This window comes from Dromaius novaehollandiae, chromosome 15 (genome assembly GCF_036370855.1).
Source record: "Dromaius novaehollandiae isolate bDroNov1 chromosome 15, bDroNov1.hap1, whole genome shotgun sequence".
Classification (NCBI taxonomy): domain Eukaryota; kingdom Metazoa; phylum Chordata; class Aves; order Casuariiformes; family Dromaiidae; genus Dromaius; species Dromaius novaehollandiae.
The window spans coordinates 9,101,100-9,173,188 of record NC_088112.1 but is presented as its reverse complement, the minus strand read 5'-3'; the positions used below and the strand labels follow the sequence as shown (position 1 = coordinate 9,173,188).

Genomic DNA, 72,089 nt, shown 5'->3' with positions numbered 1-72,089 from the left:
ATACCCAACATAGTTTCTGCAAAGGCACAAAAACATAGTTAACTGATGTACACTGTACTGATACTTTACTGACATATCATACATAATTACATTGGCTCTCCTTCCTTGCACTGAGAAGCATCTTTACGAGTAGTCCCAAAGTATCCCCAGGCAAGGCATTCTTGTGATGAGAGAGAAATGATATGACCTATGGCCACAAATATTGAATAATAAGAATTATTTTTATTACTCAATATTTATGGCTACACATCAGATTTGCAGTTTGCTTGGAATTAATGAAAGAAAATAGTAGCCACATATGTATTTTTTATTTACACATATGTATACACAAATATTTATATATACACCCTGCCATGCTGCAAGTTCATCTGCTTCAAAGCGCATATCTTGACCAGGACCATTCTGAATATCATTTCCTCTGTGCACACTTGTGGTACAACAGAATCTTTGATTTAATTTAATGACAAAATTGGATTTAGGCTACTAAAATTTCAGTGTAGCAGAAATAATCGTTTCTCACTTTGTCATATAGTATGGATTATGTACTTTGTTAGATCTTTACTACAATTTGAAATATTTAAAATCCTTTACACAGTCCCTATGAATTTTATATTTGCCATTTGTCTTTCACCCTACACAGAGGATCAGACCACTTTACATCCATACATATATACACACGCACTTATACTGAAACCAAAGACAAGCAAAGACAGAACATCCTGGCTGACTCTTCTTAGCACTTCAGTTTAGCAAACTACTCTAGTGTCAGTTCCTCTGAGCCCAATCCACTATTCATATTCTTCAAATAAACAATATGCTTCAGGCCCAAGACTGCAAAGGAGTACGCTATAGCGATAATCAAGGCTTAGCTTCCATGCCCACTGCTGGCCCCAGCTCAATCTCAAGTTAGATGAGCAGGCACCAGAAGCACCAGGGACAGCAGCTCCCAGCGGGATTCAGAGACATGAATGCAACGCAGCCCACCAGAACAGGGCCCCACGGCTGTGTCACAGCCAGCACAGCTAAAGCTACAACACAAGCAGGTGAAAAACACTGTAGGTGTCTTTACTTCACTACTCATAGGCACTAAGCACAGAATAGGAATGAGAATAGGACAGAAAAGAATAGAAGCTTAATGAGAACTACCTTTTAAAATACCAACTGATTTATCTTTTTTTAAACATAATAGATACAGGCAATGCGATCTTTGGCAAACCCCCCAAACCTTCAGATCTATAGTTAGCTCAGCAAATGAACAAGAGTAGAAGCTAAGCTGAAAATGATGGCATATATTTTAAGAGAACTAATAAATCATTCATCAGCCTTTAATTATCATACTCTATAATCACTGAATCAAGCAATAAGCATTTCATTTCCAAATTGAACACTTCTACCTGGCCATTGACTAAAATGGGGAAGCACTTAAAGACTCATGCTTTGTTTTAATTATAGACAGCCCAATTTTAATCTATCCATTTATTATATCATTTGCATCTCATCCTGAAAATACATATGCATTTCAGCATCTTTAATTATGTGATTAGACCAATGACACTGATATCTGCAAGAACACTTCTTTTATTTTGAATATTGTTACCTGATACTTCAATGGATCCATCCTGAAAGCACTTATAACATTCACATTTTCGCCATACTTTAAGAAAGCTTTTCATTACTCAAATTTGAGGAAAAAAGCAGCAAAACAAGTAGCCAACCATCTTTGAGTCTTCCTCCCCTTAATTATCCTTTAAAGAGCAGATTTTCTGCTACAACCCTAGAAGTCATATCTGGGACCTCAGGGAATCTGCTCTGCCACCACTCCTGGAATGGTCCAACAAACCTGTATGCGCACATAAAAGATGGAGAGCTCAAGACCAGCCTGAATCAGAATCCCCTCCCTTGATTTTTAACATGGGCGGTAATAGAGTTGGGTAGTTTATATATAATTTCATGACATCTTACTAATACTGAGAAAAGGTTGATTAAGGTAATTCAGAGATAATAGAGCATGGTTTTAAACAAAACTCGAAGATTTTTTTTAAAAAAACCTCCACTGCTTCTCAAAAGCAAATCCTAACCTGAGCAATTTCTCCTACGAGTAGAATATATTAGTGAATGTGTGGGTTTGACTATTTTAGAGGGTATTTTTCCCACTTAATATCGTCATGCTCCTGTGCTGTAAGGAAATGTTTATATAAAAGAGCATTCAATTATAGGTTCAAAAAAATTACCAGGGCTTATACTCTAGAAGGATAAAGTATGATTGCTTTATTATGTTAATCTAACATTGGATAAATAATAATCTAAATCTAACACTGGATACATGATAAATATTAACATAATGGATAGCCTGAGACATTCAAAATTTTATCCATACTATTTGAATGCATGTTTTTGTTTGAGTTTACCATGTATAATACAGCATATAGCCTAAACAATCTTAGCTGTCTTTAAAGTATGACTAAGTGGCTTTCAATATTCAGTTTACAAAAGCATATCCAGCTCACCAAATATACCGCAGAAACTGTAGCTGGAGTATGGAAGGACTCTTAACTATAGGGTGTAGCAAGGCTTAAAACAAATATTCATGTGGGTCCCTTTGAACAAGAAGTTCTTTACAGCACCTTTGTTACCAATGCCCACTCCCCAAAACTGATGTCATGTCACAGTGCCCTCACACATGATCTTAGCTGACTTCATGCTTTAAGCATGTTAAAAATAAGTCAGTCAAGTCTACCTTTGACATCAGTGAACATTTTTCTCCTGGTTTCAGTTGTGCTGATATGATTAGTTGGAAAAATCTGAGACCTAGATATTCATGAAATTGTATTAAGTTTCATTAGTGGCATCCCTGAAATGAGAGCCGATATGCCCCGGCACACTGCTAGAGGCATCTCTTGCCAGAAAACTTAGGAGATTTGGACCTTATTCCTAGGCACCATAGTAACTCTTAGAAACATTTATGTTAAATTTTTATTCATCTGAGTCTTACCATACACCCAGAAAACACTTCTCCTATGAATGTCTAAGAATGCCAAGTTAACAGGAGAAGAGCCCCAGAGAGAATGTTAGTTTTCACAAAAGCTTGGTATTAAAACATTAATACAAAACACTCAACAATACTTACAAAAAATAAGCATAGAAACCCAACATTAAAGTTAAATCTGGAGCTATACCTTCAACTTTACCCAGAGAACCTAAAGGCCTGCCCCCCACTGCTGAATTTCAAGCACAAACTGTGGCATGCCAACAGCCTGGTGAGTATTAATACTAAGGATAAGCTTCACTCCAGACCTCACCACAGCATGACTTAGCCTCCAGCAGCCATGCAGCCTGGCCCAGCCTAGGCTGATATCCTGCATTTCAGGACACAGCACAGCACTCAGGCCCAGGAGAGAGGAAGCTACATGGCCTTTAAGCCACCTTAACTCTTAACTGGGAGGAGTTGCATAGGCCCCCACTTAACTCCAGGGAACTGCCCAAGGCCCATGGCCATTGCTTCAGGCTGTCCATTACATTGTCCAGATCTGGCCAGGCCCCAGGAGACAGGTAGGAGAGCAGAGCTTCATGCTGGCCCTGCTCCTTGCACCCACCAAGCACTCCTCTGTGGGGTAAAGGACCTGCAAACCCTTCAGCTGACCAGCTCCTTCTACATTGGCACACATCTACAACAGCCAGAATGAAGAGAAGCATCTGTTGTCTGAGGCTTAAGCTTCTAATCTCAGTTTTAAGTCCACAGCCTCACTGACTCCCCTCACAGTGGGGGAAGGAAAGAAAAACTTTATTATATTCACAAATATCATGAAATTTCAACTGCAACCAGCATTTGTGGTAGCTTCTTAGCAATTTGTCTATCAGTAATGTTTTGTTTAACAGTATGTCAATAACATATAGCATGGGTGAGAAGTTTCCTTACCATAATGTTCTTTAGCTAAAAATCATTGCAAATTGCTCAGTTTTCCTTTGAGAGCATATACAGTGAGTTTTAGATAAGTGTGGTTCTGAGCACCCTACCAGAAGTGTGAACTTCTGAAGGTGTAATTCCAAATACAGATACCACAGATGTTATCTCAGTTCTTCTGGAGGCACCACTAGCCAGTCTCATCAAGGAATAAGATCAAACAGATGGCAGAGACCTGACATTATTCCCTTCCTATTAAAGATCATCCACATTATCTTTAGAATGTAGCTCTTTGCTTAGTCTATGAAAAATAACACCCAGGAAGCTTGCCAGTCCATATTAGTTCTGTATCTTAACATGCAAATCAGTTGTTTGCCATCAATATTTTAAACTATATCAGGTTTTCCTTGAACTTGGAAGAAATACAGTAATCACATGAAGTCAGTCAAAAAAGGCCAAAAATGTTTTGTTTGTACTCTAGATATAAATAGGTAAACTGGAATAGAAATGAAGCTTCATGTTTTCCATCAGTTCTGTGCTTTCGCCTTGGCTAGTGACTCACTGGAACTTTATTGGCTGGATCTCATGAGATGGGGTGAATGGCAAGGGTTCTGCTGGTACTGATGGGAAGAGTAGGAAGAAAGGCCATATCTCTGAAGATTTTTTTGAAAAGAATACATATTAAAAAGAATCTGCTTTATAAACTTATGTACTTCTTTCTTGGCTATGGCTTACTCATTTGAACAGAGGCTGTTAGTAAAGTGTAGATTAGTGTAATTTTGCTGAAAAATAGAGATCAATTTTAATGTCAGTGCTTCTCTTGTTTACAGCTAGAATGTGCAACTTAAAGCAGTGATATTGACCAAATATTAGGGTATTTTGAGTGCATGTTTTCATAGTTTTTATAGTCTTAATTAAAAAAGAAAGAATTAGCATCTCCAAGCTGCTTCTAGAAACTCATCCATATTTTTCTTTGGAGGCAAGTTATCTGTCTCCTCAATGCTTTGTTCTCATCTTCCCCAGACTCTTGAAAGAGGCTTTGAAACAAGAGAAAAGACAGATGCCACTATCCCAATTGAGTTTAATATATTAAATTCCTCTGAATTCCATCAAGAATTTGGAAATACAAAACACCAAATGAGATGAATAGCACCTATAACTCCCACTGCATTCATTAAGAGCAAGAGCATAGCCATTCTCTGGTACAGTTGACTTCTAGAAACTTTGCTTACTGATTTTTGGGTAGTTTCAATTCTAAGCAAACTATTACAAATTCTGAGCTAATGAGAAGGGTTACAATATAAATGAGTGTTTGGAACATTCAATTGCTTCTCTAATTCACCCATGGCATACAGTTACTACTTCTCTACCCATGTACAAGAAGCCATTTAACTAAATGTATTAATAGTTGGAGAACAGTACTGGGAGATTAAAACTATGAATTGAGAATGTGGTGTATGTATTAAAGTTGCATAATTCTAATGCTCTTTTGGAGAGCAATTTCTATAGAGGAATATAATAAACTTTATGGTTTATGAAAATGATCAATGCACAGTTCAAGACTGGGTCTGTCAGCAGTGCTGAAAGTTTTTTCTGATACAAATTTGACAGCTCTTCATAGCTTTGACTTTCAATTCTACCTGTTTTGTTACAGAAAAATCAACAAGGAGTTTTGCTGATTAGACATTCTCATCCTAAATTAATTCAGGAGCATGCATGTTTTCCAAAGGTCTAACAGTGTATAAGGACTGATGTGTTATTGTTTAGTTCACAGCTATTTTCAAAGGAACAGAAGCTATGCTGAGATCATGGTTCATCTTGGTCCTGCTGACATGATACATAACTCATTCCTTTCTATGCAAGCATTGTCTCTTTCTTGGTACACTTTTTATTATAAAATTTCTTTAAATTGGCACATTCTTAGTGTAACAGAGTTCTCATGCTTGTGTACTTTCAACAAAAATGTAATTGCATGTACCTGCTCAGCTGTCACGTTGTTTTCAGTTTTTATGACAAGCTCAAGGCTGTGCTGTCCTCCTCCTTCCCTGAAGCACTAACCGCTCTGCACAGACCATGCCAGTACCAGGCTCTGTGGGTGCTGCCTGCTGGTGGGGCAAGTAGAGCTAAAATAAAGCATCCTGTCAGAGATGGTAGGGCATAAAATCCCCTTTCATTCCCCCCTATGAGGAGAGTGGTTGCTATGTTATAGGTGAAGAGAAGCAGTTTGTGTAAGAACTTCCTTGTTACATTGGCAGTACACAGTAAACCTGTGTTAGTTAAGATGAAGAGATTTTTGCTATCATTCACTCCCAGTAACTGCTTGTCCCCTGTCACTCAACTGGCCAAACCTCCTGCCTTATGTGGTTATAACTATGGAAGAGTCCAGGATATTTTCCAGAAAGTCCAAAAAGCTTCACAACCAAATTCTGTGATTTTTATTTTAAGGCAAATTAAATAACAGTTTTCCAGAATACCTGTGGAGGTCTTGATCCATACCACTGCATCTGTGTATTATGTTAACCTCAGACAGTTCTGTGGGGGATGGGTCATTTTACAACATATTTCACATTTCGCCACCATATCCTCACACACTTGGAGCTTGCATTTCAGCTGCAGTGGTTGCTATGCTATAGGTGAAAAGAAACAGTTTGTATGAGAACTTCCTTGCTATGTTGGTTGACTTCTGCCCTCTGGAAAGCTAAAGCTTTCCAATTTCTTCTCCTGCAAAAAAACCTAATGAGGTCCTTCTGTACTCATCTCTACTGTCAGTCATTCTTCATTGCAGTGGTCCTTTAAATAGCTTTTCTTTCAGAAATGTTGCTGTAAAGGTGTTAACAAGTTTTGGCATACTGAAGACTACATTCATTCACCTTAAGTATGAAATCTGGTTTTCAATAACTCTTTAAATCCATTTGGGTGAATGATATTCTAAGTTACAATTTTGTTTTAGAACACATTTTTTTCCAATCTACAGAAAGCTGTTCATTTTTGGAAATACTTTTCACTGCATAATAGTAATCATATTTAGCATACAACTTTCTGCTGTTTTTTCTATTTTTGTAAGATTTTTGCATACCTAAAAGCTCTTACAAAAGAAAAAGTATGATAAAAGTTGTAAAGCTATCTATATTCTGTTTCTTCACTAAAGACATCTTAAAATTAAGCATGTACAAAAGTTGAGGATTAGAAGCTGTTTCACAGTGACTTCACACTAGTGAATAAATGAATATGCAAGCACTTACATAAAATATTCTAGAAAGGTGTAGTTGAAATTTTGTATTCAAAACCATTTCTACCATCGCACATGAAAGCCCAACTGAGATTTGAATCATTTCAAGGCTGTTTTATTACTAAAGATTTGCTTTGACTAACACAGATCCTTTCAAGCATAGGTACCTAATGAAGCCCAAACAGCTGAAAAAGCATAGCTTGTGCTGTAGTGTATGGCCCTATAAAGTCTTGTTGAGGCCAAGAAACATTTTAATGAAATGTTTATCACTTCTTAATACTACTATAATAAGACTATTTTCAGTAATAGGTCTTCTCCCAAAAAGCACCTATATACATACACACCAAGTCTGCTCAAGCAAAAGCTGTGGTCCTTTTTCCAGTATAAATGATTTAAATAATGCAACTAGTATTTAAATGGCTAGTGCTTGCCATGTATTTTTATAAATTGAAACAAAGGACCTTATCTTTTTTTCCCTATTATAATTGGTATTTTGAGGCAATTGTTTACACAGACAGAACCTGTCACCAGTGACATGAAGTTCTGTCAATGGATTTCCACAGAAAGACTCTTAAAGCAATATCCAACACATCTCAGAAATATTTCTGAAGTACCAAACTTTAAACTCCCAAAACTAAAAAGGCACACACAGAGGCAGTAGGCAGCACCAATGAATGCAGTGGCACTATTAACATGCTTAAAAATAGATATTTGCATAGCATTTTAGATCAGTACTTAAGGGATGTTTCTTGTCAAATGAAGCTTTTTTTTTAAAGAAACAAAGTATTTGCCTCATACTGTAATGAGGAAAAAAGAAACAAGGCAATCTAAGCTCAAAAGAAATCAGACATCGAAGATCAGTTTACTGCCAGGATGGCCTTCTAAATCATGCAAATTTTTCCACAAGAACTGTTGGATACATTCATGCAAAAGCTTATAAAGAAAAAGCTGGGTAATTCTTCAGCTTTATTTTCAAGAATGGCTATGTATTACATCCCTGATAACAGACAGTGTTGCTGTCTAATACATCCTGGTTCTTACCTTGCCATAACCATAACCAAAGATGCTGATTCTAGCTCTTTCTAGTTGGGGGAAGTGACTTTATGGGGTATTCTCCATATCCCTGCCTCTACAGAATCACCTTTCATCCTAGTCTGACAGTAGTTTGAAAGGTCTAGTCATTTCAGAAGGGAGAGTGGGAGTACAGCGCAGGGTGGGCTACATGAATGTTAATTCCTTGACTTGCCAGAGGATGAGCCAATGATTCAATGATGAGCATTTCACTTTGCCAGCTTAAAGAAATTGTCAAGGCACTTGGAGCATGTACAGGGCACTTGTTGCTATTGTAAATCAAAATACAATAAAATAGAAATGAGTTTTGCCCAAACTGCTTGACTGTACTTGCTCAATAACTCTACATGATTAATCTCATTTTTCCTAATATAAATAAAAATGCCAGCATACAACAGGAAAAGAAAAAAATGAAGCTGATAGACTGCGTTGGACATCCTGTACCTTTAGTATGTTTAAGACAACAGAGTAGACTGATGATGCAGACAGCACTATAACAGCTCTACACAGCCATGGCTGGTTGATCCAGGGAAGAAAGCCATGGGTCCATGAGCTCCACAGGAGGCTTCTAGCAGGGAGGCAACACCCTCCATCAGGGAAACTCACAGCTCGCATAGCCGCACTCAGGCATATGCAGACAGACTCTGTAATAATTTGGAGGGTGAGAGAAGTGGGTGTTTCAGTTTTATATTATTTCACCTAAGTCTTCAGGATGATGCATTATTTACTTTAGCCTCACAGAATACAACCTGACTAAGCAGGCTGGCTGTGCTTCCAGTCATATTTTGTATGCCTAATGTCTATAGTATCAGCCCCAAATAAACAGCCAAAAATAAAGTGAATTAGGATAGAATTTGTGATAAATATCTAGTTATTATAGTCTTGCTTTGCATTATCAAGTAGAATGGACCAGGAGACGGGGCTATCTAGAACAAAGCAGTTGATGCAATGAAGGAGCATCCACCCAATATGTAGTTTGGTGGTTTACTTCTACTGTGGTTCCATGGACTGAAGGCCTTTTAGCTAGCAGAGCGCATCAGATACTCTTGGAGACTATCTTTTGGTTTGATTTCATGTGTAGCAATTCCATTTCCCATGCTCTGCGACTTCTCCATAATGCAAGCTAAACTGCAATAAATAGAAACAACCAGATTTTCTTCAAAAGGCCACTCAATCTGAAAATACTAATGTAAATGGACCTTTTAGACAACCAGCCACACAATAAGGCTATCTTTAACCTTAATGCTTTTCTATAATGGGCATCATTACCATAAGTATGTACTCAACAGGTCTGAAGGAGTGACCAAGAATACAAGTACTTCTGGTAAAATATCCTATTTAAGGAACCCTATCACACATCTTTCAGCAGTATCTAAGAAATTCCTATATGTCCAGCTGAATTCAGGATTAAGATAGTTCTGCTATCATTGTTTGGTAGAAAGTAATGGGCTTTCCTCTTCCACGCATGGCCAGTATTGATGTATGTGCATGGGTCAGGTGGCCAAGCACAACTGGGAATACACTCTTTGTTAGCCTCAAAGTGACAAATCCCCCAGGGAATCAAGTCTTTTCACATTTAGGTGTATTCTTATTTTGATCACAATTCTATGTTTAGATAGCAAGAATTTCCAGTATACATGCATGCTTGCTGTCTAAAAAATAAGACCTTTGAGCTTTAATGGGAAAAATCTGAGCAACTTGTTGCCTGTTCCTGTATGTGTACAAGTATATATTCATGGAAAACAGCTTTTTAGCCTTAGACAGTAGAAATGCTTGTGCTGGAGGAATAGATACTTACAAACCAGGAAAAAAATGTTCAAGTGGCTTATGTGACTGATCATTTTTCATCTACATAACTCAATCTCAAGAACAATGGAAAGAAAATAAGAAAAAGCTCATGGAAGAACTGAAAAATGAAGAATGCATAATCTGCTTTTAGAAGAAAAATATGGTAGCAAATATAGAATAAATTATGTAGAGAATTATTTCCATAAGCACCTTTGGCCAATTCTCCAAAATGATAACAAAAAAAATACAGTTTTGACCATGCTTCTGTGCTAGTGAACTTTTGCCTTCAGATGAATTTCTTACCTCTTTCTCACCTTTTGCTTCTCCACATAGGAATAAAGTCCAAGACTGAACCCTCTCTATTTTTGCTGCCTGCCAAGAACTTAGCATCAGGAGATGGTCTTTAAGGTTTCAATAGCTATCACTCTGTGCACTAACCAGCTGTATCTGCAGGCACCTGCACTGCTGTCCCATTTGTTTAGCTCGGGTGAACCTCCTCTTCAGAAGAGGAGAGCCTTCACACTTCATCCATGCAAAGAACACTGATATATTTTAGCCACCAGAACAAATCATTACCTGTAATCAAAGAAAAAACTATCATTTATGCAGTTATATGGCCATTGACATCCCCAATAGATGAGAGAAATTCATGACATCTCTACAAGGTGATTAAACAGCTGCTTACAACTGATGGGACAAATGTGTCACAAGCCAGTTCTTTGATGCAGGCTTAAGCCATGTCATCATTTAGGCCGTTCTTAGATGTTTGAATTATGTATGTTAATGAATAACACTCCCTTTAGTTTGCAACGAGGAACTTATGTTGGCCTATTGACAAATGAGCTCATATACCAATGCTGGCTTTTTCTGGGAAAAAATGGAGGGTGCTGTCACAGTATCATCCCTGGCTCAGCATCAAAATCATTGTGCTGGATATTTTTCTTTATTGTACTTTGAACTCTCAATTAAGCTGAAATATATAAAAAGTAAAAATAAATGAATCTGCAGAACTGTTGCAAGCTCAAAACAGAGAGCAGCAGTAGTCTATAGGTATGACTCTGCAATCTTTCATTACATTTGTGTAACGAGATTGTAGCTAAATTTTAACTTATTGTCTAGGGAATGCCCATTCTATTAAAAATAATGACAAGAGCCACAGCACTTGGATAGATCAAGACACTTTAGAGTCTTATACATAATTATGCACACAGAGTACATGTGTATATGCCATGTTATTTTACTTTTAAAGTACAGGAAACAGGACAGAAGTATTTGAAGGAATGAAAAGCAGATACTTTATTCTCATATCAGATGTTTTAATAGGATAAATAATATTGGATACTTGTCCAATATGATAGCATTTACATCAAAAACTTCACAACTACTGAGGCCAACAGAAAACTGAAGCAACTTCAACAAGATTAAGTTTTTAACTCTTAACTCCACTGCATCTGTCCTCTAGCAAAAAAAAAAAGTATTTAATCCTGTTGAGGTGGCACCTGATCTAGTAATCACTTAAAAATTAGGCATTTATTTGGAGTTATACACCTAGGATTCCTTGATAGTTACTGGAAAGTGATATAGTCCTCTGAAGAATGATTCATTCCATCATCATCTTTAAGAAAACTAAACTGAGTTGTGCTATCACACTCCATTGATTACAAATGGCATCTACATGACTAATTAAATGACTAAGTTTTGATAGCTAAAGACAAAATAGATGAACTCTGCCTTTAATGACCTGCAGAGCAGAGTTTTACTCAAACTGAACAGTCAGTTTCTTTACTTGCTACCTTACCACAAAATGAGAAGTCAGGCAACTTCCCTGGCAGCTCAAGGAACATTACTAATAACATTTCTTTGTCCAAAGCCTGGCTTTGCTAATGCTGTGCAATCTCATTGCCTTCAGTAAGGGCACACAGGGGCAACCAGGAAGCTGGTGCCACAACCAGGCCAATGGATTACTCTTAAAAAAACAGAATCCCTCTCTTCACCCCCCAAAGAAAAACTAGCAGTGGTGGAAAAGTAAGGTTTTCCTCTCCTTCACTCATGCATACCATGCTACCCTGAGTATTGGCAGCAATTTGGTCTAATCACAGTGCCATTGCTCTAAATAGCCGCAGCATAAGAAAAACTTGATACTCTCTAAGCACCCAATAATTGACTGAAGAGATAGCATTTCTGTGTAGTCACATTTCATAATTTTTATAAGTGACAGCTTAAGCACTAAAACAAAAACAAATTAATACTGATACATGAAATCTTAAAAGAGGCAGAAGTGCACACCAATATTTATGCTACTAAGATGAGATAAACATTAACATATTTATGAAAGATGCAAGCAAAGACTATGAATGCTAAATACATCTTCATATAAAATTAACTGCCTTTTCATATATTATCTGAGCTAACCTAAGTGTGGAGAGCAATTGCTTCATTTATTTAAACACTGTAGTAGGTAGGGGCTAGACCCACAAGTGTTGTAATTCAGCTGAACTGAGCACAGTTGGGCCCATTTAGATGTGCTAGAAAGCCAGTTCTCACCTACAAAGCTGTTTATGAGAGTCACCATGAAAACCTTTGGTTACAGTCTAAAACCATTTATAGCATCTTGGATTATCAAAAGAACTTATTCAAAAATGGCATTGCCACAAATTCCCCTCAGTACAGAAAACCCCACAAGTTCAGATTACAACACAGTTTCAATTCTAATTGATATTTACACTCATTGATAATGTCCAGAAAATAACAATTTTGGAACTCCTGCTTCTCCAAATATAAAGACCAGTGATTATTTCATCTGCCTTTGAATGATACATGACTTAAAAGCAGGAGCTTCCTAGTATTTCTTACTATAACATAGCCACATAGGCAACCTACTGTAAACATAGGCTTTACACTACAAAGCTTGGCATGCAAGTATAATAACTGTGAAATACATTCCCATGAATAAAATAGGCAGAACAAGAAACATGTTTGAATCTGTACACTAGAAAAAGTAGAACACAGTTAAGAGTTCATCCAGCAGATCCAGAGGAATTTTAGCTAATATCAGAATTTCAGTTCCCTCCTAAAACAGGGGATCAGCAAGAAAATTCAAAACATACACCCAGGTTCTAATGTACAACAATAAAAAAGCAAACACAACCCACAACAAATGAGGAATAACTCACTTTAGAAGCCAAGTGAGTAGAAACTAGGAGACCTGGGCCAAAGGGGAGCTCATAGGCTGCATACCCTCTTTTTATACTGCCTGTAAATGTCTGCACTAACACCTGGCCCCTTGATTGTCCCAACAGCACCTGCCCCTTTGATTGTCCCAACACAGCAGTTTTTTGTCTGTGTAATTTTCAATAGATATAAAACCTAATATAGGTATTTTTAAAATGTAAAGAAAATGCAGAAGAGTTGTGTTAGTATCATTTGGATAAGGATCTTAAAAGAGATAAGGAATTGCAAAAGTTAAGCATAAAATCATAAAATTACAGACATCATTTTGTTTATGACTGGTCCAGCATACTCCCCATCTGCACTTGCTATGCCTGACTACACTTAGATTCTAGCACGAAGCAGGTCACACCGAGATGAAATCTGCTCATCTGAATATTGCTTAAATGTTTGCTCTGGTGTTTCTAGAGTGGGCTTCAAGTGGTAGCACGGGACGGTGCAAGCAGGATTGCTTTGACTGTCCACCACAGCTGAGCAGGGTATCTCCACGCAGCAACGTCAGGAGTTGGGTAGCGCCTGCTTGCACAGCTGGAAGACACAGTCCCGCAGGGAGCATCCCTGTCCCCATATCTGAGCACTGCGCAAGGCAGCGGAGTGGCAGGAATGGATGAATCAAACGCGATGTGGAACCAGCACCTGGCGAGCTAATGACTGCATTACGTTTGCTTTACAAAATTTTCTGTGGTTCCTAAATGTATTCTTATGAAAGCTTAGCACTACACTCACTGAAAAATCCCACTAAAATGTACAGGAATTTTGGCTAACTGAACATCACAGGTTGCAATGTTCTTATTCTAGATACAAATACCAAAACAGAGAGAAATAAAATGTCTCCAAGGTCACCTAAGGTGTCAGCAGGGTATTTGGATTCCAGACCAGCAAAGCAGCCAAGTCCAACCCAGTGTCACACATTTAAGTTTAACAATACTTATGACCTATTGGCATTAACTGGATTCTTACACATTTTGCTGAATAGGGATGGATTTAAACAGATTTTAAGCATCTCTCGGAATTCAGGCTGAGATGCTCTGACTCTCCATCTTGGCAAATGTATATACTACAACAATGGTGAACTGGGTTTTTCCCTACTGTATTTCTTTCCTAGTTTTTAAAATGCATTTTATTGTTTCTCATCTCTGGAAAGATTTACTTTACTTTCCTTATTTTCTTTCCATATTCACTTATGTTTTATATCCCCAAGTAACAAGGGCTTATTAATACACTAAACATTCTGTAGCTAGGTTATTCTTTAAAAGGAAAAAAAAAATTAAAATATCAGCCTTCAGGAACTTTGAATCATCTAGAGCTTCTTCTGCTTAAATAGGTTTCACTCTATCTGATTTTAGGGAAAATCATAATTATGGCTCAATATGGTTGTTTAAGCAAATATGAAACTACAGGGCAGCTGTAGTAGTATTCCTGCTGGTTAGCAGGAATATGGCCAAATTGCCAGTCATAATTCCAAGATATAAGTCTCAAAGAAATCTTTGCTTGTAGATGCAGAGCAGGAGGGCCGGTGAGCCCCAAAATCATATTTCTGAAGTGTGACCGAGTAACATCCAGGTCAGGGTGGTGGGAACCCCTTCCCTCTCCCTGCGAGGAGAGCACATGAGCCATAGAAGTTGGGGTGAGTTTACACTGAAGGCTCTGTGAAAGCTCCAGGAGGTGACAGGTGTCTGGTGCCAGGACTTCGCCTCGCCAGGAGCAGTGACTTAGAGTAAAGACATGAGGTGTTTGGCCTCCATCATACACAAATCCAGCTGTTGTAGGAAAAGCTCCCTGAGAAAGATCTCATCAATGATCACCACTGGCTTTACAAAGGTCTTGTAATCCCTACAAGCCCCCAGGCATGAACTTCATTCTTTCTGGTTGCTTTCATTAATTCTACATTAATTCTATGTGGGTTTTTTTTTGGAAAAGGATTATCATCCCATTCTTCCTTTCTGACATCATGCCAGAAATGCTATTATTATTTGGGAAAGAATCCTACATTTCTAGCTTTACAGATTGAATTTTGTGGCAATGTTTGGCAACAGCATAGCATAACAAATTGTTGTCTCTATGGATTAGAAAGCCTGAAAAACTTGTAAGTAATTGGGTTTTCTGTCTGAACTATCATATTTAGAAACTTTAAAACTCAATAATCAATCATCATTTCTAAGTTTCTGAGCACCAGTTATATTACATTTTTATCCCATTTTTAATAGATAATGGGCTCAAATAAGTGCCACTTTCAATTTTCAACACAGATCTAGAAAGAACATTCCTATTTCTTCAACGGGCATTGTACCTCCAATTGAGTCTTTGAAAGACTTGTTTTCATGCAGTTTCTCATTTGTATATCCCCCAAAGTTCTTCACTTGCTATTCATTTTTGAAGAGGAGAGAGGCAATGAATAGACTGCCTTACTGTAAACTGAAAGATGTGCAATGTAACTTTTATTTGAGATCACCATGTGCCTTTTATAAAAACGTTAGATGCCAAAGATACTTCCTGTTTTCTTTACTGTGACTGTAAATTAAAGGGAGAAGAAAAACCAACTGAATTTCCTTATACCAACCAAAGGGGCAATAGCCATTCTTCGGTATATTCCTGAAGTACATTAAATTATATCCAAATGATACATTTAACAAAATATCTCTGTTTAATCACACAAGCAAGACTTGTAAATAACAGAGTCCAAAGCTCTGGAACAGATGGGCATTCTGTTTTAATTCTTTATCTGATCTGCTCTATGCTGGTAAATCTCTGAGTTTCATTTGCTTTATTCAAATCCTTTGACTATTCAGGACACATTGTGTCAGAGGATTCTGCTGGGGAATTTCGGTTCTTTGATATCCGCTCCTTAACTTAAGCAAAACATATGTATATTTTGCACACACAGACAAGGATAAGATCAATGTGATAAAAACACAATATTGAAAACAAATTTCTGGTATAGTGGCCTGTATGAATATGATATATGTATGTTTTTCTATATATACATATATATATACAAGCATATATAGGTGTAAAAATATATATGTAAATATATACAGAGAGAGAATGTGTTTTGTGTATGATCTAGAGATCAGCAGGCACCGAAGCAATAGGTCAGATTTCAGAAAGTGTTCACTAGAAATTCCGAAGCAGGGAATAATGGGAAATTAGGAGTTCCAACTATTTTTAAAAATCTGTGTCTATGTCACTTTTAATCCACTATTTAATTCATTTATTTAACCAAAATAGGATTCCATTGGTTTAACTTCACTGTTAACTAACCAACATTAGTGCTCAAAGCATTGCACACAGTCGTGGTGCCAAGTTAGTTTTGGTCGTCTGTTTAGATTTAACAATATTGTTTTTAACGGGTTTAGGTGCTACACTATATTGTAACATGAATGACATAACCTCTTTCTGAAAACTTGTAACACTGGCTGAAAACAACATAGGTCTTCTTGACATCTTCATTTTTCAAATGTGACTGTAAAACCGTGCAGTGAGATGCACATCAGCTAATATTTCGCTGCCGGAGACATTAAGTCCAAATGCATCTTTCCTTACTCATTTGAGCAATTCACTTCAGGATGAAACCATATGGCCCTAAGAATGCTAGTAATGTATATAGATATAGGTTGAGTTTTCAAAGATATCCTTGCAAGTTAGAAGCCCGAAACCCACAGATTTTGAGCATAACTCTCATGGACTTGTTTGAAAACTTATTAATGTTAGTGGTGCTTGGATTGGGGCAGAGAATTTGGGCAGGAAAGGGAAAGAAAACACCTGCAGGAGATGTGTCTCTCTCAGCACTTCTTTGAAAGTACATTCCTGTTGATAACCAAATATTACATCTGTCTTTAAAAAACTAGGTGTTTTCTTTTATAGTTTCTTCCTTAAAAGCCAGTTATTTTGTTACCACAATCCATAATAAAACAGTCTATTTATTTGATTACAACAATTTTTTTTTAGCATTTACTATGAAATGACATGATAACTATGATAACAGCCCTTGAAAAGAAAAGGGAAAATCTGGGTTACGTGTGAGCACTGACGGGCAGGAATCTCAGCCATGAAGGAAAAATAGTTTTGTCCTACTTTCTGAAGAGATGAGAATTAGAGAGAGAATGAGCAACTTCCTATTTTAGGTCAATATTTTCACTCAGGGAGAACCCAAAAAACATGTCATCCTTCGGCATGCTGCAATTGTGTTATGGAGGCAAAGACCACCCTTGTAACCCCCTGACGCTCTACTAACATAAAAACAGTTGCTATTGTTTATATGCTAATTAAAATAAATCAAGAAGAGAAAGATAGAACATAAAGTTACATCTCCAGCTCTGAAACTACTTCAGCTGCCCATGCATGCAGGCGTTAAGGCAGACGCCCCATACACGAGCTTCTAGCCATTCAGTCATTCACTTCTCAGTCTGTCTGTCTGTCTGTATATCTGTCTATCTGTTCATAGACAGACATGTACAGCGAATGTACTTAGAATGTATTTGGTCATGAGAAATGAAGGGGAAAATGAAATACTGGGGCAATGTTTTTTTGTTATTGTTGAATGTTATTTTCACAGATGTACACTACTTACCTAGAAAATACGGTTTAAGTGTGCATACGCACACATACCCAAGGTCGTGCAAGTGACTTCAAAGGTTTTACAGCCACATGTCTTCCACACACTTTAATAAAAAGCCTGTGTGTTGTTTCTGTAAACTCAGCTAAAGATTAGGCTTACTTGTTGCTTAAGCAAAACTCTCTGACACTTCACTACCAGAATAAAAACATAGTAAATTACGTTAGCCAACAGCATGTGGAAGTGGAAACACTATGTATGTGGAAAACACCTCCAGCCACTAAGAGCGTGGCTGCATGCTACTGATTTGAAAAGTCGCTACTTATAATTCCCTTGGGAAGTCAGCGGGTTTCCCTGCTCCCTACTTTTCTGTGCACTACAAACAACCTTGAATCAAAATGCGATGAACTACATCGGAGACGTCAGGAAACTATGCGAAAAGTCCACTGTCGATGTCTAACACAATGCGTGGCTATTCAATGCTGATCGTAACGATCGGGGGGAACTTAGTGCACCACAGACGCTGGCAAACAAAATCTCTATTTTCCTTGTGCTTAGAGAAGTCATTGCAGCGTTCAGAGTGTTGTAAGTCAGGCATTTATCCAAAATGCCTGCCACCTTGGAAGTGCCTGCCAGCCTTAGCTATGAATGTCATTGGCTTGTTGGGTTAAGTCAAACCCTTCTTGCACTATTACAAAGACAAACAAACAGTGTATTTTGGGAAGACGTGCAGAATGTGCAGTATTTCATTGAAAAATGTGGATAAAGCTTGCAAAAGATAGTTTTCTGGAGACATAGGGACCCAACTCTGGTAGCTCTGACAAAACACATGGATCTTGACCTCCCTTGGAGCAGCATCACAGGAGGGCACCCAAACCGGACTGACGATGGCACAGGTGGGCGAAAGGGGCAGCCGAGGCCCCTGAACGCGCTGGGCCTGTGCCTGTGGCGGCCGGGCTGCCGCCGCGGGAGGTGCGCGCAGGCAAAGCCGCGGGAAGCCGGGGCGGCGGGGCCCTGTGCCGGGCTCCCGCGCACCTGCCGCCCCCGCCGCCCCTCGCCTCCCGCAGGGGGCCGGGGTCCCGCCGGGGCTGCGGGGCGGCTGACGGGGCCTGACCCCGGCGAGGGGCGGGCAGGGCCCCGCGCCCCGGAGCGTCGCGCCGGAGCAGGAGCTCCAGGGGGGCCGGCGGGGAGGGCAGCGCCGCAGCCGAAGCCTCCAGCGAAGCCCCTGCGCCGTCCGGAGCGACACTGCTCTGTGCAAACCTGTGTGTCCTCCTCCCCGCAAAAAACCCGTGTGTGACTGTGCAGGAGATCCACCAGGTCCTGGAGCCCATTCCCTATGAGTGTCCCCCCAAAACGCACGTTACCTGCGTTTAATTACGATTGCAAAGCAGCCCCGGCTACGACCCTGCCGCTATAGGTGTGCAGGGTCTCGGGGCGCACGCACGCACTGCTGCATCCTCCACGACTCCTGCCAGCCTTTATTCATGATTACGCCGTGATTAAATATTTGATCAAAGGTTGAGCGGTAACGTGTATCGGTTGTATTTTTAATGCACGGCCCCCAAAATAGCCTGTTTTGTAAACTGCAAAGTGTGAAAAGCTTCGCAGCGCAGCCTGCTGCCCCCGCCGCCCAGCCTCCCCCCGGCCAGCAATAACGCTGCAGACTGTAGAAGGATTTGAGTCTGCAGCCAGAAAGGGATTAGGGCGAGAGCACTGGAAGTTAAATTGTGCTGCATATAAAAAATGGGCGGATTGGTCTCTAGATGAGAGCTTGGTACCACCTTCCTTTCTAAAATAAAATCTCTCTGGCATGAAGTCACAGCCTATTTCACATCCGGTTTACCCTGGGACGTATTACTACTGTCTTGGTAAAGAGAAAGCTTTTGTTGTGTAGCCGCGGTCGGAATATCGGGGAGAGAAATTCGGGTGCGAAAGGCGGCGGAGCGGAGCAGCGGCGGCGCCGATGGCCGAGGCGGAGTGAGCGGCGGAGCCGGAGCCGCGCAGCCTCCGCGCGAGCGGGCGGGCGCGCACCCCGGCACAGCCGGCAGCGGCGCCGCGGACCCGCGCCCCGGGGCTCCGGTAAGGGCGGCTGCTCGCGCGCGCACACACACACATAACACGCACGTAACACACACACACGTAACACACACACACACGTAACACACACACACACACGTAACACACACACACACACACACACACACACACACACACACACACACACACACACACACATACACACGCGCGCGCGCGCACCCGCGCACACGCACCCGCCGGGCGCTCCCGGCTGCGGGCACCGTGTCCAGGCGCGCAGGCGGCTCCTTTCCCCGCTCTCCGCAGGTACCGCCGGGTCGGTGGGATTTTTCTTTCTTTTCTTTTTTTTTTTCCCCTGCCCCTCCAGCTTGAAAATCCGCAGCGATCGATGGGCTTTTATTTTGTTTTATTTATTTATTTTTTAACGTGGACTGATTTCAACCGGTCCCTCGGAAAGGGCTTTTGGTGGGGTGGGTTGTTTTTTTTTTTGGTTTATTTATTTATATTTTTTTTCGAGGGAGGCGGTGGGAGGGGTGGCTTTCTCAGGGTGAGGGGGAAATACAAAGTTGAAATGCCGGGAGGAAAACAAGTCTCGATTTGTGCCTCAGAGCAGGGCAAATCTCTCACCAGGGGTCAAAAATGCATCAAAATGCCTCTTTTTTTCCCCCTCTTTTTCCTTCCTTCCCGTGGGCGCCGCTGAAATCGCCCGGCGCGTCCCTCTCGCCCATTTTGAGTGGGGAACTGCCGCTGCCGCCCGGGCGGTGCGGGCTGGGGGAGGCCGGGGGCTCGCTGCTGTCTGGCGCTCCGGGAAAGTCTTTGTTTGCATTTGCTTTTCCCAGCTGCAAGAAACTTTGCTCCTGCAGGATTTAAAACGCCCAGAGGGGGTTATTTAAGCGGGGGGTGGCGGTGGGGGGCGGGCGCGGAGCTCAACAGATCGAGGTAGTTCAGGATAAGGCACTTTCCGCGCCTCGCCCCGAGGATGCTCCGGCAAAGGCAGAAGTTGGCAGGGGCGGGCGAGGGCGGTTTCGGGAGCCCCGGCTGCTGCCGCTGCCGCGGAGGTGCCGAGCCCCGGGCGCCCCGGTGCCGCCGACCCCGCCGCGCTCGGCCGCTCGCCCCGGCGCAGCCCCGCGCAGCGCCGGCTCCCCGTCGTCGCGCCGTGAGCGCGTTAATTCTCTCTCGTTGCTTACACGCCGCTTTGCAACGGGGCTTTATTGATTTCAGTCGTCCCTGAGAGTGTGCAGTGAACTGGGGTAGGTTTGTGGAAAGGTACCACAACGGGGGCGCGCACAGCGCTTCCTTTCCCCAGGCGTTTCGAAGGGGAACCTGGGGGAACATACAGGCTCTCGATGTTGTTTTCCATGTTTAATGTAATGAATGCTAAAAATCGACAGGATTCCAGCACACATATAGATATGTAGAGGGACCTGCAGCATCACCTGGGCAGTCAGTTGAATCTGGAACACTAATTCCACAAATATCAGCTAAACTTTGTATTTTATGGTTTATTGGAAAGCAAAAAAACCCTCACTGCTGGGTTCTGTTACTTTTTACTCAAAGGTAAACTGGGAGTAACTCAGTGAAGTCTGGAGAGAGGACAAGAGATGTTTGGAGAGGAGGAAGAAGCTACTAATGCAAAAACATTTCCTAGCAGCAATCAGAGACTGGCAGAGATTTAGGAGATGGTGTGCAGGTTATCAGCACACCGTTTGATTATAAATTGTGCCCTTTAGCCTGACAAAAATAGTCGTGCACATACTTAGCAGCAGATCACAGAATCAGGATCTGATCATTAGACTCCTTCTGAGACACTAATGTTTCAGGGAAGAAGAGAATAGCAGTGTCTGTAAAACAAAGTTGCTCCCATCACGTTGCGGACCAGCGGGGCTGCGAAGGGAGCCCGGCTCCAGGCAGTCACCCTGCACCAGCGGAGACCTCCAAAGGGCTTGCAAGGACTCGGGCCGGTCCAAGTCAAACAAAAAGCAAATTGCACTTGGTTATTGGGAAATGTCATGGACCCCGCCTGGCCACGTCTTTCAGCACAGGAGGAAAATGAGTAGGAATTTTCACCGAGTTTGGGGACAACCTTAACTCATAACTGTCTTTGTTAAAGTTTGAGAATGATGCAAACAAGAATACACCCTTACCGCAGAACAAGTCCCACTCAAAGCCTCCCTCTCCAAAAGCGGAAGGTCAACAGAGAGCAGACAAGGCCGTGCTCCTTTAGGTTGAGTGACATGAGCTGGAGTGTTGTGAGGTCATTGCCTAACATCAAAGTATCTGCGAATTTGCCTAAATCGGGCTGCTTTTTCCTCCATGTGAGGAGCACTGATGATTATTTTCCTTCTAGTTTCAGAGCCCACCATGAAGAGACTCGTGGTGCTATGCGACTGCCTCTGGGCCTGGAGCCTCCTCCTGAATGCATTGACTGAAAGAAGGTGGGGGAGATATTTTTTAATGCATCAATACATTTTGGGAACCTTTAATTTAATACAGCAGCATAAGACAGAAGTATTGCATAGGCTGCACTACTACTGAGTGTATTGGGGAAAGTTAATCCCTGTTCAAATCCCAGCTAAATCTAAATAAGAGAAGATTGAAAGAAAAACTACAGTTTGTTTGCATAACATTTTTTTTTCAATATTATGAAGAAAACAAAAGCTATCTGAAACAAATTAAAATTAAACCACCTTTTAAACACCTATGCAATCCTTTCGACTCTTAATAATGACTGTTCAGTTCATTCAGTATTTCAGATGGGATGCAAGTTTCTTGAGAGGAAAAAAGTGTAATTAAGAGGGATTTATTTATTTATTTATTTAAGTGCTATTTACTAACCTTATTTTCCCTGAAAGCAGAGGCAAAACCTTAACGTCGCAGTTGGGTCAGGACTGGGTCCAAATTTAGTACCTGTTCTTACAAATCCGAAGGAGCCCTTCCAAGGGAAGGGGGCTGCTTGTCTGAAGAAGAATTTGTAGACACAAAGCCTGTGATAGTTCATATATTGAAAGACCAACTTGCACCAAATCTCTACAGAATATATGTTGAGCTCATGACTGCAGATGAGTATTGGGGTTAGGAGCAATTTGTAACGTACAACACCTCATCTGATAACTAGCAGGTGAGCTAAACACTGTAAATCAGATTGGAGTGTACCTGAAGTAAAGTACTTGCTGTGATTCAAAATTTAGTAAAGGGGCTAGGGAAAGCTCGCAGATGCATTTCCATATTTTAAAAATATTAATGTCCTGGCAATAATGCTACCTCATGACCAAAAAGCAGTAGGAGAGGTTTTGGACTGTCACTAGTGTTCCCTAAAGGATGTGTTTTGTACCTTGATGGCAATAGTGTCTTCTCATGCATTAGCAGCTCCAGCTACACTTATCTCCTGGCTACCTTGCAGAATTTAAACAGAGTGGAGGGCGCAGAGGTCCACCTGCACAGTGCTTCTTCTGAAAAAAAAATAGGAATAATAACAGGTGATTCATGTAGCTGGATTGACATATTGAATAAACATGACATAAAAAAATACTTTTATTTTGATAATATATTGAGAAAACTGGGAATTTAAAGAACTCATTAGATACTTCATCTGGCCTATCCAAAGAATTTTGTGAAAACTTGTTTAGTTACATACATATCTAATACATACATATATATAAACATCTGCATGTGCGTTTTTAATGTGTGAATTAAAATGCATTGGACAAATGTTTAAAAATTATATGGTGTGTCACTATTATAATGACCTGTAGATGGAGTTAGTGCACAGTGTTTTATTATACAGTGGTTTAATATGAAACAACAGTCACATACAGTAACTTTGACATTTTCCTCACCATGTACACACCTTACATAAAATATATCTGGCTTTGAAGCCATTTTGCCACAGTAACTTCCCATGCCTTTACTTCTAGAGGGCTGTTAATTCTTCATTACAAAAAGCAATTGATGAATTAGATAAAATTACTAAAGTCTTTTCATTTATTCTTCTTGTCATAAAAAGACAAACATTCAGACTACTTTAATGAGTGTTTTAATTGAAAAATCACAGTCTGTATGGAATGACAGTATACTTTATTTGTACCTAAATTTTATGTTCGGATTCCTCCTGCTGTGACAATACATCAGTTAAAAGCAGCCATAACAACAGCGCCTTTCACCTCTGAAGCAGTGGTGGGAGGAACAGGTGAAGGCCCTGGGGGATGTGACGCCCGGCCGCAATCAGGGCACGGGACTGTGGCCCTTCGGCACCTGCTGCCTCTAGTCCTGCCTCGTGCGCCTCGCCTGCAAACGTGCCCCTGTATCCGCCTCTAGACTCACTGAAGTGTTTTTATATCCTTCTGGCACTTTAACCCTGGTGACCTTCTGCTATCCTTGAGATACGTATGCACAGCAGCTTGTTTACTGCCAATAAGTGTTAGTATAGGATTCAATCCAGAGAAGAGGCCTTAATTGCAATTCTACCTAAGACACATGGGAGAAGATCCTCTAAGAGATACTGCATGCTGGAGGCAGCAGGAGAGCTTGTTATTTGGTAACATATAGGAAACGTAAAAGAAAAAATATGAAAATATTAACCTCTGTGACTTAAAATATAACTGTTGGTTTATAAAAATAAGTATAAATCAAACTTTTTAATAAGTCAAAGCACATGATATGGATAGAAGAAATTCAGAATATTTCATTTAAAAACTGTTAGAGATATTGTCCTCTTCATTAGAAACCATAATTTATATGCATTAAAAAAAAAAACCCGGAAAACTGTTCTCCAGACAAACCACATACTACTGAAATAAAACGAAAGTTAATAAAACTCTGTGAGTGTCAGTTCTGAAACAAGTTTAAATTTGTAGCATCAATTATTTAAATCTGTACTGCAAAATAATCAGGAAGCATTTCTTTCCTGCACTATTAAAAAAAAAAATCCTGTAAGCAGAGTGCCTTTCATCCTCCATTCTCGGTTTTATGCATTTGGGACACACAAGGGATGTTGAACCAATGTGGCTTACGGAAAAAACATCTGTAGGTATTTCAGTAGAACCAGATCATGTCACCCATCACCATATCCGCCTAAGATGGCCTTTGGTGGGCAGAGCAGGTGTGCCGGGGTGCGCGGGGGCCCCGGTGTCCTGATCCAAAAGAAAGGGTTGGATCCTGCACTGCTTCAGCCGTAATGCGTGTGACAAAACGGTGTTTTCGAAAGCAGTGTCTTTGGGTTCAATCATGATGACTACTCGTGTTTATAATGGAAGTTTTCCCAGTAATGAAAGAAAAGAAGATATTGGATTGGCTTTAAGACCAATGTATGATTGAGGGAATTATCTGTGACGGGGTATTAGGTAAAGGTTTCAGATTTAAGCAAAAGGCTGATTCTGATCTCCTTTTATAGCAGTCAGACACTTCTGTGTACTGATGAGAGTAAGATTTTAGTGGATGAGTTCAAAGGGCTTAACTCTGTTATCCTTATTGGGGCAAATCTGGGGGACCTTTGGATGAGTTAGAACTATCACATTAGGGATCTGTAATTGAAGCTTTACAGAGATGAAAGATTTCCATGTCAACAGATGGTTTTATTGCACATTCGTACAGAAAAGTCGGAGGCGTTCCTCCAAATCTAATCACTAACGGAAAATGGGAAATAAAATGAAGCAAAATTATATATTGATCTGTGAAAGTATACTCTTGCATGGTTTTCTTCTGTACTCATAAGGAAGATATCTCTGTATTTTTTGTTTTCTCTTTGTTTTAGTGTATGTTTTCAGTCCTCAAATGTCAGTGTTTTAAATTGTGTTCTTTTTTGTATGCAAACCCTTTATAACTATTATAAATTAAACACGTTATCTTTTGCTGATAAATGAGCCTTTTACTGAGAAATACATATTGGAATTTTATAACCATTAATGAATAATGAGATAAACATTAAGGGACTGAAGTTCTGTTTGCTCAAGTGCACTGTTTTTATAAGCTTTTACTAAAAATGTATAATTTAAAGAAATGTTTAAGTGAAAGGAGCCTATAAAGTGCTACAGTCTGGTTTTATGGAGGAGATTTTATGACTATAAATCAGTATAAGCAAGATTGAACAGATCTTGGAATTAATGCTTGGTAAGGTTATTGGTGGATTACTGTTTTATGGTGTTGACTGTTCTGTATTTCAGCTATGGACAAACCTCATTGCAAGATGAAATTAAAGACAACACCACAGTATTTACCAGAATATTGGATCGTCTGCTGGATGGCTACGATAACCGCTTGAGACCAGGACTGGGAGGTGTGTTATATTATCATTCTTTAGGTTATGTGTTAAAGAACAAATCATTTTAAACAATGATATTTTTCCATGATATACTTGTTTTCATTCAGTTTATAAATGCATAAAATAATGTTGATACACAAATCCGTTTTTTCAGACATATCGTGCCTTTCTGTCTCACATACTCACTTTACATACACACTTCCCCAAAAGAAGAAGAAAAGCCAATGTTGGTAATTCAAGAAAACCACTTCATGCCCACTAAAATTTTGAATATATCAAGAATCAAATATAATAAAAAAAATGACCTGAGACCTGACAAAGGACAAAAGTTTATGAATCAGGCCTAAATGACACATCTAAACAAGCAAAAACCCTACTGACTATTTTCATAAGAGGATTTGGTTCTGAAAGTGAAAACATCAATCAACCTTAGTGATATAAAAGTCTCCGAGAAGTTTATAGGATTTTTTTCTACTAAGGTATGTCAGGATTTGTTTCCATAATATTTTGTCTTCACAGAGTGATAAAGATGTCTTTCGCCTTCTGCTCAAAGTGCTGAATCCATAAAAAAGTGTAGAAAATACCTAGCAATGATTTCTTTACAAAACCGCTGTTGCAAAGCCTGCTGCTTCTCAGCATGCCGAGCGGCTGGGTGGCTCCATCCTGGCGTGTCCTGCAGGGACGCGGCCCCGCGTCGGCTCCTGCGCCCTCGCTGGATGCAAAGGTGGAGCATCGCCATGTGCAACCACAAACCGTTCTTTCAGTGCTTTGAAAGCTTGGCTTTACTTCTTCTTTCCCACGTCACCTATTTTTGGTCTTTCTGACTCTCCGGATAAAACAAAACAAAGGCAGACTCTCCCACCAACATGTATAGTTCAACCTGTTCTTATATAACTGCGCTCAGGAGCACTGTATTATACGAAGAACAGTGCATTACATTAAGAATTGTTATACCATGTCCTGGGGATGCAGAGAAAGACAATAGAAAGTGAGCTTAGTTATTCTGTGTTTTGAGGCTACCATGTTGCAACGATTCTTCAATTGTGAGCTGACTTCTTCCATGGTTTAACCTCACTGATTTTAAAGAATGGCTATAGATAACATCCTGTTTATAAAGTGCTCTTTGAGAAACACATTTAAAACTTGGTTGGTCTATAAATTCTTGGGTGGAATTTCAAAACAATTTGCAACAGAGTAAGAATCACTGTTTGGTTTCATCTACCAGTGTTTTTGCCTCCTTTCTTGTAAACCCGGGGATTAGCCTACAAATAAATGCTCCTTAATCTTTGATTAATACAGCTGTAGCATTCAGTCAGCTACTACATCATAGTAAATAAACATAGTGCAGAAGGCAATAAATAAATGAAACTCTGTAAACTGTGTAAAGTCTGGTAGGTGTCTACAAGAAAAATGCAAGAACATGATGATTTCTTATATGAGTTTTGTATCTATTATGATTTGTTTTATAGTTATTAGAAGAGCAAACAAAAGGAGATGCAGGAAAAGGCATTACTCTTACTCTCTGCATAGCTGTTTAAAAAGCTCCTAAGGGCTTCGTACTAAGTGTGAGAGAGATCTTTTTGCAGAAGCTGGTGTATGTGTGTGTTTATAGAAACATTTTCTGAAGCCAGACTTCCAGGGCATACTGGAAGAACAGGTCTGCAAACCTTGTGAGAGGATCCCTCAACCCAGTTTAAATTTACTTTTGATACAGAGACTGTATAATGTAGCTGCTTCTGTAGAGGGAAATGACTCTCTTCACAAACCTTAATAGCCTTTTGCATTACTAGCAGTTTAAAGCAAAAATGAGCACAGCAGGCGAGTATTGGGGAGGGAAGACAGGACTGGAGTATTTTCATTAGCTGAGGGTCAGAGAAGATAAAATCATCTTTGCACGTGCTTCCTTCCTTTGTTGAACTGAGTGTTGCATGTTCCTCCCTGGAGCCAAGGATCTGGAATATCACAATTTCCTTATCACTCAATACAATATAGTTTCATGATGTCAGTTTAGCAGAATAAATTTAATTTATCTATTATATTTCTGAGCTCAGAATACTAGAATTAAACATATCAGGACTTCTAAAAAATTCCACATCTGATGAAATTATGGTCAGCAAATCCATGTATAAAATCAAATGTAGTAAGAAGTGGTTTTACTCTTTTGACTACTGAATAATGTGTTGTTCAGAAGATATAAATGGTAGATTTTAAACACTACAGACAGACATCTGAGCCAGTGTTTTCAAATGTGATGCCAGTTTATAATAAAACTTTTGCCTGAGAACTCTGAAATTCTTCTTTACAATGCTTTCTTGTTGAGGTATTTAAATATGTCCTAATAACCTCAACACGAGGCAATTTTGACATACTTGATTTAGACACTTTGTATAATGGGAAAATATATTCTGAAATGATCTGTACGTAGAAGTAACCATCAATATGTCTAAATCAGTACATCCCGTGTAGCTTGGGTTTTGGCGATGGAAGCTCAATAACCTTCAGCTGTTCTGTTTGCTTGGTCTATTGCTGGGAGCTTTAAATGTATTTGCAAGAATCGTGGCTTCGTTTTGCTCCCAACAAAGCCAATGATGGTTTCTTATTAAATATTTCAATCAGAACAGGATTTTTATCCAATCTAAAGAGGAAATTAAGAAAGCTACCAAAGCTACCAGTAGAACAGTGTTTTATGATACACAGAATTAGGTCTAAAACTGATTCATTCCATATAAGCTATGATGCAGCTATGAGAGAAATTAGGCAAAATATGTTGATAAATTTTACACTGTGTCAAACACAATATAAATCTGTGTACCACTGATTACATTATAACACTCTATTCCGATTATCGAAAATTGTCTACTGTCTTCATTCAGTGGCTTCCGAGAAACAATAGTTGATGTAAAACAATACATGATACCATTGTTTTCTCCTACAGAAAGAGCTACATTGCAGAAAACACTCTACTTTTCCCTGTAAAACCTCTCCTTATACACTGCAGCTTTCCAAATATATACACTTACAAAACACAGAATTCTGTACATGAACAGAAACAAAAAACAGAATGAATTTCTCTCTTTCTCAGCTGTGGAAGAAAAGGTAGTCAGTCGGGTTATTTGTTTCACCTTCCTTGTGCGTATGTGCATGTACGGAGAATTCAGTAACAAAAAGGCATGGTACAAAATAATAATGCAATGAATTGTAAAACAGGTTTGATCTTCAGTAAATTTTCTTGCTTATAGAAGCAATTTCCTCCCTCTTGAGATAAACCCCCTGATATTTCTCCATTCTGAGTTCGCAAACTTCCTATTAGTGGGGTGTAAGGTTTCATGTACTGGTGGAGGAGATTTTCGTGGCAGATCAGGCACCATGAAGCCAGCTCTCCTTTGGTGCGCTCTCATTATAAAGAGAGATTGTCAGAACTATACTATATATTGATTGGCAAGCCAGATGGGGAGCATTAAGGTAATGAAAAATTTAGAAGTGTAGAATTTTGACCCTCAGTTTCAGAATGTGTGGAATCAGTGCTAGACTGATATTAAGTCCTCCCCCTTTTTTTTTTTAGACGTTCTTTTGAGATATCACTTCAAAGGGAGACTGGGAAAGCACATATGCTCCACAGAGTATGGAAATGAAAATTATTATTCCTCAAATAATTCAGTAAAGCCATACCTGAAATGAGTTGAGATGGAATTATTTTCATTATAAAGAATATAAAAAAGTGGAGTAGGTGACCCAGGGAGAAAAACAACAGTTATTGAATATGCTTATTATTTAAAAAAAGTCATTGTGCCAAAAATGAATCAATTTTTTTTAAAAAAAGAAACACAGCACTATGTTATGCATTGACACATTTGCACCTGTTATCAATAATTATTGATATAAATTATATTATTTAGTTGTTTGCCTCCTTCATACGTGGGCACAGTCACTTAGTCAGACGTCGCTAGGAAATAAGCATCTGTTGTAGCCATCCATAAACACGGACAAATAACTACGTTTACAGTTATTTGTGCCTGGAAAATAGAACTTTCAAAATGAATGTAAAAACATTCTGAATCACTCCAGAGGATACCGATTAACTCTATGAGAGGATAATCATTTACAAAAAGCAAGGAGGAGGAATTACATAGAGTAACATACTGAAGCTGAAAAAGAGGAAATCATGTTAGACATTAAGGGAAAAAAATAAACAGTGAAGTCATTAAGGTAATAGCATAATTTTCTGTGGGAACTATCTGGATCCTAGAACTAGGGGTGATCAAAAATAGACTAAATAATAAAGATGCTGTGCTCTTTTCAAATAGATGATCCTGAACAAAATAAAGGATCAGATAGCAGTGAAGAGTCAAATACGAAGGAAACGTGAAGTCGGTCTTTGGTGACCTCTCATAGTAGATCACTGTCTCTACAGTGGGAGTTTAAAAGCACTGAAAAGTGCTAAGAAACAATGGAAAAAATAAGTGTCTTCGGTAAATGAATATGCTGTTGGCTTTCATTCTGGGCTGCCTTCGTGTGGTGAAGGAGGCGACTGCAAATGGCACGCTGGCAGGCTCGGCGAGCCGGCGGTGGAGGGGGTCCTGCCCACGGGCAGGGGCTCGGTACCTCATGGTGAGGGTCAGTAAGGTGAAATCAGCTGCAGCTCCAGATTTTAAGTCTGTCGCTTTTGCACTGGCACATGTGCCCTCTCTACAGCGAAAAGATATCAGGTGGTTTGTGACCTTTTAGCTTAGAATAACTGTAAATGTGGTTTATCCCTTTGAGCGGGATTTTTAGTGGAAAGACAGAAGATTGCTAATACAGAACAGTGGAGAAGAAGAAGAGTGGGTTTCATTACAAAGATCAGAGCGAAGCTTCCTAAATGAAATCTCATTTTATTGTCGAGTCAAATGCACATTAGATCATCCCAAACAGATTATCGCCATTACTTCAACATTGAACAGAATTAGGCTTGTTTCATGCTGTAAGTGAAAGCTATTTGTTGATCTCTCCTGTGTGATGTATATCAAAATTGAGTGTGACTATCCCTAAATGGAATACGGGTCTATCGCAAGCAATTCATTACTTCCACAGAGCGCTTATATTTAAAGTAATGGAGAGTAAGCCTGACAGTATTATGTTAATTACATTTTCAAATTCATTTTTATGAGAACATTATCTGTAAATATAGGATAAGGTGATTGACGTCCCAAAGGAAATTTTTGGGTTTGAACTCAGATCTGCACTAACTTAAAGTTTAGGGGAAATACAGTGTTGGTCCATGTGTGTAATATAAATTAAATTAAACCTAAATGACTCTACTGTAAATGAAAAGAGAGTCCTATACTGGACCCTTACTCATAATCCTGTAGAGAAATAAGGACCAGATCCTATACTTAGTCCTATAAGAACATGAGGGGCTGATTTAGGTCTTTTTTTCCACTCCGTAGGGACCACATTGACATAAAGGCGACTGCAGAAAGCCATAGGAGAACTAGGAAAGTGGCCTCAATACCGCAGTGGAGTAGGGAGGCTGCGACCGCTCAGTGCTGGTGGTTGCCCTGGGGAGAGCTGGCCCTGCCGGTGCAGCCCTCGGCGCCAGCCCGTCACAGCGGCTGCACAGGCTGCGGCTGCGGCATTGTAGGAAAGCGCGTTATTCTCCCTTTCTAGTGTCCCCTACTTTTGCAAAAGAAGCATCACAAAATTGGTCCCTGTGTTTGCTGTGGTTTTTTGATCATGATACTTCATAGGACTCAGCCAGAGCAATTAGTCTACGTGAGGTTTTTTTAATAGCAATAGTGTGCAGAATACAGGCATCTAATCTCTACATTCAAAACCACAAGAAAACCTTTTTCTGTTTTAACAATTACAGCGCACGCTTACACAAGACATAGAGCAGGAACAGCTGCATTACCAAAAAAGATGGAATTAGTTCAACATTAAGTTTTGTGCTCAAATACAAACAGGTCAAAAAGGGAAATATAAAATGAATAGTTTTCTATAAATAATAGGCTTATTTCCTGCTGTTTAAATAAATCTGTGAGGTTTTTTCTTTTGTTCTCAATTTGTAATCTAATCACTATTCTAGAAATAATGAGCCCCCTGGGAGTTTAAATCGAAGTGTTTATTGTTTTTACTTATTAACTTTGAGAGTTTACATTAGCTTAACATCATTAGCAAAACATAGTAGTTGTAAACACTAAAATTACAGTAATTCATGTTGACTGATGCTTTCACATATATATGTGGACCAAAACCATTTTCCATTGGTGCAAATTGGTTTACTGCCTGAGGGTCTGTTCTAGGTGCTGAACACGGAGAGAAACCTGTTTGAGTTTTCCTCTGATATCTAGCACTAAAGCATAAAAAGCAAATAAGGTATTTCACATATTCCTGCAATTTTGCTGATCAGTAATGACTTGGACCCCAAACATTATGGTTGCTTTACAGTTTATCTCCTTAAACATAATGTAAAGTTCCTAGTAATTTACTCTTTTTAAGCTGGAATCCTTACCAGTTTTACAGACATGCCTGTATTACCTGTTCTTGATTCAGGGGGTAGGTGTTATAGTCAAGAGACATGGTTAACATGTCTTTACAACTGACTGATTTTTCCTCAGCTGTTAGAGCAGCTCCTGGCCATAGTTTGCTTTGTTCAGTGGCTTAGGAATTTTCTCCAATTCTTAGGGATATTGTGAAGGTTTTGAATATAGTCAGGAACTGAGGTTTCTGAAAACAAAAACAAAACCGAGCATTTCAAGCACAGTTTAAACCTTCCCAAGTTGCAAACTGAAAATGGTTAACCTTGATTCTAAATATACATCCCAACTGTATGAGTAAACCCGTGTCCTGTGCAGGAGTGACTCATAACCTTTGGAGCTCTTAACAAAGCATGGTTGAATCATCTAATTAGTAAAACAGTAAACAAAAATTTCAAAACTTCCTCACGGCTTTGGAGGGGCGAATCTTACTTTGGTGTGCTCATACACATTTTTTTACTGTATTTGAAAATGAGGTACATATCAAGGATAAAAGAGATCATTTGAAAGGCACTGGTCATTTGTCCATTCCCTTGGAAATCTTCCATCTTACTGCTGAAGCCTTTAGTTTCCATTTTGTTTCCTCCAAGTGATTTCCCTAAGCCTTAACCTCTCTATTATGACCATAAGTCTCCTAAAACTCTAGAGAGATTTTTAGAATTCAGCATGCCACCACATGATAAGCTTCAAAGAGTATAATCTGTGTTTGTATAAGGTAAATCAGTTCATTCTATTATTTTAAATAGAGCCACAGCATTTTGCTTTGGCTGGGACCCTGAGTTTAAAGCATTAAGGGATGAATACATTGCTTCTGAATTGCTTCCAACATCTGCTCTCTTGGGACTATCTCCCAATGATGCTGGTGGGAATGCCTCAATGGAAAGGAGATGGAGAGTAAAAATGAAAGAGTTTTAAAAGAGACATTTGAGTTTCAATTTTCAATACGCAGAATTCTAATAGGTTTCACGATGATATTAGTTTCTCGCTCTTCTTAAGAAAAGATGACTCAGTAGCTGGAACTTAAAGAATTGCTTCAGCAGTGTTTTACTGGACCTTGTGAAATCTCCATCTGCTTTTGCTGCCAGCTGCTTCATCTGAGATCACAGCCTTCACCTCTTGAACTTTGGTAAGAGTGGTGGGCTGAAAGAGAGAGCATGTCTTCCAAGTCAGTACGTTTTGGACAACCACATGCCTCTTCCTGTAATAGGAGGTTATTCTCACTGTGAACTTTAAGATTAAGTCCAGAGCCAATTAGATGTCAAGGGAGCACTTAAATTTCTTTAAGCCAATTAAAAAGCTTGTAAACGATGCTAAGGTCAGACATTCATTTCACTGGATAGCCAATGAGGACATTTCACCTATCCAGTGCTTTTGTCAGCAGTCACAGTAGTCCGCACACCTCAGTCACGGATATGAAAGACCTCGAATACAAAAGACACTATCAAGCAACTCAGCTGTTTTGCAGTATTTTGCTTTCTGTGACTAGGAGTAATACATTGGAAATTCTGTCCTTTGACCTTTTCAAATGAATATTGGATATTACTTTTGCTACCAACTAAATTTTGCACTAACTTGCTAACAGTATACAAGTGCCTTTTAGTGCATTACAAGAATGGTAGAATCAGATCTAGTATTACATCTTGATTGCTGCTGTCTCACAAAAAGGGATATTTTGTTGTATACATATATATTAAACACATTTATATTAAACTACTTACATTTGTATACATTTATAAATTGCAGACTTTTTTCAAGTGCAATAGGGAAGAACTTATGTGTACACCTTAGAACATTCATTCCCATTATAACTTTCGGGTCATATATAGAAATGTATATTGTTATTAGTTGCTCAACCATGATTTCTTATCTTCACTCCTCTTTTGTCAGAACTTACGTTAATCTTGTTCACTGTCAGACAGAACAAATCATATTTCAACAGTCTGAAATCTTTTGAAGTTGAATAGGTTTCTGTTAAATTATTTTTTCCACTTAATTACTTTACAATATTTAAATAACATTATATAGATAATGTAGACCCATATATATTTCTTAGGCTTATGACAGTTTTTGCCTGCTGCCTGACTTGTTTACTGAATCATATTAGCCTCTTTTTGGGGGGGATTACTTCTACTATTCCAAATTTCTCAATTTATTTATCTGAAAGCTATTTGAGAAATGCATCCCTCCTTCTTCCATATTTGAAATTTCTATCAAAAAAACCCATGCTGCTTTGTGTACTAGTATAGTAAATACTCAGACTTGCCTCTGTAAATTCTGAAGTTGATGGGGTTAGCTCCACTCAACAGTGCTTGGATTTATGCCTCCAGGTGGTGTTACTCCCTGTTGCTATATTTAAATCAACCAAGTTACGTTGACACATGCCATCCTGGGTGAATATTTTTTGGTATTTTGTGGCCCAAAAAATCCCAATGTGTTCAGAAGTGGCTGGTAATGTGTGTGCAGAGAGGAAGGAGGGAGGTTAAGCTTGCAGGTCTCCCACCATGGCTTTCACCAGTGGTTCTGCAGAAGGCAGATGCTTGGCTCTTTCTGGAAATCAGCACCGGTTCAGGTGTCTCAGGCTGAGTGCTCATTTGCGACCACTAAAATCAGGAGGTACTTGTGAAATGGCCAAGGGCATTGTGCCAGGGAGTGAAAGTACAGCCTGGAAATCACTGAGAAGTCTAACTTTAAGATACGGCACATGCCTATTATCTATTTTAGGTACACATTACAGACTTCTGAATTATTATTTACACTAATCTGTCATTGGGGCCTGTAAAACAAATCTTTTATTTTAAAGGAAATCTAACATCAGTGCTAATATCAATTTAAAAAGATTACAAGATTACAAAACATAAAGTTTATACAGATGACAAAAAGACATAGTAGAGATGCTTAGTTGATATTTATTGGGAATAGTTTTATCTCCTTTTTGTTTATTACAGTTATAAATAATGCAGCCATCTCTAACTCATGCCAATAAAATATCTTTATATTTTTATACACCATAATGTATTCTCTCTCTCTCTTTCTTCTATGTTCCTGTGTCTCAATACTAAATACATAATGCATAAGCCAAGGGTTAATTATTAGAGACCTTCATTCAGCTTGCCCAGAAACATCAAATACCCAATATGACATTTGAGTATGTAAAATATTCAGCACTGTTCATAATGTCAGGCAAGAAGCTTCATTAGTCAAGGAGTAAAAAGATTTACACAGCAGCAGAACTATGGCTTCTATACTTCGGCGGCACAAGTCGTGTCTCAAAAAGTTCTACGGAAACACTAATAAAAAAAAATGTTGCTGACAATATTGACCATGAAATTACATCTAGAAGCAATAAATTATCACGACTGTATTGTAGACCAATTTTAGAATGGCTAATCAAAGCCAATAAATTTTCTATTTATTCTGAGAATTGGTAGTGGTTAGATCTAATGAAGACTGTTGATAGACACTCACTGTCCTCATTTCCTGCTTCATCAGAGCGTGTAACTGAAGTGAAGACTGACATCTTTGTCACCAGTTTTGGGCCTGTTTCAGACCACGATATGGTAAGTGATGGCCTACATTTCTACAGCATTCATTTTCTCTTGTCTTTTTAATTCGGAGGATAAGCGATCTCTGCAATAACTTATTTACTCCTTTTAAGGCTGTTTTTTAAAACCTTTGATCCCAAAGCTGCTGTCAGCTTTTATGTGCAACCGTTATTGTTAGCTGTGACTGCATTTAAGTGCCCTTAAATTAGCAGCCTCAGTGACTTTAATAATGCGTTTTAACACAGCTTATATTTGCTACATAATATATTAGGAAATGCATTAGGGTTTGGATCAGTACTCTTCAGAGAATGATTGCTCAGGTCCTAGCTGGCACATCACTGATCCAATTTGCCGAGAAAGATCATCATCTTAAAACGCAATTAACACTTATGCCTACAGTGTGACATCCATACAGTCTAACCTGTATTTTTATATTAAAAGCTACTGATCAATGGGAAGTGCGTTTCCTAGATCTTGGCTGCTGAAAGAGAAGAGAAGATTAATGAGAGAATTAGTGTCACTTCTTTATGGCATGAATATGAAAATCAAATTGCTAGATAACTGCAGGGGATTCAGCAGTTCAGAAACCTGAATGAAGCTGTTGTGAGCTCTGGTCTTAAGAGGTATTAAAAGTAGTGTAAAAATATGGATAAGGTACTTTAAATTTTCCATATAAATGAGACTCTTACAAGTAGGTTGCTCTTGAGAGGGAAAGCCTGGTTTACACTTAGTAGTTTCTGCTGGATCCTATGTTAGGATGAATGCTGAAAACATCCTCGTTAATTTACATGAAAAAAAAAGAACAAAACAGTTAAATCTTGTAGCTAGCCACATTTAGCTAAAGACATTCACCACAGGAAAGAGGAAATAAAAGTAAGAGGACAAATTATCACAGAAAAGCAAACATGTTCCGTTTATCACTACAAAATTGTCAGTTGTTTAATTTGAAGTAACAGTATAGACAGGTCTTAAACACTAGGTAATAACACATTTCTGACTGCTCGAAAAATATTAAGGGAGGGAGTAACAGGAAAGTAACTGTACAAGACAATTTATTTTCCTAAATGAACTTTATGCATTTTCCTGATGGCCTGGATAATAAGAATCATAAAATTACAACTGAATTTATAATTGCAGCTGATGCCATAATATTTAAACCTGAAAGCATACTTGGGAAGCACAGATAATCTGAGCGTCATTCTGCTGAGAAGTCCTGCCAGTGACACACCATCTAGGGAAACACCTCCACTAATGACTGGTCTTCACAGTGCACATATACAATACTGTACCTAAGCAGTATACAGTGGAGAACAATAATAATTAAAAAAATCTTCATTCAATGACTTTTGCTTTCTATTCTATCTGTGATAATCTTGTGAAGTTACAAGTTCTGTTTATTTCTCTAAATTATATATCAAAACAGTAGAAAGTCCTTGGATTAAAGGTTGGTAGAAACCAATGACATCCACTATTTTTGTTCTGGTGATTAGTTCAGCAAATCACTTTATCTTGCTTTCCCATTTTGTGATACAAATAGGTAACCAGCTACTTAATATGGTGCCAACCAAAAACTTTAAAAACAAGCATATAACTAAAATATCCTTTTCAAGTTAATAGGCTTTGAATTAAAACTCTAGCAGCTGCAGTTTGTAAAAGTGATCTGAGATTGTTCCATTTTTGGAGAGGCCTTGAAGAGACTTTCTTTTTGAGAGGTAGCTACCTATTTCCTGAAAATTAAGTGCCTTTAAAGTATTGAGCTGGACAGATGTTTGTGGGAGGTAAACAGAGTAATATATACAGGTAGATGAAAATACTCTTTAAACTGATATGTGTTTGAATTCTCTACAAATTGCCTCGCTAAACTAGTGTTTGCTCTCGAGTCAGATTTAGTATGAAACTCCAAAAATGAATGGCAAACAAATGAGCGTAAATGCTTTCCTACCTGTAGACATAAAATTAAAGCAACCAGTAGGCTTGCTGATGCACATGGGATTAGATCACATTTGGACTTTTGCTTCTCCTTGTACCTGGCATATTTAGGTAATATAATTATTAAATAGAAGGTAAAGTTAGTTTGACATTCCTGGAAAACTGGTATTTCTGTGGGATTTGGGCTTTAGAGAAGGATTAAATACTGAAGCCAAAAACAATCTACTTCCAGAATTAGGAATAGCTGTATTTGAAAGAAAAGTATTGACCTCAGTATAGCTGAATTATTATAGCAAAAGCAATTACTACCTATGGGGGAAAAAAAAAGATTCTCAAAAATAATTTAAAAACCCCTACCACATTGTCTCCTGATTTTCACTTAGTTAACATCGGAGAAAGACATCATCGATCTCTTAACAAAGTGTGTGAACAAGAAACACAGAGACAGGTGTTCACATATTTTGAAAACTAAGGCATTACAGATAGGTATTTAGCATAAAACTCCTACTCACCTCCCCTAAAAAGTAATGTCTGTGCAGCCTACTCATGCTAACTCTTTTGCTTAAGGAAATACCTGTGAAATAAGAGACAAACAGAAAGATATAACGAAGAGCTTACCAGAATATAAATTTTCTTCGTTTCAACTTCAGTGCAAATTTAGAGTGCAAGGTCCTCTGTGCATGTGACACATTGGTTATAGACACTGTCATTTGAAGGCCACCCCAGAATTGCTCCAGTGACCAGACTTTGTCCATGCAGATTGGACTGGGGGATTTGATCACAGGGCGACCTCAGAAGCAGCTGTATTGGCACACTAGGGAGAAGCATGGGTTCCTCTAGGACCCCAAGACTGATGGTTGGGAGCTGGGAGTGATTTATTCCAGCTGACGCCATATGTTATGAAACCACAGCCATAGTGAGGCACCAGGCATACCTAGACCATCTGTTTGCAGGAATCCAATGAGGCAGTTATATAGATAGTAGGTTGATATATCAGGGAGTACATGGTGTTCCTACCCACTCTCAAGACACTCTTTAAGAGCAGCATAGACATAACCTGCTATTCTGTACAGAGAATGTCTTGGATCCTTCTTAAACCTGTGAACAAAGCAGGAGAAAAGCACTTTTTTTCTAAAATAACAACATTATTTTGGAAGAGTTTTGCAGGTTTTCAGGCATCATCTCAGATCGTGAATTGAACTAAACAACAGATAACAATTCTCAGTTGACTGTCCTTACCATTTTCGTGAAGGTTTTGATTTACATTCTCTGGAATAAGAACATTTTAAAATTGGCCTTTTTCATAAAGACAATTATTTTTTTTCTAGTAAACTTTCATTCCCTCTGTTTCTGTACTGTAAGTTCTTCGGGAAAGGATTTCTGTCTTCCTGCCTGCCTGTGCAGGATCCAGTACAATACAGACCACGGTGTGTTCTACCCTATGAATAAACCAGCTATCTTCAGGGAGAGATAAAATGTAAATAAATTAGAAAACACAGAAAATGTTAAATGATTTCCTTCTTGGATCTCACATTTAAGCCAACATGTTATAACTGTGCTATACTGTACAATTTACTGCCAAGGTGCAGAGAAGAATCTTCTTTCTCTACCTGCACACTAAGGAATGAATAATCTCCACCATGGAGAGTTTAGTCTGAATCTCATCTGACTCATCTATTTGCACATATACCAGAGTGACAGTAGATGGCTTGGGGAAAATACTTCTCTTCCCTTATTCTGTATGGCACTTTCCTGTAGAAAAGACCCTAATTGGAATAAGAATATCTGATGACCTGATCTTAAAATCAGCTCTCTGTCAGAATTCATTTAAGCAGAATTATTGCTCATGTTAAAATGCGTAGTGGAAACTAAGGAGGTGAGAAAGCTCAGCCAAAATGAATTTATGTTTTATCCTGCAACAGTCTAGGATAGAGAAACATGTAGTCTGGCATGACCTGTCAGCTACTTTTTAATTGATTTTTTGTCTTCTACTGCCAGATCCCTTATCGAATCTCTTAGACTCTTTCTGCTTTTCCAGCTTAACAATCTTGTGTTAACATAAAGTGAAGAACCAGACTCCCTCCTCTCAACCTGTAACACCACCCACTCCCCTCCTTTTTGCAGTACCAAGATATAAAAAGGGAATGGCTAAAATTCGCACTGAGGTGATGTCACCTTCTGGGCATGTCTTTTACCCTTCTCATGTGTGTAGGAGGAAATCCTCTGTGGTGCTAGTGAAATATGGTGAAAACCCAACATTTTAATGTCATTTGCTACCCTTCAAACCTGCTTCTCTCTGTTCCACTCTTCTGCACACTTGGGACAAGATTTCACACATGGTTCAATCCAAGGCCCCGATCCAGCGAAATCCTAAAGCGAGTAGTTGGCTACAAGCACATAACTGCTGTCACTGGAGCCAAACAAATCCAGGCTCCAGTAGCTCACCGAGCAGGTGACTAAAGGAGTGGAAATGCTTACATTTAAATACGCGTCAAAATGATTCAGAGAACTGGGATGTAAAGAAAAAAGCCTCAAACCAAAAGAAGACCACCCCATGGCACTACAACACTTTAATGTCCGCAAGATATTTATTCAGGTATTTCGTGCCCTGAAAACAGGAGAAGCGCACTGACAGACAATCAATCACCTTTCTCATTTGCCGAGAATTTCTTGAAGAATAAACAGCTCACAACTACTTATGCTGAGATTTGTTAAAATGAAAATCACAAGTTTAAGCAAGTCTGTTATGCTCAAATTTTGCATATTCATTCCAGAACACTTCTCTTCACTAACATAGTCCTTGGGGCAGCTCTTTTACTCGTAGCTGTGTATATGCGTGAGCCATTTTCCTTCAGGGTTTGCCATCAGTCCTTTGGCAAGAGATCGCAGCAAAGCTTTAGTTTCTAAGCCCAAAGATTATCATTCAGGGTAGTTTTGCACAGCTACATTTGACATTCATCACAACAGCATAACAACGAATGACAGAAAGGGCAGCTTAATCCCATACTTCAATATTGTGTTGGGGTGGCATTTTTTCCTTGGAAAATACTGCATTATACTGTATCCACGGGAGTTTTTCATATTTTCACCCTGCTCCATTGGGGAACTATTCAGTGTTTTATTTATAATAACCCAAAATAGGTTTTCTAATTTTAACCTCTGAACTTCCGTTCCTATTGCTTTGTAATATGTCAGATAATTCTTTCACTTCTTAGTGAGTGCCGGTTATTTTAATTCTCCTCGTGTACACTGAACCAGCTACTGTGTCTCTTTCCACATTGTTCCAGTCCTTGCGTGACCGAACTACAACTCTTGGTCCAAAACTGGCCTCAGCTTGCACTCTCTGTAGTCCAATGATTTGGCCCACTGAGCTGTTTTACTTCTCATAAATCAGACCCCATAATTTCAGCGATCTGTGAACTTTTCCCAGGTTGACTACATGTTTATGCTAATGAGATGCCTAGAACAAAAGGTGCTAGCAAGATCCTGTCTCGCCAGGTTTGTTTTATACAAAGAGACATATTCTTCCTCGTGCTACGCATAATGGCTCCATATCCAAAGGTTTAAATTACAGTTTTATGAAAGGGGAAGGGAAAGCGAGAAGAAGGTGAATTATTTTGTTTCTACAATATTATATTGCAAATTCTTGTCTAACTTTTGGTACACAATTCTCCCAAACTTTTATTCTGTTGAACACAGTAATGATATTGTAACTGTTTAATAACCAGCTTCAGATATATTGGATGTAATATAGAGAATACATGTTCTGATAACTACTAATTTCATTAATAGTCTTGCTTTTAAGGGAACAGTAAGAATATACCTATGAAGTTCTTGTACTGCAAGATATTACATCATGATACTTTCTCTATTTTCTGAATCGATATAGGAGTACACTATAGATGTATTTTTCCGCCAAAGCTGGAAAGACGAGAGATTAAAATTCAAAGGACCTATGACTGTTCTCCGATTAAATAATTTAATGGCCAGCAAAATTTGGACACCTGATACCTTTTTCCACAATGGAAAGAAGTCAGTGGCTCATAACATGACAATGCCAAATAAACTACTACGAATTACAGAGGATGGGACATTGCTGTACACAATGAGGTGAGCCCTAAAATAAAATACCCTTCATTTAATTTGACAATTTAATTTGTTAAAGCATCATATTTTTCCAACAGGAAACAGGCAGGTTCCTTTTTGAGCATAATTTGATTCCTACTTAGCTATTATTTTCACAATAGGCCATAGGATGATGGAGAAATTGTGGAGTTTGCAGCGTTCATTTTTCCCCTCCTGCTGTGCATCCTTTTCCTGGATGTGTCTTAATGTTTGATTTTTAAAAGGTGCCTAGAGTTTTAGGCATCAGCCAGCTTCCAGCAGACCTTAATTTGGAGACACTTTCAAGGATTCCAGTTCCAAAGTATCATGAAACCTAAAAGCTTAAAATAATCTAGCCAACTTGAGCAAACATATGAGTCTTTAATCTTTGGATACTATAGAAAGCAGAGTCTAAAAACTAGCAGATGAGCACAGAATTCATCGCACATTTTTCGTATTTGTTGTGGTTGTCAGGAATACAGAGGATGAGAATCAAAAAATGGACATTTCTTATTCCTTTCGTTACAAGAAAAATAATACACTGAAGTATTTGAAAAGTTAGGGGAATACATGATTTCTGTGATGGCATCAGTCTTACTGGAAATATATTATTCTCTTCATAGATAACTGAACTTGAGCTAACCAGTCATCAGCAGAGGAGTTAATTAAATCCTTTGATTTAATGATGATACACAGTGGTGGAACGTTCTGGATTATAAGACCTAAAATTTAAAATTAAAAACAAAATTGACATGTTGTCTCCACAGAGCTACACTTCCCCCATTTATGTCTCCCTGGGAATCAAACCAGGTATAAGGTGATTCATTTGACTCAAAGTCAAGATGGATAGCTTAGTACATAGGTGAACACTGAGCTGTCTTAACAATTCTAAAATGTTTTTAAAAGCAGTACAAGTATTTGGAGAAAACAAAGTCTTCAGGCTCTTGGGAGTCTGTTAAATACATTCAGTTTTTTTCTGAAACATCTTTCAAGACTGCCTAGGCTAGGGCAGAATCTGCTTGGCTGGTAGTTTCAAAAGTCCAGGTCAATTTTGCTTGTCTTCCTAAATGCCTGGTTGTTAGGGATTTAATCCACAAGAGCACTATCTTGGCAGCAGATTGTTCAAATATGTCTCTTTTTTTTGCCATAACCATTTCTTTTTCCTCACCTTTGCAAGTGCCTTAATGCAGTCTTTTGCCTGGTATTCAGGTATGATTGTCCATTCCTTGCTGATGTGTGGTATGTGACTGTTTCAGGAACTGTTTCCGGTTTATTTACTCTATTTTATTGAGGAATTTGTTTGCACCCAAGCTGAAGGCAACAAAATGATTTCAGCAAACGGCTGAACATCCAGAGTGGGCCAGTTTAATGATGGCAGCAGGGAAATGATTCCAGTTTCTAATAGATTTTAACCTGCACACCAAGTTACAACTGCGAGCATGTCTCTGCTGTACGGTGAGACGTGGTACAGGGGCAGTGCCAGTCGCACCACTATGTCCACGCATGCCCGTCAGCACTGGGCAGCCACACAACCCATGCTAGCCGCTAACTAACCGCATAACAGATGTCATGCTATACTTATTTTATGTGTCTTAATAGAAGTCTATTTGCTATTTCTATGAAACTAGAATAAATGTGTCCTTTTGCTCATTAATCCGTTATAGATTGACTGTGAGAGCAGAATGTCCAATGCATTTAGAAGACTTTCCTATGGATGCACATGCTTGCCCCTTGAAATTTGGAAGCTGTAAGTTTATTTTTAAATTGAGGTTTCTCCCTTTTAAGGCCACTTTACAAAAGTATTTTGCAACTGAGCAAACCTCAAGGTTTTAAATCCTGTGTATTTTTCTCTCTTCTTGTAGAGTTGTATTTTTTTTCTTATATACGTATTTAATATAATGAACCTCTTCTGTGTGTCTTGAATATCTTCCAATGTCATGCCTGGACATTCGTAAGGAGAAAAATGACTGAACTCCAGACGTGTAGAAACTGAGTTATAGATTGACACAGAAAATACTGTTAAGCTCATAGTTGCTTTATTTTGTTAAGTGCCAAAAATGATATTACAGAGCAAGTAATATAGACCATGGATAACTGATTTGATTTAGGTGAAAATAATTCCCTTCCCATAGTTTGGGCAGACTTTGAACAAAATTTTATATAATATTGTAAAATGTTTGTATTATTATTTTTTAAAAGTTTTAACTGAAATGAAGATGCCAACATGCCACATAAAATGGTAATCATATGACATTTCTGGAAGTGAAAAATCTCGTAAGAGTCCTGCGCTTGCAAGATTTTTAACCTTAATTTAGAGAACACGCTGGACAAAAACTAACGCAATTGAAATTCCATGTAATAACTGACACTACTTTCAGTAAGTCCAGAATTTCCGCCAAAACTTTAATTTGAATAAACAACCAACATGACATTGATTCTTGGAAATGTAACTAAATAAATTACTTCAAGAATTAAGTAAAAAAAACCCCTTCAACTCTTTAAATAAAAAATATTAGGAGCTGTTTTACTTTGGTTGCTTCAGCACAAACAAGGAAGACAAAATGAGTGGAAAATGTAATAGTGTACAAATTGTTTCCTCAATGGCTATTTTTTTCCAGTAGAAATTGGTCATTTCACTGATAATGGGTACTTAGTAGCTTGATCTATTTTAGAAGTCAACAAACAAAACACCCAATTCATTCTTCACAGGGTACCAGACTGGGTGATAATTTACTTTGGGCTGAATAGCCCTATGTTTACTATGAAAAAAAACCTGATATGTTGTCTTTAAAGAGCTACTAGTCTCCTAGATAAGATTTAGAGAACAAAAAGCTCCTACAAACTTGGAGGATAACTGACAAGAGTAGTTTACTACTTGGATGTTAAGTTTTCTGACAGCACTTCCAATAAATCTTTCCAAATCAGAACGGAAGAAAAGCAGCCTTCCTCCAACTAATAAAGGGCAAATAGCTGCAGTGGTTCCTCCATCAGTAACAGCAAATCTGTGCACCTGGGATCACCTGTGAGTACCAGTTAGATCAGGAGTGGTCAAAGGACAGAATTTCTTTTGAATTGCACAATACAGAGCATATACCAGCTTTATTCTGGATCTGGGAGGTGCTAATACAAAGTTCAACCATCAACAGTTCTTGAACAAACCTGAACCAGCAGACTGAAGAAGGGCTAAGAAATCATCACCATATTCATATATCACTGAGCCACAGCCTAAAACACCAGAGAGACTCTCAGATTTGAATAATAGTTTCCATTTTTTTTCTACACTCAGTTCTTTCTGGCCCACTGTGTCCCAGATTAGAGTAGTCTTGGCTTAAAAAGTGCTGGGTTTTCCAGATTACTAAGGATGTTGCCTCAAATAAATGAGAAAGAGATGCAGAAGTTATGGATGAATGGGTATAGATAATATAGATGTGAGTACAACTCCAGAAGCACACCAAAGGGTAAAAAGAAGACAGCAAAAAGATAGGCAGATATATTGTTTATGTCCTATGTTGGTTTCCTCTTTATCCTGCAAAACATCCTTTGTCATAATAAACATGATTTCTCTTAGAATGAACAAAACAGAAAAAAAAATCAGTTTTATTTCTGATTGAAAGACTGTATCTTATCATAACGCCAGAGCTGATAACTGGTGTTCTAAGCTCAGAGTGCAGTCAAGGTCTGTCATGTTTCACAGGCTATTTTCCTTATTTGTTCTTTTGAACACTAACTAGCTATCATGCCAGCTGGCCAAAACCCACAGCAGTCCTTCACCCAAGTGCCACATACACAAAATGAACAACTCCAAATGCTGTGGCGGGCCATGGGACCAAAGCAAGGAGTTCTCACGGAAAGTCTCCATTCCCCTGCTAATCTCCAGAGAGTTTCTCACCTGGGACCAGCACAAAGCAGAGCAGGGTGTGTTGTGCAAAATGCTCTTACTGCAGACACTGCATGGGCACCTCACAGCCCAGAACAGGGCCTTAAATCCGGACCTCTCCCCTCCTCATCAGATTATACATCGCAATTGTCAGATTATAGAGTATTTCTGTCTCAATTACTATTTAATTATTGATATAAATAGGAATAGCTCCCACTGGACAAATGGCTGGACTCAGGCAGGGTATGAAGATGGGACTCACAGTTGTATATACAAAAAGAGAGTAGTAGGTCTTATGTTTAATTAATGCTTTTTCAGAGGGAATCCTATTTCAATATTTTGAGGACATTTCTATCAAATAATTTAAGCAATTCATAAAATTCATCCTCATGGACTGAAAAATTATCTGAAAGAGACCTTTAGTCGTCATGAAACCCATAGTTTAAATAGAGATTACAATATTACACTTAATAGCTCTGCAAGGTAGTGTCTGCCCAGCAGTGTTTGTTTTGAATTAAACTGGATAAGGGTTTTTCCATGTCCTCCAATTACTCCTCACATGCTGGAGCTGGATCCAGAAGGGCTTCATGTTGACGGGGTGGCACACATCTCCCATGGCCTCTACCCACACCGGAGAGGCCAATAAATGCTTGACCTAGCTCCAAGGCTAAAGTGACTTGCCAAAATAGCAGCTTAAGCTAGAGGTTGTTCCAATGTAAATTCAATGTGACAAATGCTAAAGAGACTTCTGGAACAACAAAAAGCCATATGTTGGCAAAAGCAAAATCAGAAAGGCAGCTGCTCTCCTCAGCGCTTCCCACAAGAATCTGACTGTCAGCTTCGTTCACCACTGCCCATTTAAAACCAAGGCCGCTCCAGAAGGCAGCCAGGATAGGAGTGGAAGGATGTTTTACATTGCTGTTTATGCAATATGTGAGTCAGACGCTGAGGTCAGGAGGGAGAATGGAGACTCCACAGTACAAACGGGGAACCGAACATGCAGGTCCTGGAGTTGCAGGGCCGGACAAGCTCCCTGGCTGCCCGGCTGGTGGCTCTCAGCAGGTCAGAAAATCAGGCCCCTGTCTTCCAAACTACTCTTGAGCTTCAGAGTTGGAAATTGAATATTAACATTAAAAATATGACTATTAACATTAAAATGCTGGAAATTGAATATTAACATTGCAACTCTTCCTTTATGTGACTAGATTAACAGGCAATTGCTTGTACTTATTGAGACCATTGTTTTAAGGTCACAGTTAATAAGACATAGATTTGCATTGCCCATTGCTTCCAGGAAAGTGCTTGGGGAATATGAAAGCTGGAGGAAAAAAGCTCCCTTCTGCTTCAGTAATGCAGGATCAAATGCCATGCAATTAACTTACTAGCACACCCCACCCAGAGCCACCTCTGCAATTACTAGCACATTACTCTCACACTGGTAAGATAAAATTATTAACTCACAAATGAGGTCAACTGAATCAGATTCCTTCTCTTCCCTTCCTGTTTGCCACTCCCAAAAACACGCAGGGGAAATCTTATCCTGCAGGTAGGAGTCAGTTAGTTACCTAAAAAGACATGTCCACTGCCATTTTAGATGCACTAAGCCATCCTATTTGGCATCCAGCTAAATGGCCTCTGATGAGCGCAAGGTTTACGTAGGTGCTGGTCGCGTGTTCACTCCCATGTGAATATCCTGGGTACTCGTAGGTGTCCAAAACACGCTAGGTGCCTGTCTGTAGATGAGTAACTCCCACCCAAACTGCTCAGAGCATGAGCTGTCAGACTGCTGACAGAGCAAACTGGCAGAAGAATTTTACAATGGGACTAGGAAAAAAATCCTTATGTACAGTTTAATTCCTGAATAATAATATACTAATAACAACACAAAACACCAGGATGGTACATGCAGCACCATAGATACAATGCTACTGCGTTGTCTCTGTAACATACGAGACTAATCAGGATTGTAGAGTCCACAGTGTTTTTCTTTTGCTTTGTTCAGGGCTTGAATAAGTGTGAACAAAGAAAAGAACTTTCTGCATTTTCCAGAAATAAGCAAAGCAGAAAAATACCTCCACTGTAATTTAAACCCACTTAAGCCCAGGCAGCCTCAGAACGTCTGCTCTGCCTGTTACCCAGCAAGGGCGGCCTGAGGTGGGAACGACGAAACAGAGAGCTCTAGCCAGGCTGGTGAAGAGGAGATCACTGAAGCTGCTCCGAGAAAGGCTTGTCCTCTTAGAGCGGCCCAGTCAACACCCCAAAGAGGTGAAAAGGCTGGGGCGCATCTTTCTTGACTGTGCTTGAAAGTTAGAAAAACAGCTGGCATCCTTGCCTACCCAAGAGACTCCCCATCTTATTCTCCCTTCTGATTACTCAGATTTTATACAGGTAGGAATGACATAAGGGATGGAAAGATTTTCATGCCATTGAGGACAAATCTTTGTTCAGCACTACAGTAGATGTTTACCTAATCGTGATATGCATAGACAAATAAAATCAATAGTATTTCCCATAGATACAAAGTTTGAATAAGCTAGCTGTGGACTCTCTACAGAAAATTAAAGAGAATTTAATATCCAAATTACTGCTCAAAAGATTTTTCTGTTAAAGCTATATTGGCAATAAAATGTGAAAAGCTGAAATGCAATGTATTTCTTTTAAATTAGATGCTTATACGAGAGCGGAGGTCGTGTATGAATGGACACGGGAGCCAGCAAGATCAGTGGTTGTGGCTGAAGATGGCTCTCGACTGAACCAATATGATCTGCTAGGACAGACTGTGGACTCTGGAATTGTTCAGTCCAGTACAGGTGTGTAAAATACATTTTCTGGGAAGGGCCATGGGTCTGCATTAATAGAGGATCTTTAACTGCCAAAACAGAATTTAGACTGGGAGAAAAGACCTGAAGACCAGAGAGTAAGGGATGTAAATTGCAATATATGAGCTTCAGAATAGGAAAACATGACTGTCAAAAGATAGCATGTCCTGGGATTATTTTCATACTTCAGATGGTTGTTAAGATGTTTGAGAACTTAAAAGCTTACTATAGTGACATATCTAGCCAGAAACAAATAGTAATTTACATTTGAAGGAGGCACTCCTCCTATCTTTATTGTACTTTATCATCTGCTTACTATATAAGCCGAAAAAGGAACATCAGAATATGAATCCCCAGAAGATCACATTCCTGGAGTAGGCAATGAAGCAGGACGCTGAAAGCAAGCATATGAGCTCCCAAGGAGGTTTTTAAAGTAAAGAAAACATTTCACCAAATTAGAGACCATTTGGAACAGCCAAACGTAGGACTTAGGTGTCTTAATGCTAGCACCAGCTTTAACTCCAAAACTACTAATAGTGAGATGTAGAAAAATAGCCCATATTTACAGTATGTAGCTATAACTTTGGAGCAGGCTAAAAAATTTTTGCTTTTTCACTGCTTGGTGGAAAGATTTAATCTTTTTATTTTGGCTTTTTTGAAAGGGGAGCAAAGACCAAAATACAGTAATAAACTGAGCATTGGGAATGAACAAGAGCTCAAACTATTGACTGGACTGAACGTTCAATGGACCAGAGAGAAGTGCTCCACTAGAAGTAGCAGCACTGCTTTGAATGCAGCCAAGACAACGGCTAAAGCAGTAGACTTATACTTGCATAAACCAAACTTTTTGAATGTTTCATTCACAAAGTGAACCAACACTTACGGGAAAATGAGTCAACTTAGGGTGAACACTAAATTCATACCTGAATTTTTTATTTAGCTTGTCCCCATATACTCATGTGCCCTATTAGCCAACAAAATTTCTCATAGGGAAAAGGTTCTAGTGGACTAATATTCAGCTTGGAAGCTTATGTTCAGTTAATGTAATCACAAAAGTAAGTAGGATGGCAGCTATAAGGACTTTGCATAGGAACAATATTAACACAACTGCATCAACAGATTCGCTGCTTTTGTCACTGAGCACCAAGGCACGTGCAAGACAAATGAAAAGGGGAGAATTGGCAGCCTGGCCACAGTTAGAGATGTTGCTGTTGACTTTTGTGGAGGCAGTAATTCACCCCAGCTGCCCTTTGCTGAAAAGTCAATAGGATTTGCAAGGAACTGCAAGGAGCCCGAGCTCTTTGCTCTTTCTGTTGTGGAGCTGCTCACTCGGAGAGACCTTGGCAACCTGCGCGACTGCCCTTTCACGCTCAGCACCAGTTCTCTGCTCACAGGATGTATTATGAGGATGGCAGGACAGTCAGAAGAGAATCATAAGCCTGGGAAGATATTTAAACTGGATAGCTAATACCAGATATAGTTCAGGATAATTAGATAGCGGTGTGAGCAGCACCCTATAAATTCTTAAGAAAGGCAGATAATAAATTTTTCAACAGCACTGAAGGCAAACCTAGGAAGTATAAAAATTCTTGATGCATTTCCATGAAGAAACTAAATTATCTCTCTTTTGCCCGTGATGCTTTATAGGTCTGAATTCCACCTCCTTTTTCTATCTGAATAAACACTTTATCATGCCTGTGCATGAACTTAAATGCTATATAATTAACGTTTGCTGAAATAAATAGGTTATTGTCTAGATGCAGAAAACATTACAAAGGACTAAATATAATGGTTATCAAAACTAAAAATAAACCCATTAAATTATCTTCTTGGTACCAAACATGCAATCCCTTTAAGGTAATACCCACTAAGAATATCGAGCGGTGGAGGAAATGCATTTTTGTTTGCAAATTCAGTGTTTCACAGAGAAATACTTCTCCTTGATGTTTGCCTTTACCAAAATAATGCGGGGCATCAAAAGTGGCTAATAATCACTTTTCTGCTCATTTGGGTAGGTGTAGTCCCAACAGAATCCTGCAGCACATCTTTATCCTCTGAAAATCTGTTTTAAGATGTAAGGCACAGTAATGAATATTATGAAAGTCCTCCCTACTTTCAGAGTTGTGGAGGGTGACTCATCTGACAAAAAGACAAAGAAACTGAAGACACCCTTCATTTAAGAGTTCTCAGCAACTATATTAGGAGAGAAAATGAAGCTATAGTGCAGCTGATTCTGTGGATCATTGAAGGAATCTCCAAGATCTTGTGCAATTTTAAGATGATATTTATGGTTGCCTGAAATTCCAGACATGCAATTTCCAAGGATGTGGGGGGGAGCTGGGTTACACTGAAAATTCTCAAAACTATAAAATGATTTAGTGAAACTATCAAGTCCTTTTTTTTCCCTTTAGTTTCTTCCTTTGCTAGAAGGCCATCTGCTATCCTCATTTCTGGATCTAGAACAAGACAACCACAAATCTGAATTTTTTGAAATTTTCTGGATTTTTCATGAAAAGAGATCTGCAATTGTCACGATTTTGAAAGACTAAAATTTTTTTCCAGTATAATTATTTATCTGTTTTGGCAATGGAAGATTCATCTCCATTTCCTTGCATGCACAACTACCATTTGGTAAACAAAATAATAGTTATTGTTGTTACACTCAAGCACAGTCATCCATTTTTGAGATGTATGTGAAATTACTGTCTGTCTCCAACTACTGAGTCTTTTTGATTCAGAAAGACTTTAAAGTGATGCTTTCTGTAAGATCTCCTTAAGAGAAAAACAGATGCTTAAAGGGTTTCTACAAATTTCTATTTACATGGATTTGTTTTGCCATCTTGAAAATGTTTTTGTGCTGAAAATCAGCAGGATTTGTACTCACTAAATGGTATATTCTTTTTTTAAAGTTCTGTACATCTGCTAAGGGGTCACTTCTCTAAAGCAGATCTTTTTTTTCTGCTAGGTAATGTGATATAAAAATAAATGAAAAATACTGTGCTTTAAATTAATGGCAAAGAAAGTTTATTTCTACCCACAGTGATATAAAAAGTATTATTATAGCTAAAACTCAATCCCCACCTCAAACCTCATGCTTGATGTTGTGATACACATTAATTTTAGGTACCCATCTGACAATCATTTGGGTCTGTTAAAAATATTTCACAGAAGTAATAGCTCTGAAGTAACTATAATGAATATCAATCATTTCCTTCTGAGGACATATGTTAATTTATACCACCTGAACATCTGACTCTTAAAAATTGTGATATACTCTAGAATTAAGGATCGACTGAGAACTGCAGCTGCAAAAGCACTGAGCGCAGACACAAAGTCTTCTAGAGCACTGGAAATGCTCAAATGTGGAAATGGTTCAAAAAGTTTAGTTAATGTAGATGATGGAGTTATGTCACCATTTTTAAAGGCTTCATTTTGCATAATATGAATAAACTATTTTAAACTTCATGAAATAAATGAAACAAAAACCAAATTAGTTTATCTGCTCAACACGGTTATTTGTCAAAGATCTCAGGTTTTCCAGGACACTTAGAAAGAAATACCTTAGAGATAAATAAGAGAACGTAAGATGCATAAACTGCAACTCATGTTATTTTTCAATGAAAGCCTAAAAGTGGTCAGACTCTATGAATATAGGAAAGATATTACCCAAGGACTATTTGAAATTTTAGCCTATGGGGAATTATATGGCTGAATTACAAACCTTTGAAAACAGAATTACAGGAATTCTCGCTGGGAAGTTGGACAGTGGTCGGCAGCTGTCGTGAGCATGTCGTGAGCATGCTGCCATGCATTTCAATTAAATAAAGCCATAAAATGCAGGAAGCTAAAGATACATTAAATAACTGACAATTTTTCCTGTCCTACAGTTATTTAAATAAATCTCATCAAAGATTACTTCTAATCAAAGATATCTTCTAATACACAATTGCAGTCCATTGGTAGTTTTGAGGCTTAAAAAATGTTTCTGCCTTGTAATTTAATTGTAGGCATAATTCTAGGCCTAGGCTTTGTCTGATATACTACTTATGGTATTACTTTTAGCAGACTACTGGTTCAGACCTGTTACAATATTTACCAGATCACAGTAGTCTCTGTCTTTTTAATTGCCTTTATGCTTTGAATCTTGTTCTCATTTTCTAGAGGTTAAAAATACTTTGATAATTTAAGCAGCTAAATAAAGCTTCAGAGTACAGCGGTGTGTTCACTCTGTATTCTTCGCTTGCCATCTACAATCACTGAATTACTTCTGACATACTGTTGTGATCATGCTATATCTGATTGCATTAAAATAGCTTCCCACGTCGTATTTTAGTAGATAAAATTAAATTATTGGCTCTCCAAGCAAGGACTGGTACCCTTCATAAAATGATAATCTCTGGTACAGAGGAAAAAAAGGTTGTTTTGGTGAAAGTTAAAGAAAGGTAGGCAGAATGCTAGTAACAGTGCCCATTAAACTGCTCCTGCCAGTATTATTTCTGAAAGAAATTTTTCCTTGTATATCTATCCTTCGCTCTCCCTCTCAAAACTGATTCTCTTTTCCCCCCTTGCTACTGTCTTCTATTTCATATTGAAACATACCAGGAATATTGTCACATCCTATTTATAAGCTTGCCTCGGGGTTATAAGTTGAGCAAGATTGTTCAAATGAATGTTCTTCTAGACTCTGAATTAAAGAAAAGGGCATCTGACATGCTTGGTGCATAAGCAGTCAATGTCTAGACATAGCTTTTCAATCCAATTTAGGATTTTCCTGTATAAGTGCAACTCTCTTTCCAGTTGCCTATATTTTAAAAGAGAATAATGGTATTTTCACATGTCATCTCTAATTTAGACAGAGATTTTTGTTCAGTTACAAGTCCACCTTTTTCTTTCCTAAGCTAATGTCTATTTTATAAAGAATCAATCTATCATGAACAAAATGTCACAACAATAGATTTTCCTGTCTTTTGAGAATATTTTTTTTTCCAAAATCCATTTTCAATGATGCGGTACATAATGGTGTGAAAATGGGGCGTTATTTGCTGTGCTCTGGCAGGAAAGGTTTATAGAATTGTATAAATACTTAAGAACTCTCTTGATTATAATCCCATCTCAGATGTTTTTGTAGCACTGAAAAAGGTAGTGTTAATGAAAATACTCTGTGCGATTCTTGCATCAGCCATTTACTTCAGGAGAGGGTATTACTATCGCAGGGTACTGCGCTGGCAGTGCAGGGCTGCGTAATCTTCAGAACAGAGAAAGCACAGGCAGTGGTGATTCAAACAGTCACATCAACCATTACATTTTAAGCCTGGCCTAGCTGAAACACGTCTGTGCGTCTGTCTTCATTTAGCCTTTGAATGCTGTTTACGTGTGCATATTATGGAGGTTTTCCATCTTCTAATGGGATGAGGCCTTGCATAAGAGACCTGAACAGCCACCGGTTAATGCAGACTTTCATTCACTACTCAGAGGAGATGAAAAGATGTGAATTTAATTAACGTTTCCCAGAACTGTCTAGTTTTGTATTATTAGTGGAATTTTAATATCTGCTTTATTAAATGTTTTCTTCAGAGCTTACCCAAAATGATCCAAGGACTATGTTTTCTTTTTATAATAGCAGTGAATACAAAGAAAAATTGCCTCCTACAAAGCCTTCTAATTTGTAAAGTTGTAAAAGCTTTAATTTTCCCATTTTTCTTGTTTTTAGGGGAATATGTTGTTATGACTACGCATTTTCATTTGAAGAGAAAGATTGGTTATTTTGTCATTCAGACTTACCTGCCATGCATCATGACAGTGATTCTGTCACAGGTTTCCTTCTGGCTTAATAGAGAATCTGTTCCAGCAAGAACTGTATTTGGTAAGCAAAACCTTCACACTGTTTGGTAATGGTATGCCAAAAAAGGATCAGAAATTTTATGGTAAAGCAAGTTATGCGATACTGGAGAACAGCATGAGCCTGGACATAGTGCAGTCCACAACAGTTAACATTTCATTGCAAAGATGTAGCAGAAACTGATTTTTTCAGACCTAAGCCATTTAAATTGGTTGTAAAAAGAGACCTGAAAATATCATAAATGATTTAGTCCAGGTCTACTTTTCCAAAACAAGTATATACATAAATGTAAATAATACACACGTATAATAAAGGTAAATAAATAAAGAGGGGAAGATAATAGCAGACATTTGTGGCGGAGATTGACAAAAAGGTTTTAATCAGTGGGTGTTGGCCACTTGACGTCCTTAGGCCATTTGAAAATGCTTATCTTAAAAATCTTACTGTATAATCTCTTTTGTACACTGCCGCTAAAGGTCTGTTGAAATCAGCGACAAAATTTATTGTCCTTAGGTGGTGAATAGATTCACTCAATGAATGCAGTAAGAGAATCTGAAGGACTCTTCAGTTATACGGCTGGTCCCTGGCATTTTAACCATTGACTACAAAAGCTTATTTTAAAATTAGAAACAAACAACTACCACATTCTTTGGAGATATTAATCCGTGCCAAGTATATAATTAAAAAAAAAAAGATGTAATAAAAGTTCTGATAAAGAAACAGAACATGAGGTCTCTCCAGCGTGAGATCGCCTTTTTTGTGCCGTTCGGATGAGGCCAGAGGGGTTGTGAACCAGCCAGGCAGGCTGTCTCGGCCCCCCGGTTCCCTCGCTCCGCACGGGGCAGGAGCAGAGCCCCGTGGGGCTGCTGGCTATGGGGCTTGTCCACCTACACCAGGCAGAGCGGGAGAGTCGCAAGGCCTGATCCTGAGAAATGCTGAGACCCTGAGACTCTGGCTGAACAAGAGCTATTTTTATTGACTTTTTCCAGGAGCTCTTCACAGCTGTGCTTTATTTCCTGAAGCCTCTGGAAATGAGTCACAACTTGCACAGCCCTTAGACCTTCTGGAACGAGCAGAGGCCTTCTGCTGGTATACAGTTGTGAGTTTAGAGAAGAACAGCTTAAAGCATAATATAGTTAAATTTGTTTTACCTAATATCATTTAGATTAAAATCTAAAATCAGTTCTGAGTTTTTATCATTGACTTTACTGAGAATTGATATGGGAATTTTAAAGGACTCTGTACTCAAAGCTATTGAAATTGTGACTATTTTATCCCTTTTGAACCTGCCATTTAAAAGGAAATGTCAGACTGGCAGTTTGCCGTGCTGTAATTCTTTGTCCCTAGATGGAGAATGAAATTTCCTAGTCTCACAGTGAATAACGAATAGTACTGTATGGCGTTCAAGCTGCTATCTTTACAGGCTCAGGAACGCACAGGTCTAAAAGTTTTCCTTTTAGAAGGCAGTTATTTAGTAACCAGTGTTGTGTTTACTTGATCATAATGTATCCAGATGGGAGTTTTTTCATTCCCTAATAGCACTGAAAAATGTCTCCCTATATTTTGCATGTGTGTGTGCATAGACAGAAGAAGAGCTTACATCTTTTAGCCCGCTTACCACTGTAGATAATACAAATCATAAATCCTATTTTGCTACTACATAAGAGGAACATAAGCTCACTAGTAATGAGTCAAAGACAAGATTAGGTTGTGTCCTAGGGAAGAGAAATTGCATCCTCATTAGGCACCAGTAATTCAAGGTCTTTACACTAGTATGTAAATATATTGTTCATTATTTGGCCTTTTTTAGGCCACTGCGTATTTTCACTAAACTCGTTGCAGGCAAAATAAAGTTGCAAGAGACGTTTAATACATGACACTGCAGTTGTCAAGGTAACTTGTGAACATGTGATTTGATGTAAACGCCTAGCCTGCATTGTAGATTTTTTTCAAGCATCTGTGAGTGGCGTGAATTCAATGCAGTCCTGCTGCTCACAGTGAAAGCTCCACGGCTAGTGAAGGGAAGAGGTTCAACAGCAGTATGAAGCTCTGATATCAGAAATCTGGATTGCTTTATCGTTGTTCTTACATAATTTCTTTGCTATTTCCAGGGCATCATGAAGGGACAGAAATCTGTAAAACCATCAATTCAAATAAATGTAGTATCACATACAGCTAATTGCATTTGTGCATACGCTCAGAGGAATATACACTAACATTTACTAAATAAACTGTTTTGCAATAATCAGGCTGATAAACATGAAAATAGTACTTTTAGAGTTTTCTATCTAAACGTCTTAGAATTGTTGCAAGAAGAAGTAAAAACTTGGAACTGTTAAATCTGTAAGACAATTCACAGGGGTTGGATAGGGAACAGGATTGGGTGATTCCCCAAATTTCATGAAGCTTAAGTAGCATCTGGTCCTCAACTCAAACTACTATTCCAATTCCAGATTTTGAAATCAGATTCTACTAAAACAATGCCAAAGAATAAAAATAAAAAAGAGATGTTTCAAAGATCCCTCAATTCCACAGAACCTGAGGTCTGATGCCCCCAGTCAGCAACTGAATTTAAGCAGGGAGGTCCAGAAGAAATAGGGAAGGGAGAAACAGGGGTTTCCCATCTATTGTAACAGCTGAGAAATGAAGCACAAAACATAGCCAGTGATCTGAAGATGCTAAAACTATCTGCTTTGCAGGAGTGACAACTGTCTTGACAATGACAACCCTGAGCATCAGCGCACGCAACTCTCTCCCCAAGGTGGCCTATGCCACAGCCATGGATTGGTTCATAGCAGTGTGCTATGCCTTCGTGTTTTCGGCACTCATCGAGTTTGCAACAGTGAATTACTTCACAAAGAGAGGTTACGCGTGGGACGGCAAAAGCGTCGTTCCCGAAAAGGTAATGCTGCTTACTACACGCTGCCACAGGTCGTAGTGCGTCCCGTGTGGGCGTTACGTGGGGCGCTCCCCTGCTAGAGCTTCTGCGCAGTTTTAGTGAGTTTGCCAAAAGAGTTTCCTCACACAACCAGGTGGCATCTCTCTGCACAATTTGTCTGTCAGGCAGTACACTGAAAACACTTGCTTTCTGCAGTTAATTCAGATGGAGAGGGGTCATATTCAGCAGACAGGCAGCTTAGCACTGTACAAGAGAAAAAGGGGGCCCAGTCCGGGTCCCGTGTGTCACGCACGTGAAATGCTGCGTGGCGGAGGACAGTGCTAGGGCAGGGAAAGACCATGCAATACTCGCTCAGTGCGGGGCGGCGCACTGGTATCGATAGCTACTCAGCACCGAGCACCCAAAGACACAGACTGCTAACAGACTGCATGATATTTAATGCTACTGGTAATTCCAAATTTATGCCTATTCTGCCATTTTTTGTAGAGAAAAAACTTTTTGCAAACCTCCATTGAGGTTTTGACTTGTGTGACTGAACAGAAAGAAGATAAATGGAGATTTTTTTTGAGGGAAGGAAATTCTTTCTCTGCTGTACAAGCCAGGGAAAATGTGGGTGCCTCGGTATAAATGTAGAAAAAAATCTTATGGCTGCTGTATTTTACAGTTTCCAAAGTATATTTCTCCTCAACGCAGAGGAGACATGCTATCATCCTCCTATCATTTCCCAATTTTTATAAAATAGAAATACCATTAGTTTTACTTCTCAGCCCATGGGAGAAACCGATTTGTTTTGGGGAAGGGCGCGCGCAGTTCTGACTCGCACCTCTCCGAAGGCGACGAGAGACGTCTCCCCCGCGCTGCTCGGCCCGGCCTCGCAGGTGGGCCACGGTCACGCGCACAGGGAAGCTGCTGAGGACTTGAAGGGGATGAAGGAGAAAGTTTTCCATTTCCTATGAATTATCGTGTCAGCTGCTTCTATGAGGAAATTCATTTTGGCTACTTTTTAAGAGATCTTGAAAGAGAATTTTTACTTGTCTAATTGCTTTTCATGAACACTTACAGACTGGAATTTCAGCAGAATAAATATCTGGAGGAGCAGATGTTGCTCATTGGTAAATGAATGTGTGTTTAAGTCTAAATATAAATATTTGGGGTTTTTTTTTGCTATTTTAGTTGCATAAGTCATCTAAAAATAAAATAGAAATGAAATTAGGACATTTATACGACAATGACTAACATAAAAGTATTGTAGAACAAATGAATGAAGTAACTTAATGAACTCATACTAATTAGCTGCACGATTACTGGCAAATATTGGATTTTCAGTTACTGATGACAGTTTCATTGAAAATCATTTGTCTGATTCTTTGTGGTGCTCCCATCTTCTTTTTTTTTTTTTTTTTACATAGATTGCATTAACAAAACAAATTCCTTAAATAGCAAATATTGCCTCTTTTAATACAGCTAAGTTGTAATATAGTAGTTATAATCAGCCATGTCATGTGTTTCAAAGATAAATTATATTTCCAGAAAAAAAAGACAGTAAAAACAATGTTCAAATACTGTTTGAAACGTTGCAAGGTGTCACGGCTTAGCCCTCCTCGCAAGGCAAGGGTCTGGGGGCAAGGCAGCAAGGACAAACACGTCCCTGGTAGGGTGCCGTGCTTGGGGGGGGGGGGGGGCCACAAAGTCAAGCACAGTGACCATGGCTTAATAACAATTAGGGCTCCGATTAGCTGTCATACTATTTTTTCATAAACTTTAATTTGTCATAAAATATTAAGACCCTGACCGGTGCCAGGCCTTTGTGTGGGTCAGATTCCTTGTGAAATGCAAACCCACAGAGCGGGCCTCCTCCCGCGGGCGCGGGACTGCTCGCACGGGTAGCCAGCCACCTCCGTGCTCGCCTCGGCAAGCGGGTTGGCTGTGCTCCTGCTCAGCGGGGGACCGCGGGCGAACTGCCTAAGGGGGCAGCCCGAAAGCTGCTTAGGAGCAGACATACCACAAAGCTTTCTGACTTTGTTTGTCCCTTCTTTGAGTATTTTCCTCTTCAGGTGTTTGTTTCTCCTGTTCAGCAGAAATATTCTAAGGTAATTTGAAGCTTCTTCTTAGCCTCAAGCCAGGCTGAATACTCTTTTCCTGAATTAAAGAGCATCTGCATCACAGGCAGCATCTGAGTCCCTTTTCTTACAAAGTAAGAGCAGTCCAGCGTTGCAGCCCCGTTTCCTTCCCGTGCGAGGCTCCCCAGCACTCGAGCGGGCCTCGGCAGCCCACTCGCCCTGCCGCGTTTGCAGCCTCCCGGCGTGCTCTCGGGTGCCCTCCCGCTCCCTGAAACGCTCGCCCTTCCAACAAGAGGGGTTTTAACCAACACCTCCCTACTTACAGCTTGTCTCTGTAACTATTAATCCGTAGCTGATCTGTCATAAATAGTCTTATGACTGCTTCAGAAAGTACTGCCTCTCTGGGGCAGCTACTTCTTGAAAATAGAGAATTATAGTTATTTCATGAAATGATATAATAAGTCACACTGCTGATGTTTTTTTTTTAGCCTTACCTATCTGGGCTTTTTTTTTTTCCTTCTAAAGGATCAAACTGTTGACATTTGCTTTTTCTTTCTGTGGCAAACACAGCTTAAAGAGTTTCTAAGCTCTCAGGGTCTTTTTATTTTTGTTTTCTCATAATCAGAGGTACCTGGAGCAAAGTGGTGCTTTTTTCACGCATCCTTGCCCATCCACTACCTCTCTCTTCCATGCTTATCTCTGTGCAGCAGAGATTAGGACAGTCTGCAACAGGCACAGCTGTATTCCAGCTGGGATCCCCAGAGGCCAATTGTTTTTCCCCACAAGTAGAATACTACAAAGCATAAAGACCCAAATCAAAGTCTAGATATTCCTTCTGATCATTAAGTTCTTCTCCACTAAGATTTTCTATCTTCTGTAAGACTTTTTCAGTCTTTCCAGGATCCTTGCTTTAACACTATAAGTAGATGGACACCCACATCACACAGCTCTACGAGTCCCTGTGTTTGGGGTGACATTTCAGTCATTCTGACCCAGTTGTAGCACTCAAACAAGCACTTTAACTATCTCTTCCATAAAGCGTTCGCTTTTGTTCTAAACCCTTAGCATATAGAATATTGAGCGGCTTTGCATGTTATTAAATAATCCACTCTTTTAGTGCTTAGTCATATGATGTTTTCAGGTATGAATTGTGTAAGAATGCCTCATATAACATTATTTATCTTAATATTGGAAAGCTACATTAAGCAATTCAGTGTCTCAAAGTATTTGTCCTGGTCAAGAAGTACAGTTGATTAAGGGAACATTGAATTATGAGTGGTTTGTCACTATTCATTACCATTACAGGTAATTTTGAATATCAGTGAGCCTAGCTATCAGTGTAAGTCCTCATTATAGCTTATCCGTCATATAATTTGGTTTAATTAATAAAAACAATCAAAATGAATGATTCTGTCATTTGCTTTACCTAAATATTTCTGATGAATCATGTATATAGACACTAACTTTTTACTTAGAGTTTATTACAATTGTGGTATAAATTCCAAACATGGCAAAATATTGTAGTGCTTTGTTGTAATATTATCTATTGAGAAGACAGTAAGAATAAAATATTTTCTTCTTTCTTCAGCCAAAGAAAGTGAAGGATCCTCTCATTAAGAAAAATAACACATACACAGCTGCAGCTACAAGCTACACCCCTAATATTGCAAGGGACCCTGGGCTGGCAACCATTGCTAAAAGTGCAACAATAGAGCCCAAAGAAGTTAAACCAGAAACAAAACCTGCAGAACCCAAGAAAACTTTTAACAGCGTCAGCAAAATTGATCGACTATCAAGAATAGCCTTCCCATTGCTTTTTGGAATCTTTAATTTAGTCTATTGGGCTACCTATTTAAACCGGGAGCCCCAGTTAAAAGCCCCAACTCCACACCAATAACCTCACTTTCTCATATAGTTCTGTTTTGTTTTGTGCTGGGAATTGCTTTTAGTTTTCACATACAGTAATTCCTATTTGCTTCATTGCCTCTGTCTTAAAGAAAATAAAGATTTCTTTATTTGTCAAAAAGTAAAATATACCTATATATTTAAAAAGCCCTGTGTGTGAGGGAAAGAGCAATGAGCTACGTACTTTTGAAAAGTGATTCTGAAAAAGAGAAAGGAAGAGTTCTGGCAATGAAAAACAGGAAACCATTTGCAGATAGCTTATTACTGAATGTCCCCAAAAGATATTGTATATGTACATGAAAAAGATATTTTTATTCTAAGGATTGTGGGGAGTGGGAAAATGTTCTTTATGATGTTCATGTTGCACATACTATACTGTACTTAACATTTATTCGAACACTGTTTATAAACTTTTCAAGGATGTAAAGCTTTCCATTTGTTGAATTCCATAAGATATCTTATTTTCCTAGCTTTTTTTCCCTTCTATATTCCAAACTACTTGACTTACAGTATTAAATGGTCTTGAAAGAAAAAGGAAATCTGCTCACTTTAGGTACAGTTTATCACTGTATAGCACATTTGATCTAATGGTAACAAATGCTTTAATCTGCTGTCTTACTGCAGTCTTGTTCTAAGCATTAAGTTGTCACTAGACTAGATGTAAAACCAGTTGCACAATCAAATGCAGATCCCAAGTTCCCTTTGTCTCCTGTGTAATCCAAACTACTCCTGGAGGCTTTTACAGGTAGCTTTTACACATCACTATGTTTTAGAGAGTTAAAAAAAAAAAAAGTTTTGCAAGCTCTAGATATGTTGAATGTATTCTTTTATAAAATGATGCATTAAAAAAGCTTTAGACTGAAATTTATGGATAGCAGAAAGACAAAATATAGTATTTAAATAATATGTAAATATGCAGCATGAGATTGTACATTTTTTTACTTTTTTAAAGTTGTGTTCTTAAAACATTGTGTAGGATTCACCTCTTAGCTCTTAATATGTTGTTAAATGCTCAATAAAACATATTTAGAGCCTGGATAAAAAAAATCAGTGGTACTGGAAAGCCTAAAAATATACATAGAAAGTGCTTGGAATTAATTCCATTTATAAAGTTGTTAAGTGTACAGTAGCTTGCAATTTGACAGTGTCATCCAATGTATACTATTAGATTAATGACTGGTCTGCTCAGGTCATGCATAAACACTAAAGTACGGGATTATATTTGGTAGGTAAAAATGGTGAAATATTTGTTAAGACAGAAGTTCATCTGTATATTACTGCTCTATTTGCTGATACATAACTGTTACAATAAGTGATGTAATATATGTAGCATTAAATACAAAAAAGTCATACACAAAAGAATGTACAGGAAAATAGATTTTATTGAGTAAACTTACTACATTTCATTTTTACTGTAGCAATATATTTGTAGGAACAATATGTAAGGGCTTTAAATACAAGATGTCCATTTTGCAGGTATTGTGCTCCCTTTAAAACAATTCTAGTCAGTATCAGTACTGCTGATTCTTAGAAATACAAAACATCAGATAAGGATTTTTCAGAGAGACAGGAAGACTGGTGGAATTTTGCAAGCGTCAGTTCAAAAACTGTTAATATATGGTATTGAATGAACGTAAAAACAATGCTACATGAGCCTTCAGAGAAATAGCTAATGAGAGTCAAATTTCATATTCATGTTTCAGGCAATGTTTTATAAACTTTCTCAATAAATCAAGAAGTTGCCATTCTGTATCTACAAAAGGAAATAGTTAATCTTTTATTTAGAAAAGTTTTTTTTTTTTTTTTTAAATAATGCTTTATTGTCTAACATTTAGTCCTGTCTAAACTTGATAAGTTATCTGATTGGAGCTTATTAAAAGGGGGTGTTTCATCTTCTGGTATCATGTGTAGATATATGTATAGAAAAAAATAAACTATGGCTCTTTAACTTCTGTGTACTTGTTTATCTTGTTATTTTTGGCGTTAATCTAGTGTGTTCATTTAGGGCATTTTATCTTTCTAACAATTCATAGCTACCTTTTGGTCTGCATTTTGCACATTAGATGTGAATATTACTTAACTAGTCTGCTTTTTGCTATGCAATGACTGCATTATATCACCTCTTAGTTTGTTAGTCTATGAGAATAGTATTCTACTGTATAAACTTGATTGCACAGTTTATCAAAGACAAGGTATCCTCTATGTAGCTTTTTTACAGTGCTTTGCTAAACCATGTAATAATAGTAAGTCTTCCTTGAAAATAATGATACACTCTTATAGAGGACAGTTTCTGTTTACTCCTGGGATAATTTTAAAAAGATGACATTGAATGTTTATTGCACCTCAGTGCAGTGATGTGGCAATAAAACCTAAATCTAGAGGTTGTTTATGGCAGAAGCATGTATTGCTTTACAGAGTTTAGCAAAAGCTCTTTATTTTATGTCAGATTGTAATTCTATTATAATAATAAAGCTAAAAATGTTCAATAATGAAAGTGAATGTTTTACTTTGGTTTTCTTTAGTTACTGTCTTTTATGACACATTGCTTGATAAACTGCTATTCATTCAAAAAGCTTAATTTCTATGGATTTGGTCATGACTATAGTTTTAATAAATACAATTCTGTCCAGTGTTTTCCAGAGACAAATATAACAACAAAAAGGTTTCTGAAATATGATTTGACATTCAAAAACAGATAGTTCCATCTGCACAATGTATATCCAGTAAAGCAATAAACTGAATCAGATGAACAATTTGTAAGGTTTAGTAGTACCATAGCATTGAACATGATATAAGGTAGGAATAGAAAAAAATACATTGTCTCCCAGTGAAAACGACAAATGAACCAGAAAGGCAGAGCATGGGTATTTTTATTATAGACCACTATTTAAATAAGTGTACAGATTTAAGAAAGACTGTTAGAACAGAACCTCAGGCTGTAAAAAAAAAATAATACCATTTCACTTATTTACTGAGTTGTGGAGATAGCATTCTAACAAGCATATTGAAAATTTTCATTGTCGAGCCTTCGTTCTTCTCCACACAGAAAAATACAGATAGAGGAAAAGTCAGTCCAGTGCATTCAACACTCAGTTTTGGGGGAAGAAAGTTGCAGTTCGTGCTCTTCTATAGGGGGAGGAAGACAACCAATAATGGATTCCCTGAGGGACATAAGTTTTAAAGGAGCCATAGTGGCAAAGGCTGATAGAAATATACATATATGTATATAACACTATATATAGTGTTCTTACTTGCGAGTCCCACAGAAGAATTCTTCAAAATGGAAGGCAAGGAAGATCATGTTAATATAGGCTCAAATTCTATTAACTAGTTCTGCTTTCCTCCTATTTTGAATGAGAATAATACAGTTTGAATCCCTATTCCTCGCCTCTTTCTCCTCCTAGCTCCATGTAGCTGAATCCCTATGGAAACCCATTTCCGAAGGAGTAAAGAGAGTGGCAAGTGACACCGTTTGAACAGCCACCTCCTATGTTTACACGCCAGATGCAAAGCATACATAGGGATCCTCACATTTTCCTTCACCAATGCTCAGGAACTTTTAGGCAGAATCTTACTTGAGTAACTTGATTGAAAATGAATAGAAATGACAAGATTTGACTCAGAGAAATACATATAACACTATTCAACCTCAAAGAGTTGAATAAGAGCCTCGTGAGGAGACGGATTCACAGACAGTCACCAGACAGTCCAAGCACGACACCCTGGCACGCCATTGCTGTGTTACTCTGACAGAGTCCAGCAGCAGGGAAAATTCTTCCAGGCTTTCTTGGATTATCACTCAAAGCCACTGCAGGAATGTAGCAGAGCAAGTTTAGCTCCATCTGAAACTTGCTGTCACCTTCTTTCTTCTGTAAACCTTTTTCCTGGCAGAGAATAAAATGTTGTTTTCCCTCTCTGTCATAATCCACCCCTTGTGGAAACAGGGAAAGACAATGGAGGAGTCTGATAGCTGCCAGCCAGAATTAAGCCATGTTCCTACTGCCTGCATATTGGGCAATAGAGAAAGACCTCATCGTATGCAGTCTGCTTGTATTGATCTTGCTGGTAGATCACATTATCAGAGTTACAAGTGGTAATTCAGGTGACTATTTAACATCAAAATACCACGCAAAGTGGACAAGAGCGGCCGAGTGAATGAAGTGTGTTACTTCCAGTGCTGAAGCACATGTGTGAGCTTTGCTTTGGGTTCCTGCTGAAGTGTCCATCAGCAAACAGGTACCTAAACACTTGGTTGATAGTCCAAGCAGTCAAAGTGTCAAAAGGCAGCCAGACTTCATAAATTCTTAACCCTGGAAACATTCATGTCTTAACCATACCAGTTAACTGGTCTAACAAGGGTGAGGAAAATCTTTGACCTTCTCATACAATCATTAAAACTGTGGGAATGAAGAGAAACAAACCAAAAACTTTCTTAATGATATTCTCTCTCTTGGACTGACAGATGCGAGTCCTGAAAAACTGAATTCCTTTTCTATCTTCTTCCATTCTCCACCAATATAGAAATAATAAAAGGTTATGAAACACACTAATGGCTAGAAAATGGGGCACACATGCTTCAAGGAGCAAATAACAGAGAACCTCTTTCAGCTTGTGCTTTGTATCTGAATGACTGTCCAAATAAATTAGTGTGACTAGGGAAAGTTAAACTTCTTAGCAGTTGAAAAAATATCAGTCATACTTTAAAAAGTAGAAACTCAAGATCTCAGACTTTCTATTGGCAGATCTACAGCAAAAAGCAATCCTCCTCCTATGCATAAACATGACATAGCTTAAATAAAAATGTGTTTGCAGTCTTCGCACATGAATTTTGCAAGTGAAGTGTATTATCAGCTTGTCAAGCTGTTGCTGTCATGTTACATCTGATTACAAACCACATCAAATACAACAAGAGAGGTAAAAGCCTCCAAATGACAAGATCCTGTAGGCTCGCCTGGCCTGGCCATAGGCCCATCTGAACAGACAGCATGACTTCACAGCTGCTGAGAAATTCATTTCATTAAACTGCTTTGGGGCATTCGGAGATGTTCTGGGTGGATTTTGCACTTTCAGCGCAGCTGCCTATTACATGCATTTCACCCAAAGACTAGAGACATTTCCCCTCAGAAACCTCCTGCAGACAGACACAGAGGGCACTGTGTTTTTGAATGTGCTCTCAAAGGAACAAACATCCATTCATCAAACTCTTTCTCAAATCAAGGGCATTTTGACTACAGATATGATGAATTTCTTGCTAAGTGCCCTCGTATGCAAAGTATATAATTAAGCTCAAGTTGTACAGGCCTAAGGAGCTTAATTAAACCTAAGATGCTGCATTTGCCTAGAAGTGGTTTGCTAATGTTGCCCAGAACACACGTTCTTTGCTACATGATAGTTTTACATGTATTGATCATCCACTTAACACTAGGTGACTAGAGTGCCTCATAGAAAAAAAATGGAGCTCATATAGGATGAATGTAAATTTCTTGAAACCATACTCAAAGCTCCTATTCCATTACTGCCTGCAATGACCACACAGCACTTCCACATAAATGGTTTGAAAGGTTCTAGGCTTGTTCTCCACTGTAGTAATATTTATTAATGCAACAAATTTACCACAAAGGTATAATAAATTCCACCACAAATGCAACATAAGAAAATCTTCTATGATTATCTAAAACCATAAAATAAAACCTAGTGAAGTGACAATAGAAAGATCTTTATTTTCACTTATATCAAATTACTTTCTAAATAAAATATCTTACAAAAACAAATTGGATTTCAGCCAAGAATCATTTTAAAGGAATGTATCTTCTCAATAGAAGAAAAGTCAATAGAGGTCACAGTAAAAATCTCTGTTAATCACAGTCTTAATTGTTAAGAGGCCATATCCTTATTGGATGAAATTAATACAATTTCCCTGGCTTCAGGAGGCCTTTTGGACAGGTTTTGGGGTTTGGTTTTGTTTTTCTACCCAAAAAAAGAAATTCAACTTCAGTTTTCCTTTTCCCTTGTCTGAGGGGTGAAGGCATGCACGGAGACACTAGGAACACCGTTCTCGAACATAGTAGTGCATATCCCTGCAACTAACGGTATAGGAGTCTTAAACAGTTTTAAGACGGCCACGTGAAATATTTTTTTTAACTACACAACATTCAGCTGAGCCTTATGGATCCAACAAAATAATATGCAGATTAATGTAGAACTCTGTAGGCTTGGCAAGATTTTGTTTTTCCATTTATACATGACACCTAAAGTGAATTTTAAATAAAACTGCTACATGCAGCTATTCTCAAGAAAACACCTACAATAAATCAGCCTGCTGGTTTCTGCACATACCTACTCAGCTCCCCCCTAGCTTGCCTTGCCAACACTTAATTTATAAGAAACTGGGCCAGTTTAGACCAAGCAAAAGGAGTTCTTGGGTGATCAGTAGTGCTCACAGGGGCCTTTACCGGCTTGCTCACGACTACCCTATCTCAGAACTATCCCATCTGCAGGAAGGCCACAGAAAAATAAAGTAACTAGAGCAAAACACCCCCTTTCAAAAGTTTAAAAGGATATACTGCAGATTATAAGAGTAACACATATATTGATTCAATATTTATATAGCTGTAAAGCCTAAATTTTCACACCCAAGTGCATTTCTCTTGTATCAGACACCAGAAAAACAGCCAGGTTCCCAGAAAGGGGGAATTTTTTTCACAGTTCTAAACTGCAAAATACTTCCAAATACTCCCAAAAGATCTTAGCCAGGACCCCACTAGCAGCTTTATAAGAACGCATCAGAGTTGATCTCTGGTCACTGAATTACTGAACCTCAACAGTGATATTCATTCACAAATGACTCTAATCTAGGCCTTCTTTTCCAACCAAGGTGGCTGAGCCAAAAGTGTCTGCTCCTATACAGCTGGTCTTAGAGTAGAGGACGTGTCAGCTGAAATGCCCAAAAGTTTAAAAACTGAGCAAATTAATTTTAAAAACACTACAATAAAAGAAAAGGATCAGTATGCATATAGAAAGTTATTAAAACAGGAAGATCATTTTCAAATGTTTATTATAGCTTTAGTCTTGATTAAAAAAAACCCAAATCTCCTAGACAGCACTGGCCTTCTCCTATCAAATGCAGTACTAAAACAGAACCAAAACTCTTTGATGTGATGAACAGCAGAAAAAAAAACAGCACTGGATTTTTTTGAAAACCTCACTCAATATTTCTAGCCATATGTAGAATTTAAGCATACTGGTGAAGCTATAAAAATTTGTAACAGGAAGAAAAAGAGCATTAGACATTGCAGCAATTTCAGCTAACAACTTTTTCTTGGTCTGGATTTTTCCAGCGTATCAAGCTAAAAATCTTGTTCTTCCAGAAACATGAACAGTTCCACGAATACGTAAGTGGCAAGCCACACAAACATGGGTTTCAAGTCTTCGAAGGAGAAAAAAGTTTCCTATATACACTGCTGTCAAAGCTTTTCTTAATTAGACAACAGAGCTTGAAATTTATACCAAGGGTTGTCATAGAACTGTATGGAGCCATGGATCAGACAAATTAGAGACAAGTTCATTATCATCTTTCTGTATCAAGCCTTAATAATGGCCGTGAAAATAACAGTTTGAATCTCAACTAACTCAATTCTGTGAAGTATTTCTATCACATTATTCTAGAACTGACATTAGTTATCTTTTAACACGTTGCTATAAAATTGTTCCTAAATATTGGTTTATTGCAAAATGAAAGCTATAAAAAGCAAGAATATTAATTTTGTTACAGGCATCGGTTCAAAGGGTAGGAATTGGCAAACTTCAAGAAACATGGAAATACACCTAAAGTAGTGCTGGTTTTATCTGGCTACTTCAAGTAAATGAAAAGTAGTCTATAAATAAACATGATTCATTTATTTATAAATGTCTAGAGATAAGGGCTAATAATAATTCTCTTGTGTAGCACAAGCTGACTGATTTATTACTAAACATAGTGTACTTAACAACAAGAGTTGCAAGACAACAGGCTGTTTTACTACTGCCTCTTAATAGGAATTACATGAATAATGAGTCTCGGGAGGCACTTACCAGCGATAAAGGTAAATATTGGCTCTAAAAAATGTCAGACAAGCTATTATACCTATGTATTGCAGACAAGTTACAAGGATTATTAGCTATTATTTTGTTTTATTATATCGAGCATTTAATAGCTAGGAATGTATGCTTAGTAGAGAAAAAGACTGATGACATCTGAAGCTATGGTTAGTGTAAATGGCAAATCATCATCCACATCCTCTTCACATCATAACTGTGGCTGGACAATATACATTATTAAAGTAAAGTAAACTTGCTTCAAGGTCAGCTCAATGAAGCATCTTGAACAGAAAATCAACACAGCAGAAACTGAATTCTAATGCATTTTGCCCTCAATCACAGATCAAAAATGTATCTTGTTACGAGTTTTCACAGGGAGCAAAGAACTTGCCAGAGATTTCAGCTCCATTACTTGAGGCGCTATGCAGAGTCCAAGCCTTTTGCATAGTTTAAAAAAAAAAAAAAAAAGCACATGCTGTTCCCATCAACATACATGTAGCAAACCAAGGAAGAGGGTCGTGGAGGAACTTTGCTAATGTCATACAAGAAGGAACTGAAGGCTAGAAAGTCAGAGATGGGTTAGGGCAGGCTGGCAAAGAGCAAACACATACCCGAACAACAGAGGGGTGGAGGAGATGTGGTAGTGGCCACGTAGCTGCCCTTTCAAGGTGAGGGCTCTTCCCAGAGGAGCTTCCCCACTGGCCACGCTCAGGTCAGGGACTCCAGGTCAGGCCACAGCTTTGGCAGGGGCCAGCATCCGACCTTGCCTCAGGGGTGGCAAGGGAGATGTTCCCCTGCCAGTCGCATTGCCCAGGTCAGCACCCTGCATCCCCACAGGTGGGTGCTGATGCCCAACCAGGCCTGCCTCCAGGAGGGATATGGCAGGGATGGGGCAGGCACAGATTTCCAGGAAAATGCCTAAGTGTTGGGCTGTCTTGTGGCCCTCTCCCAAGGGATACTGTGGCACCATTGGAAGATAAGGCTGGAAAGGACTTCCGGAGATAATCTCACCCAAACCTTTGCCCCAAAGGGGTATCAAAAATCCCGAGAGAAATCTGTTCCTATGACTGAAGCTTTCTTACTAAATACGCACAGTATTAATTCGATAATTTCTACAGTTACACTGGTGTGCTTCAGAATGGCCAAGAAACCATTAAACTCAATGTATGCCGAGATCCCTTTTCTATTTGAGAAACTCAGACTTCGATAGGTGAAAACATGGACAGACGAGGCCATGACATGTTGGTCACAGTAACTGCTCACTCTGGTTGAGTGAGGTTTGAGGAACCGCTCATCTAAGGTGACTTGGGGTCCAGTTTTGCACAACAAAAAGGAAATGATCACCACAGCCACACCACCGTTACTCAAGTTATATAATCTCAGGGCTCAGCTATGGATTAAAATTCTAAGGACCTAAACCATTGACTCCTCTGGGTGAATGGGGGCAAGTCACTTCTTTCTATGATAGCGTTCCTCCATTGGTGAAACAGTGATAATAATGCTAATCTGCTTACAGAGTTCTCTGGATTCGTACTTCCCCCTTTAAACTAATGCAGGCAAGAGGAAGAATTATCCTGCAGTTCACTGAGACTGAAGAAATCAGCCAGGGATCCACTCTGCTCTCCCAGATTTCTTGTGTGACCTTTAGACTATCTTCAGAAAATGTCATATAACTAATAATACCTGGCTGATACAACAGCAAACAATCTGCAGCGAGTGATCTCAACTTCTCAGCAGTAAGCGCTATACAAAGAGGGAAGAGGCAGATAATTAGGAAAAAAAGCATGAAATGATGGAAATCTCACTACAGTAATGACTATATTTTTGTATATTAGAAGTCTCAGCAGTGGAATGACTATTGATAGCAAAAAGTCAAACCAGTACTAGAGAATATTGTAGTGGAAACAGCTTTTAAAGACTGTTTTAAGCAAAATGGGAATACATTTTATGCAGGCTTTTTTCATCCCAGTATGTCCCTGTAATCAAAATCTAAGATTTAAATGGTTCTTACACAGTTTAAGAAATGCTTAGCAGAAGTCTAAAACAACTTTGGGCTGTGTATTTGGAGGGTATCAGCTCCTGTCTTGCAGGGGAGAAGGGAGGTTTCTATGAGGAGGAAAGTTTCCTAAGCTTGTACTGCCTCTTTGGTGACCGATTCCCAGCTGTAATATACTGCACAAGAACCGTCTCCACTTGCTGTACTTATGAGGCTGCCACTTCTGCTGTGCCAGAAACCACCCACTGGAGTTGCATTTCCTCTGCCACTCCTGTCACTGGCCAGTACAATGCAATAGGTCAAGGGGCATAGCTGTAAAGACATGCCAAGAGGAGGAAAAATCAATTTTGGAGCCCGAAAGGCAAAACTGCTGGTGCAGAAGATTCCTAAATACAACCAGTTGCCTTATAGCAATGGAGTCCTCCAAGAAGGACACTGTGAGGCTGCTGTCCAGTAAATATCAAGT

The 72,089-nt window shown here is 38.7% G+C and overlaps 1 protein-coding gene across 4 annotated transcripts; it reads left to right on the top strand.

The window, feature by feature from the left end:
* The first annotated feature begins 18,563 nt into the window (after positions 1-18,563).
* On the top strand, positions 18,564-63,503 carry GABRA1 (gamma-aminobutyric acid type A receptor subunit alpha1). 4 transcript variants are annotated; one of them, XM_064520852.1, is made up of 10 exons: positions 18,564-18,668; positions 22,154-22,241; positions 25,965-26,077; positions 36,067-36,134; positions 41,938-42,158; positions 43,817-43,899; positions 48,696-48,839; positions 54,559-54,711; positions 57,387-57,589; positions 61,235-63,503. In XM_064520852.1, exons 1-10 carry the CDS (start codon positions 18,602-18,604, stop codon positions 61,541-61,543), a joined length of 1,449 nt encoding a protein of 482 aa, XP_064376922.1. In that variant the 5' UTR covers positions 18,564-18,601; the 3' UTR covers positions 61,544-63,503. The 4 variants fall into 4 exon arrangements, with proteins under 4 accessions (XP_064376922.1, XP_025973258.1, XP_025973267.1 ...); XM_026117473.2 differs by lacking the exon at positions 18,564-18,668 and adding an exon at positions 19,553-19,640; XM_026117482.2 differs by lacking the exon at positions 18,564-18,668 and adding an exon at positions 19,769-19,851.
* The last annotated feature ends 8,586 nt before the right edge of the window (positions 63,504-72,089 follow it).

Excerpts from the sequence above, each read along its gene's own strand:
- GABRA1 (XM_064520852.1), top strand. The coding sequence starts at position 18,602 with ATGGATCTTGACCTCCCTTGGAGCAGCATCACAGGAGGGCACCCAAAC. Across the intron at positions 18,669-22,153 it reads CCGGACTGACGATGGCACAG|TTTCAGAGCCCACCATGAAG; the intron begins GTGGGCGAAAGG and ends TTTTCCTTCTAG. Across the intron at positions 26,078-36,066 it reads CTTGAGACCAGGACTGGGAG|AGCGTGTAACTGAAGTGAAG; the intron begins GTGTGTTATATT and ends CTGCTTCATCAG.